This window comes from Protomyctophum parallelum (assembly GCF_964188405.1).
Source record: "Protomyctophum parallelum genome assembly, chromosome: 8".
Lineage (NCBI taxonomy): Eukaryota > Metazoa > Chordata > Actinopteri > Myctophiformes > Myctophidae > Protomyctophum > Protomyctophum parallelum.
Window position 1 is genome coordinate 24175709 of NC_139703.1, and position 67500 is coordinate 24243208.

The 67500-nt window shown below is 44.1% G+C and overlaps 2 protein-coding genes and 1 long non-coding RNA gene across 3 annotated transcripts; all 3 read right to left on the minus strand.

Annotated features, from left to right (window-relative positions):
• Positions 1-19971: 19971 nt before the first annotated feature.
• On the minus strand, positions 19972-36905 carry LOC310863316 (intermediate filament protein ON3; the record flags this gene model as incomplete). The annotated part of the gene is made up of 10 exons (XM_083771564.1): positions 19972-20095; positions 20995-21041; positions 23267-23343; positions 23478-23621; positions 26815-26940; positions 28736-28900; positions 29372-29467; positions 29732-29792; positions 29934-30142; positions 36570-36905. The coding sequence occupies 10 exons, from the start codon at positions 36903-36905 to the stop codon at positions 19992-19994; spliced, it is 1365 nt and encodes a 454-aa protein (XP_083627690.1). The 3' UTR covers positions 19972-19991.
• Positions 36906-38248: 1343 nt separating this feature from the next.
• On the minus strand, positions 38249-48782 carry LOC310862553. The gene is made up of 4 exons (XR_014569580.1): positions 48661-48782; positions 45086-45194; positions 42294-42423; positions 38249-39647 (listed from the first exon to the last, which is right to left on the minus strand). It is a non-coding gene; the product is annotated as an uncharacterized lncRNA (long non-coding RNA).
• A 4001-nt stretch (positions 48783-52783) lies between these two features.
• LOC310862962 (UV excision repair protein RAD23 homolog A-like) lies at positions 52784-53725 on the minus strand (the record flags this gene model as incomplete). Its single annotated transcript, XM_083771084.1, has 1 exon — positions 52784-53725. One exon carries the CDS (start codon positions 53723-53725, stop codon positions 52784-52786), a length of 942 nt encoding a protein of 313 aa, XP_083627210.1.
• Between the last annotated feature and the right edge of the window lie 13775 nt (positions 53726-67500).

Sequence of the window (67500 nt, forward strand, 5' to 3'; positions counted from 1 at the left end):
ATCTCATGCTAGGTCATCTCTAAGTGCATGGACTAACAATTTCTCTCTCTCTCTCTCTCTGTGTGTGTGTGTGTGTGTGTTAAGCCTATTTCATTTATGACACAGTGTCATCATGAATGAAGTCCTGACATCACTCGCTCATCCCCTGGTTTTCTGCCGGTTCACGGAAGTAATTTCTCTATGGAGAATGACATGCTGGGATGAGTGAAGCGGCCCGGGATGACGTGTTTATTTTTTTAAACACAGTACTTCTATGAATGCAAATAAAATGTACACGAACCCGTGGATTTGCGCCCTCTACCGATATTGATACTTTTTGTATTTTAGTAAAAAAAAATTGAGTACTTTTTAACACCACTGTTATCATATCTGGTTTAAGTGTTTAAACCTACTGTACAGCATGGTCTCTCTGTGAAGTAGAAACTGATGTTTTCTCGTAAAACATATGAGACTCCCTGCTCCGTCTCTCTCTCTCTCTCTCTCTCTCTCTCTCTCTCCCCCTCCCCCTCCCCCTCTGTATCCCTCTCTCTCTCGCCCTCTCTCTGGGTTGATATTGACCGAGGACCTGGCTGACCCCCGTCCCGTCCCGTCAGTGAGCTATAGCTGCCAGTCGTCTAGCTCTGTCTCTAGCACCTTTCTAATCAGCTCCACAGTTGCTCTTTGTCCACACCGCTCGCTCGGTGCCGCCCCGCTGGCCCTGTCTGCTATAGCTCCTCCAGCCGCGGCAGGCATGTGGGCCAATAATAGTTCCCGGCCAGGTAGCTCAACCATGTGGAATTTGACATAGAGTCCTCCTGGGCATGTGCTATGTGAGCCCCGCGCCCCTCTGTGGGAGAGTGTCGGCGGACAGGACTCAGTGAGTGTCAGGACCGCGGGGTGGAGGGAGGGGGTTGTTTCTGAAGCGGTCGCTGTCCTGCGGTTTATATGGATATGTATGTGTTTTTTTATTAAGGGTAATATCTCAAGGCCGTGGACAGGTCCGGCTGGCATTAAGCAGTCTATGTGGTTGCTTGTTTAGGGCCACAACTCCCCCCCCCCCCCCCCCCCCCCCCCCCCACCCCGCACACACTCCACACACACACACACGCACGCACTAAGGCTGTACCCTATAGCCCTGTTTTTAGGACTCGAACTTCGGCAAAAATGTTTGAGCGAACTTCCGAACCATTCGTTTCTAATTCATTTTAAAAATAACTGGGGGGGGGGGGGGGGGTCACTGTCTGGGGAGGCACTGGGGACACACTGGGGGGCACTGGGGGACACACTGTCTGGGGAGGCACTGGGGACGCACTGGGGGGGACACTGTCTGGGGAGGCACTGGGGGACACTGGGGGGGCACTGGGGGGACACTGGGGACACTGTCTGGGGAGGCACTGGGGACACTGGGGGGACACTGTGTCTGGGGAGGCACTGGGGGGACACTGGGGGGGCACTGGGGGGGCACTGGGGACACACTGGGGGGGATGTCTGGGGAGGCACTGGGGGGACACTGGGGGGACACTGTTTGGGGAGGCACTGGGGGGACACTGGGGGGGCACTGGGGGGACACTGTTTGGGGAGGCACTGGGGGGACACTGGGGGGGCACTGGGGGGACACTGAGGGGGCACTGCATGTCTAGGGAGGCACTGGGGGGGGCACTGTCTGGGGAGGCACTGGGGGGACACTGTCTGGGGAGGCACTGGGGGGGACACTAGGGGGGCAGTGTCCTGCTCCAAAGGTAATTAAACAATCCCATTCCCGACAGTCTCGGCATATTTTAATATAAAGCGAGGAAGGTGTTAAATAAATTAGCATAATCGTATCAACATCTTCAAGGCACTGTATATGCAAATTAAGCCCAATTTATACTCAGAAGTATACGACACTATAATAACCAATCTAGTACAAACTGGCAGGACGTCGCAGATGCGTATAGCACAGAAGTGACCACTTTCAGGAATGTCGGGCCGTGAGTTATGTTCTGTTTTCATTACCTTCTCAGACAAGCGAGGCAAAGTATATAATTCAAACATTATTTTGTTATATTTTTTTACGTCTTTACGCGTCAAACGTATATATATATATATGTACGGAATGGTGCGAGGCCCCAGCTTCTCTCGTGTTGCTGTGTGCTCGTACCCCCCCCCCCCCCCCCCCCCGCCTCCTCCACATATACGCTTCCTCTCACGAAACCTATTCTGAAGAACAGTGTACCGTCTATCGACGCATTGAACCGACGCCCAGATAAACAGATAAGTGGACGTAAAAAACATGGAAGCACGGCCGTTATTAGCTATATTCATGTTAGTAGTATGTGGAGCCAACCTCCTGAACCTCTCTCCACTATACCTCCTGCAGCCTCACCCCCACTCTCTCTCTCTCCCTCTCTCTCGGGGGGTGGAAGGCCCGCGTGCTTCATGAAAGTGGGGTGGAATGTGGGAGCACCACATGTCTTTTTGTGATTACATGCTTACACATGCATATTCATGCACGCACGCACGCACACACACACACACACACACACACACACACACACACACACACACACACACACACACACACACACACACACACACACACACACACACACAAACACACGTGTGCAGGGAGGGACAGGTGCAATGCGGGTAGGTGGCATGCGGTGAGGAGGGCCGTTGTTAACATTGGCATGCACCGAGCTCTCGGGGCTGTGCCCCGTCCGTGCTCCCGTTTCGGCACCACTGGAGGGCTGTGTGGTCACGGGCTGATATATGGCCCCGTCTATAGGAACGGACACGCCATCACATTCACTCACCGCCACCCCATACCGAAGCGCTATACGGGACGCTGAACAGAGGCCGCGCCCAGCTGTGTGCCCCATGCCGACATCCGCCCCGCTGATTTCCACCAGCGTCAGCTCGACTGTATATAGCGCCGTAAAAACGCCGATATATCGCTATTATACCGATACTAATTCTATTATAAATATTCACGCCATCCCATTAACAAAAGATATATCTTTTATTTATTTTAGATGGTTGGTGGAGCTATACAGCAGTCAGTTTTGGCTGCACATGTGATGTGACAGGTGTCTCAGATTATGATCCTTAAGGCTCCACATGTGACCCGCAAGAATAAACATGGTCTAAGATTCCCTGCTGTATACTCAATTGTACAAGAAAGAATTTCTGCTGACCCAAAATGCCATCCCATCACTTACAAACCATCTATATTGCATCGACTGGGCACTGTACTATGCGTCTGTTTAGAATTATAGGCCTTGTCACAACCGGTAAGAGGCGAGAGGTCGTGTGCACGCATCTGGCGAGGGTGACAGCAGACTGCTGGGCGAGCGCTGGCGCTTTGGCATGGGGGATATAAGATCTTAATTCTCGGGCCTGTTGAGAACTCTATAGTTTTCGCCGGCTGCCGGGCTGCCCGTCTTAGAGTTTAAATGGACAGCTATCAGTCAAATATAATATTGATGACCTATGAGATCTACAAGATTACAAGGTTTTTTAAGTATACAAATAATGAATATGTCAGAGTAATGTCCTCGTATATTTCAGTTATTTGTCATGTCTGCCCAGTGCATTTTTTGATTATACCAGGCAAATGTATTCTTTATTCACATTCCAATTTGTTCACTGCCAAAAACACAATTAAGTCATTATTTGTGTGACAATTAATTGTCAACTTAAATGTGCAATGGTGACAGCCCTATTTAGAACGTGTGTCTGCATTATTCTAGAGCAGAGAGAACAGAGAGTGATCTATCCTACTGTGCATTCCATCTGTCAGAGGCGTACAGACAGTGACACAGACAGCAACAGCGGGCACTGTACAGTTGGAATCATCTGCTTTATCACTGGGCTTGCTTCATTTCACTGTATACTCACTGTGCACATCTGCACACGTACACGCGTATGTATACAGTGTACACTGTGTGTACGGGCAACAATGTGTATGGTCTGTCTCAAATGAATCATTCTCGAAGGGTCGTGCACCTCTTTATGCCTGTGTGTGTGTGTGTGTGTGTGTGTGTGTGTGTGTGTGTGTGTGTGTGTGTGTGTGTGTGTGTGTGTGTGTGTGTGTGTGTGTGTGTGTGCGTGCGTGCGTGAGTATGCATCAATGTGTTTGTTCTCAGCATGTGCACACATTTATGTGGATCCAAGGAATGCAACTGAGTGCCTCAGTCAACTGGCTTCCGTTTCTGTGTCATTACTTTCTTACTTGTGTGTGTGCGTGCGTGCGTGCGTGCGTGCGTGCGTGCGTGCGTGCGTGCATCCATGTTGATCTGACCCCCCCCCCCCCCCCATCCCAAAGCGCCAGCGCTCGCCCAGCAGTCTGCCGTCACCGAGGTGGAGGAGTGCACACGACGACCTCACCCTTTAGGGGCGAGGTTGCTTCTCGCCTTCAGCCTCAGGGCGTCTTATACTGTATACTTTTACTTAAGTACAAAATGTGAGTATACATTTTCCACCACTGCCGGCAGGCACATGGTGTTCTACCAGTCTTCACCACAGGCTTCAGCTCAGCAGTACGTCATGCAGCCACAAACGCTGAATATCCACCTTGTCAACCATTACACCACCTGAAAAAGATCCAATTAAATTGGCCAAGTGGGGGGAATGTGTGTGTCTACAGTGCGTGCGTGCGTGCGTGCGTGCGTGTGTGTGTGCGTGTGTGTGTGTGTGTGCGTGCGTGCGTGCGATGTCTTCAGTGAGAATGGGCCTCAGTTGGAACCAGCAGCTGTCGGTGGTCGCTGAACAACATCCACAAGTGTTACATGCAGGGTTATATAAAGCATGGGTTCCCAAAGTGGGGTCCGGGGACCCCCAGGGGTCCTTGAGGGGGTTCCAGGGGGTCCCCTGCAGCTAAATTATATAGTTAGGAACCAAATTAGACCCTTATGGGTCTGTAACTCTGAGAGTGTACAAATAGAAGCATTTGGACCCGCCATTTGTTCTATTTGTACAAATTGGGGTCTCAGAAATAGAAATGCCATTAAATGGGGGTCCACCGTTACGCCGTAACCTATTGCATATCGAACTGGGGGTCCATGAAATTAATATGTTTCGGAATCAATGCTAAAGCCGTAAAATCCTCTCCTATCGGGTCAATGGCATATCTTTTCAAATGGGGGGGATTCAGGGATCCCAAAAATGCACACACACCCACGCGCACACACACACACACACACACACACACACACACACACACACACACACACACACACACACACACACACACACACACACACACACACACACACACACACACACACACACAAAACAAACAAAGTATGAGAATGCAGGTGTTTGTTGTGAAAATGAGCTCAACAAAAAGTGCGTGCATGCGTGAGTGCGTGGATCCCAGAAATTGCTATTGCTATTGCAATTGCAATTGCGTGCACACACACACACACACACACACACACAAACAAAGTGTGAGAAATGTTATGCAGGTGTTTGTTGTGAAAATGAGCTCAACAGAAAGTGTGTGCGTGTGTACGTGGGCGTGTGCGTGTTGCTGTGTGTTCTAGGCACTTGGGACCCAATGGGCCTGCAGTGTGCAGTGACCATTTTTATGGGCCCTGCTGTCTGTCAGCCACTGTTTATAACTTTAATTCCATAGTCGATTGTGCGTCCATGCATTTGTGTGCGCGCCCACATGCGCGCGTGTGTATGTTGTGGAGGGTTTCCACAGTTGGTTTCTATCTCCATGCACTCTTGGTGTAATTGCTCTCAGTGCTTTATAATGCAGTTCACCATTAACCCATTCTGACCTGAGATCAGATTCATAATGAGGTTTCCACTGGACACACACTGGTCTGATTAACCCATTCTGACCTGAGATCAGATTCTAAAAATGTCAGTCGCTCTTCGATTTTTCAAAAATAGCAGACCTACAAGCTCGTAGCGCGCCACTCGGTGGCGCGCTATGAGCTTGTAGATCTGCTATTTTTCAATAGCTAAAGCACAACATGATGCTAACACCAAAATGGGTTCCCGTTCAGAATGGGTAAGGTGTGCCTCTGGGAGCATGGCCCAACGAAGGCCTGTATTTCTACTACTGCTTAGTGTTGTTGTACAACAGGACAAAAACATAGAATGCTGCGAGTCTGCGACACAATGTTGAAGAATGCCAATTTCAGAAAGTGATAACGGAGCGTATATACAAGCCTTCGAACAAACTGTTTGGACATTGCGACTTGGCTAAAAGACTTCATGTGGACATTTATAGCCTCTGACGTCAGTCAGTCATGACAACGTTTCCCAAGCCGTGGGCTGGGGACCCATTTGTGGGTCGCGGGTCTATTTCTATAGGTTGCGAGTAAATATTTAAAAAAATAGAAGTCCCGTACACTGTAACCTTGTAAATCTCCCAGTCAAGGCTTTATTATAGATTAACGACTATGGTTCGACACAGAGTTTCCACATCAGAATCATTCACAGAGAAACGTTAATCTTTAATAAAGCCGTGGCCGGGATCTTTACAAAGTTACAGTGTTGCTGACTTCTATTTTTTATATGGCCTTATCCACTGTCGGTTGCGGTCCTACACCTGCCATCCAGTATATGTGCCAGACAGTTCCTGTCACGGTCCACTCCTCGTACTGTGGACCAAGGTTAGAATAGTTAACTAAAACTAACTAAAAAAACTAAAACTAGAATTAAAAAAACTGAATTAGAAAGAAATATGTCAAAAGTAAAACTAAACTATAATGAAAAAACCCAAACTATTATAACCTTGCTGTGGACTTTGACTGTCCTTATCTAGGTTTTGGACATAAGATACTGTATGTCATTTTAGTATGATCTGTATTGGTCATATGTATTCCTGACTGTTCTGTTTGGTTTTCTGTTAGACTGTTGTTAATTGCCTTGGTGTTGTGTATCTTATTTTGTAGTATAGTTCCTAGTGTTTCCTGTCTGCCTAGTTACTGTTGCCTACCTTGTCTAACCTATACCTTGTGATGTGTCAGTGTTTCCACCTGTGTCCTGTTAGTCTCCCAGCCTATCCTAGCGTTGATTGTATTTTGGTTTCACCTGTGCCCTGTTATCCTGTGTTCATTTAAGTCCAGTGTTTGCATTGTGTTCTTGTTGGTTCGTAGTTCCCTGTTGTGTGAGTTCCTGTATTGTTTTCTGAGATTTACCTGCCTTTTGCCTAATTATGGAAGGTCCTGAGTTCTGTTAATAAATCCTTCTAAGTTTAATTATTGTTCTGCCTGCTGTCGCCTGCATTTGGGTCCGTAACAGTTCCATTGTTTTTTTCTCAAAGATCAAAGAAAACAAATGTTTCAAATGCAGTGAAAATGCAATTTTCACTAGTTTGGATCCCGGGAAGAAATCACATAAATCTTTTGGCTAAAAGGTTTGGGATCCACTGGTCTATGATGTCAGTCATGTATCCTTGGTACTGTATGACGCATGACCAGTGGTGGATTTTTTTTTTTTACTTTAAAAGTATCAATACTGCAATTAATGTAGAACTCTCCCAGAATTCTAAATGTACAAAAGTTTTGGCATCAAAATGTAGCCAACTTGAAGTACCAAAAGGTATGAAGTACTCACTATGTAGAGTGCGGTTTCAAGTTTTCAAATGTATAAAAATATTTTGAAAAAAGATCTACAAGCTCATCACAACGCATTGTGATAATAGTTAAAGTAACAATAGTCAAAGTAACTAAAGTTTTCAAATAAATGCAGTGGAGTAAAAGTACAATATTTGCCTCTGAGATGTAGTGGAGTAGAATTAAAAGTATTGGAAATTGGACATAATTACTCAAGTCAAATACAAATACTTAACTTTTTTTTTTTTTTTATAAGATATTTTTTTGCGGCTTACGCCTTTATTGATTTTTTGGGATAGAAAGTAGGCTGACAGGAAACGGGAGAGAGATGGGGGGATGACATGCGGTAAAGGCCGTGTCGGGTCCGGGAGTCGAACCCGCGGCACACCGCGACTGGATCACCAGTCCGGTGCCCAGACCGTTACGCTACGGCCTGGGCCACAAATACTTAACTAAATGTATGGTTTATTTTCCCCACTGCATGTGACTGCACGGTTTCAGCCCTATCAGAGCTGCCCTCAGTTCCATTATTAAATTAGTCAAAGTATATTAAACTATGTTTACATCTCTAGGTACATCTCTGGCCTATTGGCATTGTGCATGAAAAATGCTGTGCTCATCGTCATCATTTACAATATTAGCTCCGGGGACAGAATCATGTGTTAGAAAGTTTCCCATTTATTTACAGTCTTTTGCTTTTCTCTTGTTTATTGAACTCTGCGAGGTCTTTTGAGCTACATTGGTTGGGTTAGAAGAGAGCAGTCACGGCACAGCTATAGCGCTGGATGGTATGGAGGTCTGCTGCACCTGTGGCCCGGCAAGTGGTCGGGCCAGTTTTATAAATATTCATCTAACCATAATGCTGTAGCCATTATGTCTTGAACATCCCATTCCTGTTCCCATGTGCGGTCGAATATCTTCCACTGGAGGACCCACAGTGTTTCTGAGCCAGGGGAGAAGAAGTCTTTAGAGGGGGGGGATGTTCTTCCAGAGCTACTTCTCCTTAGCCTGGAACTCACCATATGCTTTTTATGGCATATAGGCAGCTCCCGGCAGAATCGGGAGAAACTATGCGCAGCTGTGCGACATGAGACTAATTACTTAGAGCGACACAGAGAGAGAGAGAGGAGTGTGTGTGTGTGTGTGTGTGTGTGTGTGTGTGTGTGTGTGTGTGTGTGTGTGTGTGTGTGTGTGTGTGAATTTAACAAAGGTGCAGACGATCAGAAATCAGCAGAGAGTGAGCAATGTTTGCACTACTCTATGCCGAATTGAAGTGGACTCAGACTTAGACTTTGTTTTTCTCCCTGGAAATAAAAACGTCTGGGTTTCCGAGGCTACTTCTCCTTGACTTCAGTCTTTGGGGCCAGAGGTTGACGATCACTAAAAGTGTTTGTCATCTTTACTCGGCTGTCTGACATCAGCTCCAGTGAGGAGGTGCAGGTTGTTTATGTTGGTGGGCTTCAGGCAACCAGTGATTAGGCGGAGTGGAGCCATTCCACTGTTGTCGGAACAAGATGAGAAACAAAGACAACAACATGACCAAAATGACAATATACTGCATATAGTCTCAGAGACCAAGAGCCTGTGTACATTCTTATAGGGCCTATGTGCAGCCACAGGGCCCCATTGGCTAAAGTGATGAATGAACCAATAGTGTCCCAGCTAGGTGATGGATGGACCAATAGAGGATGATAGATAACACCGGAGGGATTGAGCCTGAATGTCTCGCTGAGGTCGAAACACGAATGTAGCACCAATTTGTGACACTCAACAGGTCGAGAGAGAGGGAGAGAGAGAGAGAGAGAGAGAGAGAGAGAGGGAGGTGGTGAGAGACAGAGAAAGTGTGCAATGTATGAGGGAGTGGACTCAGTGGAGTGAGTGGGAGAAAAGGTAGTGGGAGTGTTACTGTAGCTGCTGAAAGAAAGAAAGAAAGAAAAATAAGATTTGTTGGGAGAAACGCTTCACTCCAATGGTATGACCTCTGTGTGTGAGAGAGAGAGAGAGAGAGAGAGAGAGAGAGAGAGAGAGAGAGAGAGAGGGAGAGAATCACTCTCATTCAAAGAGTAGACCAAACAGCATGTCGTGCAAACAGGACTAACCTTACATCAAACCGTTCTCCGAAGGAACGGGGCAAGGCATTTGAAAAGAGTGCACGAGCTCATTTCACAATGCTTCTTTATAGTCTGATCTGACCTGAGATTAAATACTCTCTCTCACGTCAACATCAAAGCATTGTGGGACGGGGGAGACGGGGGGGGGAGAGACATATTTTCAGGTCTCCTGGAGATTTGTTCATAGGTTTCCATGCATATCAAAACAGTTCCCGTTTCAAATCTCGTCTGCAAGTTGGGACTCAGCCTCTGGTGTAATACTCTCTCGATGATTGTTTGATAGAAGTAATAGCCATGGGATGCAACAGTATGCCATCTGCAACCTGGGGGCAAATTGGCAGGAAACGTATGAGACATGCCGGTTGAAATCACGACGAGCTCCACACACACAACTCTATCAACATGCGCGTGTGGCTTCACAGCAAAGACGGAGTGATTAAAGCCTCCACACACCTGCTCTCGAATCAAAGAGCGCCTCGTTCCTTATTTTTCCTGAGAGCATGCAGCAGTCAAGCACGGAAACAGAATGGTGTTGGCTATACGCATTGAATTGAGCTAGAACAGTCACTCGCAGTTCAGTGGTCGTGCATGGTGTTGTTGTGTGAAATTATTTATGGTGAAAGAGAACTTCTAGGCTGACTTCCTCCACCTGGACGATAGAGCGTCGCAGTTCCGACGAGCAGCCCGGAAGAGAATTTCCCATTCATTTTTCCCCATAGACGTTTCAGAAAGTATTTATTTAAAGACCTTTATAGACTCGGACAAAGCCAACTCGGCTGCTGACAAATCATGAGAATAAACACAATATTTTGGCCCGAACAAATAATTTGAAAGATGAAAAAAAGGGCACCTTTTTTGTGGTGTTCTTTCTAATTATTTGCTCGGCCCAAAAGTGTGTGTTTATTGTCATGATTTGGCACACGGTCACTAGCTGTCCCTGTTGAGCATGACATTACACTGTAGCTGAACAATTCCAAACTAGCAGCGTGTCGAGCGTGTCGAACGCCTCGTGTCTGTGTCGCCACATCTCTGTGTCGCAGTGCGATCCGAGGGAGATAAACACAGCATTTTCTTTGCCCACTGACCGTGTTTTTTCCATGCTGGGCCGGTTGTGTGGTTGTTGTTCTGTGTTATTGTTTCTCCGTGAATGTCTATACTGAACGTGTATATTCTCGGGCCATCGCATCACGGAAAGCGTAACCACGTGGAGCTGGGTTGAAAACGCAGGGGTAGGGTCAGTGACGTATCGCGGCCGCTGAGCACGGGCGTATTAGGCGGGCGGCACTTCCGCATGATATGACCCTGCCCAACTGAACTGCGCACAAAGTGCGAGCTCACAACTTGTTACCGTCTCACACACATCTACATTACAAGATCTACAAGCTCACGTTGCGAGATTCATGACGTGTTGTTGAGCTTGTGGATCGCTTTGTTCCTCTATTCTTCGTATGATTATATATATAGTATATATATATATATATATATATATATATATTACGTGATTAAGAACAGGACACGTTGTGGGTGGAGAGGTTCTGTTGAGAGAGACGCAGGCGGGGAATAAGGAGGACAAAGAGGAAGAATGATGAGGAGGGGTTGGCAGGGTTGGAGAGCCAGATAGATAGAGAGAGAGAGAATGAGAGAGAGAGAGAGAGAGAAAAAGAGTGAGTGAGGAGGAGAACTTGGAGCGAGGACAGGGAAAAAAGGGGAGGAATGAAAATAAAGAGAGAAGGATGAGGTTTGAGTTACAAATTGATAAAATGAAAAGCGTGCTATAGTTACACTCGGTCATATCCGCTTGCCACGCAATAGTCCAGAGAGGGGGACGAGGGGGTCTGTTTTTCTGCGTTGTTTTTTCCCCCCCTCCCTCAGTCATCTTGCTCGGTGATTCTCTCTCTCTCTCTCTCTCTTTCACTGTCCCTCTCCCTCCCTCTGTACAATTTACAGTTTATAATTTAGGCATTTAGCAGACGCTCTTAATCCAGAGCGACTTACATTAAGCAAAAACAAAAGCATGGCATACATCACATATATAAAAAGTAGTTATCATGAATCATGTATAAACTGAACGTAACAGTGGAGTATCTATATGTCAACTATAGCCTACTATACTATATTATATATTATACAATATACATGTGTAGGCTACTATAAAGTGCTATGACTACATAAAATGCAATTCTAGTGCTGTCTACGTAACAAGCTATAAGTCTGTCTAAAATACTATCTTAGTCTACATAAAGTGCTATCTAAGGGGCTAGGCTATAGGGCAAGTGCTACGGGCCATGGTGGAGTCTGAAGAGGTGGGTTTTCAGACTACTACCTATACAATTCTTCTCTCTCGCCTCCCTCGGTTTCTCTCATTCATTATGCCATAGATCAGAGCGCAGACAGGGCCACGTGCGTTCACCTGGGGGATAATGTTGGTACTGTCAGCGGGGGGGGGGGGGTTAGAGACTGAGTTATGGCGGGATCTCTGCCGTATATGTCCACTACGTATATTTACTAGTATGTCCACTACTGCTCTGCTGTAAAAAGCATGCTTTATTTATAACACAGATCCTGTCCTCACACTGTGCTCCCCAGTGGTGGAAAGTAACAAAGTACATTTACTTTAATTAGGCTACTGTAGGCCTACTTAAGTACAATTTCGAGGTATAGTTCTAGGCCTCTACTTTACTTGAGTGGTTCCAATTTCCAGCACTTTCACTTCTACTCCACTACATCTCAGATCAGATCGAAATGTGCTTTTCTTTTACTCCACTGCAATCATTTTAAAGCGTTAGTTACTTTGTAGATTTTGACTCTTATTACAATACATACCTGCATTAACCACGTCAGAACTACACATCGGCCATTCGGAAGTAGCCGATCAACAAGCTCCGAGCTTGTTGAAGATTTCTGTACATTTTAGGCATTTGAAAACTTGTGAAATGGGACATTTCTGAGTACTTTCTACTTTTGGTACTTTAAGTAGCCTACATTTTGATACCAATACTTTGGTACTTTTACTTAAAAGTATTTCTACATTGCAAGTATTGATACTTTAAAAAAATGTGAAAAATGTGAGTAGCCTTGTATAAACCATGTAAAGCATGGTTTATACATAATGCTCCCCAGACAGAGTTAGGAGTTTGAATGAATGTAGAATTATGTGCAGTAATTTCCATACAGAAGGGACATAATTTGCTGGTGTGTTTATATATATTTTGGTGTTTTAAGCATCATGTTATTCTTTAGCTATACTATACTTTAGGCACCGAGTGCCGCGCTACGAGCTCGTAGGTCTGCTGTTTTAGAAAAATCTAGAAAATGTGTCGCAAATCTTTGAATATATATTCCTTCAGAGCGAACGTTTTTAACTCAAATCTTTGCTTCTGCAATAACATATCTTCATATGGGGGTCGGTGGCCAATTACATAATTATATAATAAGTCATTGACATGAAAGTTTGACCACCACTGATATAGAAACATGGGTATTTCAGAAAACTGTCTTTACGTCAGGCCTAAATGAGCTAAGGATGTTTCTAACACAGATCATGTCCTCACAGTATACTGTGCGTCCTGCAATGGCCTCTTCTTGTGTCTGTATTCACCTGTCCTTCGTAGCCACTTCAACTGGGCCCCATTTTGGGGGGGTTGCCCTTGCGAGGCATGCAAAGTCAACACTGACGCAGGGGTCAGAGTCTTTTAGGTCTTTGAAACAACAATCATCTGTGGTTGCCATGTCTCTGTCATGGTTGTGACTGGGAAACAAACTGTAACTGTAGCCGCGCGCGTGTGAGTGTGTAAGTCTGTGCGTGCGTGTGTGTGTGTGTACACTGTATCTCTGGTGTGTGTGTGTGGCTGGCTGTGGACGTATAGGGTGCGTGCACACCCGGCGAACATCCTCGTATCCCAAACAGTGGGTCGTGACCTTTGACCTAACCCATTTGTGGGTCGCAGACACATTGTTACATTTTGTTTCCTAAATTTGTTTTTTATTATTTCAAAACATTTTCAAGGATTTTTTCCCCCAGTCATGTCATGAAGAAATTAAAGAAGAATCTATAAGAAATTCCATGAATTAGAACAGATGAAAAAATAGGTGATCTACAAGCTCACAGCGCGGCGCGAAGCGACGCGCTGTGAGCTTGTAGATCGCCTATTTTCTGTAGTTTGGGTCCCGGGGCGAATATCTGATTTCTGTTTTGGGTCACGGGCTGAAAAGTTTGGAAACCACAGACGACTGCGTCTATAATGTGTGCATGTATACATTCTCCACTAGAGTGTAGGCCTGCGTGTGCATGCATGCATGGTCGGTCCCAAGCCTGGTATCGATGACAGTCACTTAGAGCAGTGTTGGAGGAATGAGTCAGAGTGTTTACTGTTTTCACAGATGGAGCACTGACACTGTCTGGATAACTGAGATAAATGGCTCGCACTCCATCCTCGCAGATGGGGAAAACAACAGACACGCGCGCACGCACAGGCACACACACACGCACGGGCACACACACGCACGCACACGCGCCCATATGCATGCATGCCGATCGACACACTTGCTGAATACACATGGATGTGATTGAATTCAGGCTCAGAGATCATATTCAGTGCTATATGCAGTGCACAGTGTGCACACACACGCACACACACACACACACACACACACACACACACACACACGCATGCACGCACGCACGCACGCATGCGAGTGTGTATTGTGTTTAGTATGCAATATGCACTTAGGGTGGATGGGGTAAAGCTGCTCCTCCTTGCCTTAAGCCTTGCTATATAGCCGGGAAAATAAATGTGTTATTTTGGGCGAGCGACACAGTAGTGACAGTGTATAACTCAGGCTTTACAGCTCATCTGTGCTCCACGCTAACACTATTCCTGCAGTGAGACCGACACTTTATCAGGGTACAGGAGCGTTGCTTATTAGAAATTATGCGGTACGTCCACTGATATATTTTTGTTCCTAATTACAGTCGTGCAGAAAGCCACAGGAAAGGGTAGCTACTCATTAGCGGTGAAACTTCAGCTTCTGATTGGCTCAATATGGCCACTGAGTCGAGCCAATAGGGAGAGCTCATCTGTTATCAATTAGCAGCTGCAGGAACACAAGTGTTGGTTACAGCCGGGGGAATGAACCATGAACTGGAGAGAGAGAGAGAGAGAGAGAGAGAGAGAGAGAGAGAGAGAGAGAGAGAGAGAGAGAGAGAGAGAGAGAGAGAGAGAGAGAGAGAGAGAGAGAGAGAGAGAGAGAGAGAGAGAACCTGAAGATAGTGCCAATAAGTCTGCAGAAGACATGGCCCGATAATAGTTTCTTCTCCACAGAATCGTTTTTATAAAAAAAAAGTCCAGTATTAACTATTTATGAGACCAAAGCAAAATATTCTTTATCAGTTTTATACAACAGGTTGTTGCAAGTGTAGTCATGCTTGCCAATATACATTTCACTGATACACCTTTCAAATACTGCCCCCATGTGGCAGAAGGATTTAACTAGTGAGGACATCTTGGCTGGTCAGAATCGTCACCAATGGGATACAAATTCAAAAAGATAATTTGAGTCTGACCCCAGTTGCAGTTGGTAAGGTACAGAGCACAGACAAACCTTGTTCTGATGGTTGTTTTCATGTTTCATCAGTTTTGATATGGTGTATTGATAGCTCTGGTCCATAGCCTTAAGGACCAGAGCTAGTGTATTGAGTGGGAAAAGTGCTTAATAAACCACCAGAAACAAGAACGAGCTTTAACATCTACTATCTACTATATATAATGCGCCACATCTCTGTGAGTGAGCGTGCGTGTGTGCATGTGTGTGTGCGTGTACGGTTGTAATACACCTAACTCGAGAACCGTTTGACCCACCAACTTCACATTCGACACACGCGTTCCACACCCCCACAGGGAGTTCAGTGCCAGGTATCGAGTCGGTCGGACCCATTGTTCTCCAGAACCACCCACAAAAGTATCTCGTCAGGCAGCTGCCAGTGGGCCTATGAGGCCAACTCCTTTCACCTGTGCAATTTCCAGCCTCTGCCTCAGCCAATTGAGGCTCAACCAATCAGGCTCTGCCAGTGGGCCCAATTGATTGCCAAGTACACTTTTCACAGTCAGTTTGAAGTCTTCACACAGGCACAGATCTCCATGTGGGACACCGGCTGACAGTAAAAACGGGTGCTATGACAACGTATATCATTAGGTTCCCATGTTGCATCTTTCCCAATGGGGTGGGCACGTACAGGTCTAGTTTATCTATAAATGCACCCACCAAGTCTCTGTCTGTGTGTGTGTAATCCATGTAACTCGAGAACCGTTTGCCCCACAAATTCAACACACGCGTTCCAGTGGTCTGGAACGACATTTGGAACCACCCCAAAATGGCTTACATCATTCTGACGTCTGCATAGACTCTATATTTGGCCATGCCTGACAAAGAACTCCATATATGGGCATAAAAATGACACAGACATAATATGGGTGGCTAGGCATGCATTTCTAACTTGCATCGTTATTAGGCCAGTGCCCAACGGGCACCACTCTAGAGGCCCCACGCCGGGCACCGCTGTAGTTTAAACAAAACACAAAAAATATCGCTTTAATAGCCTACCTCTACATTTAAAATGACAAACATGATTCAATGTGGAATCAGTGACAACACTGATCTGTCCCTGTGGCAAACCGGTGTTAGACCGCCATCTTGTGGCCATACAGAGTCTCAACACTGGTGTTGTAGAAACTTGTATTTGTAGAATGGGTACAAATACAAAAGTAGTGAAAACAGCAAATCTACATGCTCACAGTCACAACACCGCGTAATGAACCTGCAGATATGCTGTTTTGTTCTATTTTTAATACAACGCAAAACGTTTGTTTTGAGTATTCTTTTTATTTATTTATTTTTAAACGTGTGAAGTGAGGGGCGCTCTTATCATCATACATCACATTCCCTGCTCAGCCAATCACTTTTCTGCCCTCACTTTTATCTTCAATATGTACTTTGCTCAGCCAATCAAATCATCGCTATGGGGTCCAGTCCAGTCCAGCCAATCACTAGACATTGTTTGTGTTCACACAAACGTGGAAAGCTGGGCATAGGAGGGGCTAGCGCCCCTCAAAAACATAAAAACAATTGTCCATGACCTACAAATGGGCCCCGACCCAGTGTTTGATACAGTATCTATCTACAAAACGAGTAAATCACAAGTATTAACATACTCGTGGAAGAGGTAAGTTACACCTTGAAAGTGACTTTTGGGTTGGGGGTCCCTGGCTGGCACAAAACATTTCCACACGCGGGTCCTTAATTGATGTGAAGCTTTGATCTATTCTACACAACACAAAGAGTCTGAAATGAATGATGTAATGAAATACACATGCTAGGCCTACTAGGCTCATGATCAGTGGTGGATAAAGTACTTAAGTAAAAGTATCAATATAGAAATAATAATAAAAGTCCGGAATTGAAAATATACTTGAGTAGAATTACTGTGTAATTTAAGTACCAAAAGTAAAAGTACAGAATGTCCCCATTTCACAAAAATGTTTTGAAAATAGCCGATCTACAAGCTCACATTTAATTGTGAGCTTTTTTCAAATGAAAAAAGCTCAATGTAATGTAATGTATAATGTAATATAGGGCTGAAGTAGCCTGGATCCAGCCCAAAGACCCCGCCCACTCTCTTAGTGGAAAGCTACAGTCTGATAATCAGGCTAGGGCTAAGTGGTTTATGTATGTTTTGTAGGCTACAAATACATCAAATTCAAAATTGTACTTAAGTACAGTACTTAAGTAAATGTACTTTGTTACTTTCCACCACTGCTCATGATAAACAAAACTTAACTAAACAGAGTATCAACAACACAAGGTCGAGTAACAACACTGCAGCAGTTTACTTATATGATACACTTTATTAAACAAACTTTCTACATTTACCAAGATATTACACAGCGTCTAAACTACGAGATAACATGAGCTCATTAACCACCAGCTGACCATGTGTGTGTTCGCGCTGTCAGCATGGCCGTTGGACTAAAGCAATCTACAGAAAGATAACAAGGAAACATAATGTGTGCAGTAGACTAATAGCTCATATAGTTCCATAGAATCATCCCATTGTGTAGAATATGTCAGTCACATGATCATTAGAGCAGTCATTTACACATCCTACCTGGCTTGCGTGTTCCCCCCCCATTCTGAATTCCCATGGACTGTATTTATGCCGTGTCAAATTTAAAAAAATCCAGGCGGTTTGACGCATAATCTATGGATATGAAGAATTAACTGTCGGCGCCGAATTAGTTAAACTTTTGGCAGAAATGGCCCGGGCTGGCCTAGCGGTCCGGGGACCTAGGCTGGTAATCCTGGCAGAGTGTCACGGGTTCGAGTCCCGATCCCGACAACCTTTGCTGTGTGTCACCCCCCCCCCCCCCCCCATCTCTCTCCCCGTTTCCCCTGTCACAATGCTGTCTACCTAACTATCAATAAAGGCATAAAAAAGGCCACCTCCCCAACAATATCGCAGAGATGGACCACAATTCTTACATGAGACGATTTAAAGATGACCCAATGTTATTCTCCATAGAGGAAAAACTGCCGCGACCTAGGGATGAACGAGTGACGTCAGGACTTCCGTGCTCTATAATATGAAGTCTTCATAAAAACGTCTAAAAACATTTCTCAAACTATATGGTTCCAAGATGAATATCTTTACATAATTATCGTTGCTGTTGGGCAGAAACCTCAATGTGTTCATGACGGTTGCTCTTCACGATCCAAATATAAAACATAGCAAAACCTTTGGAGCGACAGACAGCGTAGTATGACAGCGTAGGGCATTCAATTACGAGGAACAAAACAACAACTACTGAAAGGTTAAAATATGGCGATACAGCGTTTCTGCCCGACAGAAATCAGTCTATAAGAACAAACAATCCCCACACTGCCTCAAAGAGTATGAATCTCAAACATAAATGTACATAAAAACTATGCACTATGCACGTATACAGGTTTTGGAGTATAAACGTTATAAAAGTACAAAAACGAGAGTTTATCTATGAATGGGCAGGTCAGCTTGATCAAAGAATGGACGTACTGTAACTGAGATTTACATGCAGAACTCTTTCCACTTCTATACATGTGGACAGCATCTACCCCCATTGCTCCAGCACTCTGTCTCTCTAGCTGAGTTCCAATACCCCAAATATCGACCACTCGCTCACTCACGCTCCAGCATGGCGGTGTTACGGTGATATATGTGACCTACGTGACAATCGTGTGTAGTGTAGACATCACATAACGTCAGTCAGTGTCCGAACGTAAATCATTGTGGCCACGCATTAAAAGGAGCTACGTTATGTGAAGTCCACATGGATGGTCACATATTTTGGCAGCTAGGTCACCAATTTCACCGTAACACCGCCATGGTGGAGTGACTGAGATTTTGGGCATTTAAATTTGGCCTCTCTCTCTGTCTCTCTCTCTATCACTCTGTCTGTCTGTCTGTCTGTCTGTCTGTCTGTCTGTCTGTCTGTCTGTCTGTCTGTCTGTCTGTCTGTCTGTCTGTCTGTCTGTCTGTCTGTCTGTCTCTGTCTCTGTCTCTGTCTCTGTCTCTGTCTCTGTCTCTCTCTCTCTCTCTCTCTCTCTCTCTCTCTCTCTCTCTCTCTCTCTCTCTCTCCCCCCTCTCCAACATAACCTACCAGCCAATTAACCTCAAATCCATTTTTTTCTTTTCTGCAGCCTGTATTCTGCACCACTGATCGCCCTGATTGTGATCAGTTTGATCAGTTCTATACAGCCTATTCTGTACTACCTCAGTAATTCATTAACATGTCTGAAGAAGGGAGCGTCCGGGTGGCACAGGAGTCCAGGAAACTGGGGTTTGAGTCCCGGTCCACGGTGCCTCTGGCTTGGCCTGTTCAGCCCCTCTAAGACCAAGATGAAGTAGGCTGACATGGAAGGGTACGTACTGCGTAGCGACATTACTAGCCCTACCCCTAAACATATAACCGCACGCGGAATCCACCGGTGAGTCTTATAAACAGCAACGTATGTCGGACTGTTGGTACGTCGTCGGACGTTGGTACGTTGGTACGTCGTATGGCCCCCGACAAGGATGGAGGAAATTAGGAATTTGTATAATGATTAAAACAAAGGGGGACTATTATGTGAAGTCGTGGTCCTGTCCTTATGAGAGAAAAAAAGTATACTATTCCATTGACTAAATGAAATGGGAGAACATTTGCATCTAGATCTATGTCTAATATCTCTGTTTAATTCTACTTAAACCTGCACCATGATACCTTCTGAAACTGTGTGTGTGTGTGTGTGTGTGTGTGTGTGTGTGTGTGTGCTCTCAGTGGAAGCTGAATCTAGAGTGGTCTCGGGTCTCTGTCGTCTTGATCAGCAGCTTAGGAGCCGGAGAGCTGCTGTTACCATGGTAACCATTAGTCTTAGTACCTGGGAGAGAGAGAGAGAGAGAGAGAGAGATCGTAAGTTTTATATTTTAGTCCAATTTTGATGCCACAATTTTTGTAATCCATGTTATCACCCAATGCCGTAGCCAAAGGCTGTAATCCTGGGCGCTACTCTCCTTCTGCCAACCTGGGGAGAGCCCCGAACTGAGCTCATGCATGGGAGTTTCCCCCAGTTGGACGTAGCGCGTGGAAGGGACACGTTTTTCCAACCATAGACATAAAAATGTAGATGGCTCTGGGGTGTGTGCCTCTCCAGAGGAGGCGAGCTTTCCCGAGATTCCTTGCGAAGCATAGCAAAAGCATGCGTCGCAGAAGGGGACGTTCGGTAGGCCAATCAGAGGCAATGTAAATGTTTGTTTTCTCATGCCAATAAAGCTCCTTTGAATTTAATTGATAAGTCCCCGGAAAAGACACGCTGTGATTGGCCAGTAGTCACTTGACTACTGGCAGTCAAACCCAGTAGTCAAACCCAGGACCTTCTAGCTGTGAGGCGACAGTGCTGCCGACTCTGCCAAGATCTACAAACTCACAGTGAGCTTGTAGACCCCCTAGGGGTCCCGGACCCCCTGCTGAAGAGGTATATTGCAACTGTTTATATGATATTTCTAATAGTATTGTATTGTGCGTCATGAATTGTTTCGATGAATTGAGTACTGATGTACCTCAGTGGAAACAAGCCAAAAGGGTTTCTTAAATCCTCTTAGCAGACCTTGTATTGAACTGTACTGTACTTACCTGTGCTTCTTTCTGCAAACTGTTAATAAAGTATTCAATCAATCAATCAATCAATCAATCAACATAGCAGACACTTGTACTACTGTATAAACATGGAAATAGAGGTACAGGAAACAAAGACATTGTACTTACAGCTGTACTACTTACTGTAGCAGTTGACTGGCTGGATGCTGAGGATGGACTGATGTCCCAGTCTAAAAGAACAAAAGAAGTGAGTGGGCGCCCCCTGTATTTATGTCAGACACATGACGTCTTAAGCCCAAACCACACCAAAGGGTCGGGTCGGGACAAAACGTTTTTCTTTTTTTTAAGGTAAACCACACCAATGCAACTCATTGAGATGCATGGCATTGCATTGGTGTGGTTTACCTTAAAAATCGCACCTGTGTGAAGTGAGGGGCGCTAATATATTAAAGTCTAACTCATGTTGATTGGGTGATGTAATGGTGATGTAAAACAAACTGTGCAAACACAAACATCAAACAATTCACAATAAAGAGACAATATGACATAAATGACACATTGTGACGTACATTTTCCCTTCATTGTCAATGCGTTTACAAAACAAACATTGAACTTTAGTTCTTTGAATGTTTAGTTCAAAGACAAACATTAAACCTGTGTATAAGAGGGGCTAGTGCCCCTCAAAAATCGTTTTGTCCCGCCCCCGACCCTTTGGTGTGGTTTGGGCTTTACATGACGTTATAGTGCCCTAAGCAAACATTAAAGTCCATAGACTTGGCTGGCAAACGATTGACGTCATGACTGCTCTAAACAAACTTGGCTTAGCCTCACGTAGCCAGATGAAGCTGCCATAGACCTTATGCAGACCATGGCCATCTTGTATTACGCCATGGGCCAGCTGGTGGCACGGTCTAAACAATAGAATAGAGTCAGTTTGAATGTTTTTGTAAAAGCCCCTTGGGAAGAATCCTAACGCTAAGAAGGACCAGATAATATCCACACAGTGATGTTGTCTGGCTACGTGAGGTGAGACTTATACGAATAAGTTGGCCTTGTGTTTGTTTATTTTTTATTATTTATTTACCCAGGGAAGTAGCTGTGATGCTGGGAAGTAGCACTGCAGTAACTGTAGCATATCACAACCATTAAGATGGTGTTGTGTGCACACACACACACACACACACACACACACACACACACACACACACACACACACACACACACACACACACACACACACACACACACACACACACACACACACACACACACACACACACACACACACACACACACACACACACACACACACACACAATTAACAAGTAATCAGTTGTGATAGATCAGCTCAATTGATGTCCAGCACACATGAAACTCTGTTACTCTCTTGCCTGTAACGGCAAAAACTTGCTCTTTTACACCTCCTACAGAGGCTTTATGTAACTACACCTGTAATTTGTGTTAAGCCCTTTTTCCTCCTCACGTGTGCATTGAAGAGCCTTTGCTTGTACGTTTTCATGCTTTAGTTCCTGCGGTCGCTTCTCGCCCTTAAGGCGTCTTACTGGTATACATAATAATCACCACTATTCTAGTGAATATATACAATATAAGCACCACTATCTATAGTCTCTATAGTCTACATATAATCACCACTCTACTATAGTCTCTATAGTCTATACCAGGGTACCCCAATAGGCGGCCCGCGGGCCATTTGCGGCCCACAGAGCGCCCCCTTGTGGCCCATGAAAGAATAAAAATAAAAAAATGGGGGTCAGTAGCCTATGAATGTCAAACTGGGCATCCTTTTCAAATGGGGTCTTGCCCTGAAAATGAATTTTCAGGGCAAGACCTCGACCTCGCGCGTGCAGACTCGGCCCCCAGCCTGGTACGCTAGTCAAAATATGGCCCTTGAGGAAACTTAATTTGGGAACCCTGGTCTATACAATATAATCACCACTCTCCTAGCCTCTCCAAGCCAGACGAGACAACTATTCACTCAGCTCTGAATTCTTACAGTCAATACTGTAGTGTAGAAGAGCATTGGTTCTCCAACATTTTTGTCTCAGGTCTCTGTAAATATATTTTTATGTCCACGGGGATGCACCGATACATCGGCCACATATTTGCCGGTCAATATCAGTATCGGCAAATAAAACTTTAACCGATGTCAGTAGCTGTATCCGTTGTTGATAAGCATACATTTAGCGTTGGCTATGTTGTTTATCTGCAGCCTAACCAAGGTGTAGACTCTGAACCGTTATTTATCCATAGGCTACTCCAGTTTTAGATGATAAGCTACTCACCATTTTGGTGACAGAGAGATGTGTTTGGGTGTACAAACACATGTGTAAATAGGTAATATACCGGGGTATTCCAAATCTGCCGAGGGCAATACTTATTTTTTGCAATGACAGATTAGTCTAGTCTAGTTAGTTCGCTCCTCCTCTCCTCTCACCTGTCCTCCTCCCCTTCCAGCAGCTTCCTGTAGGTGGCGATCTCAATGTCCAGAGCCAGCTTCACGTTCATCAGTTCCTGGAGTAGGAGGAGGGGGGGGGGGGGGGGGGGGGGGGTAGAAGAAGATTGAGAGTTCATTCATCACCATTTGATTTAATATGCCTGAACAGTCTGTCTGTCTGTCTGTCTGTCTGTCAGTCAGTCAGTCATACCTGGTACTCTCGTAGCTGTCTTGCCATGTCCTGCTTGGCTCTCTGCAGAGCATCATCCAGGTCTCTGGTCCTGGCTCTGGCCTCCTTCACCGCCAGCTCTCCTCTCTCCTCTGACTCCGCCAGCTGGTTCTCCAGGTTCCCACGCTGTGGAAGTACGTTATAGACTTCATAAAAAAGGTTCCCACGTTGTGGAGGAATGTTAGAGCAGTGGTTCCAAACTTTTTCCGTGCTACAAACGCATTCCGTGCTCATACGGACATACACACAAAGCTGTGCACAGGGGGGGCTAGCGCCACTAAAAAAATAAATAACTAGAAAAAGTGCCCTTCTGGGTACAGGTCTCCACCAGGATAGGAATGTAGGACATTGCAGCTTGCCTTCATCTGGTGGTTGGATAAAAGGGCAACAAAAGTAAATTAGAGGTAAAAACACTTTTCGGCCAGTTATAGCGCCACCTTGAGGCTGAGTTGAAATTGTTCATGTGGCATTTCTTCCTCGGCCTAGTGGGAATGTGCGTGCACAATTTCACGGAAATCACGCGATGTGTTCATGATTTGCAGCATTTTGTTTGAAACTGAGCACTCCTGTGAACTTTGGAAGCCAATCTTAACCAATCAGGATGGAGTCTGAGAAATCTGAAAGACCCGTTTCGTTGAATGGCTCTAGAGAGACTGTGTACCAATTTGCGCGATGTTTGGACAAAATCTGTAGGTGTACTGTGCAAAAACTTGTTTTGCACAAAGCGGCCTCCTGGTGGCGCTATAACAGGCCGTTCTGGAAATTTTGGGGCAGAGGTTCATCGTTGGCATCCAGGGAGTGTGTGTGCAAAATTTGGCATCGACCGGGTTGTTTTGCACAAAGCGGCCTCCTGGTGGCGCTATAACAGGTCGTTCTGGAAATTCTGGGGCAGAGGTTCATCGTTGGCATCCAGGGAGTGTGTGTGCAAAATTTGGCATCGACCGGGTTAACGGTGCCGGAGATTAGCTGCTCACGGACACACACACGGACGGACACACGGACGGACGGACGGAGTGCAAAACATACTCTCCCCCCATGTCTTCGGCCTGGTGGAGACAAAAAGAAGCTAAAAGTGCAAAGTGTCTATTATGAAAAAACACGGCGAAGAAGCTGTTGAAGAAGCTTTCTGCTTCTACGGGCCAACGGCTTGGAATAAACTCCCATTACGCCTAAGACAGGCAACCTCTGTAGGTAGCTTTATAGGACAGCTCAAGAAATACCTAAAGTATTTCTTCACTCTTGCTTTTAGTCAGACCCGTTCAAGTGAATGGCTTACACTAGAGGTCCCATCTGTACAGTCTGAACTGTCTTACACTAGAGGTCCCATCTGTACAGTCTGAACTGTCTTACACTAGAGGTCCCATCTGTACAGTATGAACTGTCTTACACTAGAGGTCCCATCTGTACAGTATGAACTGTCTTACACTAGAGGTCCCATCTGTACAGTCTGAACTGTCTTACACTAGAGGTCCCATCTGTACAGTCTGAACTGTCTTACACTAGAGGTCCCATCTGTACAGTCTGAACTGTCTTACACTAGAGGTCCCATCTGTACAGTCTGAACTGTCTTACACTAGAGGTCCCATCTGTACAGTCTGAACTGTCTTACACTAGAGGTCCCATCTGTACAGTCTGAACTGTCTTACACTAGAGGTCCCATCTGTACAGTCTGAACTGTCTTACACTAGAGGTCCCATCTGTACAGTCTGAACTGTCTTACACTAGAGGTCCCATCTGTACAGTATGAACTGTCTTACACTAGAGGTCCCATCTGTACAGTATGAACTGTCTTACACTAGAGGTCCCATCTGTACAGTCTGAACTGTCTTACACTAGAGGTCCCATCTGTACAGTCTGAACTGTCTTACACTAGAGGTCCCATCTGTACAGTATGAACTGTCTTACACTAGAGGTCCCATCTGTACAGTATGAACTGTCTTACACTAGAGGTCCCATCTGTACAGTCTGAACTGTCTTACACTAGAGGTCCCATCTGTACAGTATGAACTGTCTTACACTAGAGGTCCCATCTGTACAGTCTGAACTGTCTTACACTAGAGGTCCCATCTGTACAGTATGAACTGTCTTACACTAGAGGTCCCATCTGTACAGTATGAACTGTCTTACACTAGAGGTCCCATCTGTACAGTCTGAACTGTCTTACACTAGAGGTCCCATCTGTACAGTCTGAACTGTCTTACACTAGAGGTCCCATCTGTACAGTCTGAACTGTCTTACACTAGAGGTCCCATCTGTACAGTCTGAACTGTCTTACACTAGAGGTCCCATCTGTACAGTCTGAACTGTCTTACACTAGAGGTCCCATCTGTACAGTCTGAACTGTCTTACACTAGAGGTCCCATCTGTACAGTCTGAACTGTCTTACACTAGAGGTCCCATCTGTACAGTCTGAACTGTCTTACACTAGAGGTCCCATCTGTACAGTATGAACTGGGAAAATCTGCTTTCTGCTTCGATGCCCCTACTTCATAGAACACTCTACAACAAACACTGAAAATTGGTACCCCAATATCATATGGACAATTGAATAACCTGCTTCTGAACCTCCCTTCCTCAATATGTAACTTGTGTTTTGTTTCACTGCCTGTATATTATGTTTCTATGCCTTACGTGTAGATTTGATTTGTGTTTTATATCCGTCTTAAATTGTTTTATATATATATATGTGATCTCGTCAGCATTGCAAATGAGGGAGAACCTCAATGCTCTTTTCGAGAATAAACAAAGGTTTCAATATAGTCCAGTGTTTTTAATCTCCGTGTTATTCATGTACTCACTGTTCTGCCTGATTCGCTGACTTGTTTTGGCTGTTATTTTAAAGTTGTTCTATGTGCTTTTATATTATTTTAATGTTACTTGCTGTTTGTTTCTCGTCGCCGTCAGTTGATTCTTGATATCCATATGAGACAAACCGGTAGAATCATTTGTTCATTTTTCGATCACTTTATATTCTTATTTGAAGCGATATAAGAAATGTGGGGAATTCAGAATGGGGGGTAAACACGCGACCCAGTTAGGATGTGTACATTCAGACTTTGGTGTTTTGAATAACTTTTTGACTCACAGAACATCGGTTGAGGGTCATACAATGCGAACTGAGCTAATTGTGTGTGTGTGTGTGTGTGTGTGTGTGTGTGTGTGTGTGTGTGTGTGTGTGTGCGTGAGACACAGAGTGAGTGAGAGAGAGAGAGGGAGACACAGAGTGAGTGAGTGTGTGTGTGTGTGTGTGTGTGTGTGTGTGTGTGTGTGTGTGTGTGTGTGTGTGTGTGTGTGTGTGTGTGTGTGTGTGTGTACGTACATGTGCTTTGACAGAATCAATCTCACTCTGAATTCTGCTGATCAGCCTGGAGACCTCAGCGATCTCTACCTTGGCCATGCGCAGCTCGTCTCCAAACTGACTGGCCTGCACCGCCATCTGGTCAAACTGCACGCACGCACGCACGCACGCACGCACGCACGCACACACACACACACACACACACACACACACACACACACACACACACACACACACACACACACACACACACACACACACACACACACACACACACACACACACACACACACACACACACACACACACACACACACACAGGAGACTGTGAATTATTACAGACACTGAACAGAATGTAGTCAATGTCTGATCAGCTCCCGGCTTGGGCATTCCTGCAATCTGCAGGCCTGCAATCACAAGTGATTTATGGACATTACTGAGGCTTCCAAATATGAACATATACATACAACAGCATACATTTGTAACCAAGCTGTAGCCTATATGAACACAAGCACTATATACATTTGTAACCAAGCTGTAGCCTATAATATATGAACACAAGCACTATATACATTTGAAACAAAGCTGTATAGCCTATAATAAATATGAACACAAGCAGTTTGCATTTGTGACCGACCAAGCTGTAGCACCCTTAATACGTTAAGCACCGTGGTAAGGAATGCCTCTTCCAGACTGTGGTCAAATGTACATTATGCCACTTCCAAAATGTTCACTTCTCTAATCTCTACTGTCCTGCATCAACAACAACATCTGGTGTATATTAGCTGTGACGTCTGAAAAGGAATCATTTTCATTATTGGGCAACACTTGAATTAGCAACTGTGAGAGAATTTATGTATACATTCAGAATATGTGACAGAGTTTCAGTAACTGGGTTGTGGTCATATAATGCAGACAATGAGGAGGAAATGTATTAGGGAAAACATTGAGTCTGGTCAACATGGAAGGACCTGTAATCTGGCTTTGACTGTAAAGCAGCAGGAAGGCAAGCTAGCTTTCCTTGTAGTTTTAAACCAGTCCATTGTTGCTGTTGTTGTTTTTGCAGTCGTAACATTACGAGGTGGCTCAGTGCATTGGTTGATAAATTATGTTCTACATTGTTAACTGAGATCATACAGTTTGGTAATAATGTCCTCAGAAACTGCGACAGTTTCAGCGTCAGGTCAAACCTATAGCTCAGGGATACCTCAGTTCTCACACAGAGGTCATTGAGGTCAGGCCAATCTGACGACAACCCAAACCCATTTAAAACACATCTCATGCCAGGTCTCAATTAATTAATTATTTCGCCCCTGCCAATGCCTGCCATTCTGAGTAGATTTGCTTGAGGCAAGAATTACCCCAGGTCTGTGAACCAAAGCGCTCCAGTTCGATCTCTATCCTTCTTTATCCCATTCTATACGGGAAACCCATTTTGGTGTTAGCATTATGATATGCTTTAGCTATTGAAAAATAGCAGATCTACAAGCTCATCACCGAGTGGCGCGCTACGAGCTTGTAGGTCTGCTATTTTTTTTTTAATCGAAGAGCGACTGACGTAGAAGACATTTTTTTTAATCTGATCTCGGGTCAGAATGAAAACTGTCAGGATGTAGAAGACATTTTTTGAATCTGATCTCGGGTCAGAATGAAAACTGTCAGGATGTAGAAGACATTTTTTAGAATCTGATCTCGGGTCAGAATGAAAACTGTCAGGATGTAGAAGACATTTTTAGAATCTGATCTCGGGTCAGAATGGGTTATACTCTATGTTCTGAACCCTCTGAAGGAAGCTTGGCCTCTCTTGCCAAGGGCACTTTACGCCGTTTCATGTCTGGAAACAGAAGCTCTAGAAGTTCCCTGACAGTCTTGTTTAAGTCATCGTTGTTTATCATGTTTATCAAGTGAGGGAAGTCAGAGTCACAGGGGTCACCCACTGTACCTTGGTCTTGTACCAGTTCTCGGCCTCGTCTCGGCTGCGAGCAGCGATGTCTTCATACTGAGCTTTGACTTCAGCAACGATCTGCTCCATGTTCAGACTCCTGCTGTTGTCCATCTGCACCACCACCGAGGTGTCCCTGATGCTCGACTGAAGCTCTCTCAGCTCCTAGAATATTAATAATAATAATAACAATAATAATAACATTAACTAGAAATGCACTCTGTCGAGATGCCAACTTGTGCCTTGCACACATGTATGTCTGCTGATTCAAGCTAAATATCAATGCATTGCTTATGTAGGCTACTGCTCAAACGCGTAACCTGAATGTTGAACTGAAATCCTCGTGCACGTGCATGGCTCTAAAGTAAACTAGAATTAAATGTTGTATAGCTCTAATCTGATTCAATGTTAAAATGCATAATATAATCTCATTAACTGTCTTGATATGTGCTTGTTCTTGTCTACCCAATTACCCATGATTACCCTCGATTTTGCTTAGCATGCTACTTCAACAAAAGCAGAGCAGAGCCTTTAACGCCAAGTTTAACTGTATTCCATTTTTTGTTGCAACTTGAGTGTCTGAATAATAATAATAATAATAATAATAATAATAATGAGGGTAATAATAATAATAACCTCTTCATAGATGTTTCGTAGGAAGTTAATCTCGTCAGTCAGAGCTCCCACTTTGTCCTCCAGATCAGCCTTCACTAGGTAAGCTGAGTCCACGTCCTGAATGCACGCACACGCACACACACGCACACACACACACACACACACACACACACACACACACACACACACACACACACACACACACACACACACACACACACACACACACACACACACACACACACACACACACACACACACACACACACACACACACGTCACACAGTGTGTTGAAGTTAGGTCAGAGATTAAACACTGTAGTGAACTCAATGAAGGGGTGGAAACAAGAGACAGAGAGTGTGCGTGCGTGCGTGACCTCACCTTCTTCAGGATAACAAAGTCATTCTCCAGGTTGTTTCTTCTGTTGATGTCATCCTCGTACCTGACAGAGGACGAGAGGTTTATATAGGGTTAATATGATGATGTCATCCTCGTAGAGAGGAGGTTACCGTTTTAATATGATGATGTCATCCTTGTATACTACTACTACTACTACTACTACTAATAATAATAATCATCGTACTTGTGTTTAAAGTCCTCCACCAGGCCCTGCATGTTTCGCAGCTCTCCGTCCAGCTTGGTCTTGTCATTGTTGACCAGGTCCATCTGTCTCCTCAGCCCTGCCAGGTAGGACTCAAACAGAGGCTCTATGTTGGAGCGACTCACCGTCTGACCCTGGAGGAGGTCCAGCTTCGTCTCCAGCATCTTGTTCTGCTGCTCCAGGAACCGAACCTGAGACACACACACACACACACACACACACACACACACACACACACACACACACACACACACACACACACACACACACACACACACACACACACACACACACACACACACACACACACACACACACACACACACACACACACACACACACACACACACACACACACACACACACACCCAGAGGAGAGGTGGGTTTAAAAGAACGGAACCCCTGTTGGTGTTTTACCCCTCAGGATTAGGCTGCAATCACGCAGCCCCGTTCGGCAAAGAACGACTTATGTTACATATTTCGTGTAATGTTACGCATGTTTTGGAAAAGGTTTTAATTAAATCAATAGCCAAAAATGATGCATATATCCACACATTTTACAGGCATGTAACGATTCACTCAACTCACGATACGATTCAAATGCGCTTTGAGGTTTTGTTTAAACAAAAAAAACATTTTCCCGGCAAGTTTTATTATTTCTTTCGTATTACTTCTCTTACAAAGATCTTGTATTTTCTTCTCTTTTTCACGACGTGCTTTTATCACAATTCAAATTAGCAATTTAATCACATTTTCCATTTTCCAATTCATGACATGCACAGTCTCTGTATCAGAATGGACCTCTCAGTCAGTCCTTGGCTCTCCTCCTCAGCCTGTACTAGGCCATCAGTACAGCTTGTATTTCCAGCCTGTAGCCAGGAGGGCTCTCTCTGTCCATGATGTGTGTTCTCACTCTGACACAAAGAGCTGTGTTCTGTTCCGTTGTGTTGTGTTCTCTCAGGCCATTAATCTCCCCCGGGGCCGGGCCGGGCCGCCCGGCTCGCCTTCAGCTTACATTACAACCCTAATCATGTCATAATGGGCTGGAAAATGGAACACATGGATTGACTGTCATCATAATGACCCATTTTAACTTTTAAAATTATCGTAACTGCCGGGTGCAAAAAAGCGCACGCTTTCGTTCATTTCCGACATTTGTTGGTTCACTCACTGTGGCTTGTTATTATGTTTGTCCTCTAACTACAGTTAGCTCATAACATTGGCTTCTGTTATGTATGGGCTGTGTTCCGAGTATGGGTTTTTATGCCGTTCAGACCATCATTGGCTTAGGAGACAGCCAATCGTGACTAGGTCGTCGCTAAAGTTGTCTTCACAGCCGTAATGTAATAAATGCAAAAAAGAAAAAAAATCCTTCTTCACACACAAAGCCACGTGGTCAGACTAAAGGGATGTCGGACGCGGAATAGAGGATATGCGTGTGACATCATCATACCCGAAAGTTATGCGGGAACACCTACTGAGTGGCAAAAAACTACTTTCTGGCCTTGACAGCCCATACCATAGATATTTGTCTCCACCAGGCCGAAGGCATGTGGGGAGAGTATGTTTTGCACTCCGTCCGTCCGCGTGTCCGTCCGTGTGTCCGTCCGTCCGTGTGTCCGTCCGTCCGTGTGTCCGTCCGTCCGTGTGTCCGTGAACAGCTAATCTCGGCCACCGTTAACCCGGTCGATGCCATATTTTGCACACACACTCCCTGGATGCCAACGATGAACCTCTGCCCCAAACTTTCCAGAACGGCCTGTTATAGCGCCACCAGGAGGCCGCTTTGTGCAAAACAAGTTTTTGCACAGTACACCTACAGATTCTGTCCAAACATCACGCAAATTGGTACACAGTCTCTCTAGAGCCATTCAACGAAACGGGTCTTTCAGATTTATCAGACTCCATCCTGATTGGTTAAGATTGGCTTCCAAAGTTCACAGGAGTGCTCAGTTTCAAACAAAATGCTGCAAATCATGAACACATCGCGTGATTTCCGTGAAATTGTGCACCCACATTCCCACTAGGCCGAGGACGAAATGCCACATGAACAATTTCAACTCAGCCTCAAGGTGGCGCTATAACTGGCCGAAAAGTGTTTTTACCTCTAACTGCACGGATCTGTGGATAACCTGGTGGAGACCTGTGCCCGGAAGGGCACTTTTTCTAGTAATATATAAATGCCTCATTTGTCGCTGCACTTTCTATGGATACACCTGTCTCCAATGGGAGGAGGAAGTGCTGCTGGGAAAGAGGGAGTCCCACCTCTGATTGGCCTACCGAACGTCCCCTTCCGTTCTTCCGCTAGGAAGAACGGAAGGAATCTGGGGAAAGGTTGCCAATACAATCAATCACGCATCGCCATCGCCTCCCGTTGCCTCCATGTCGCCTCCCGTTGAGATACAGTCTTACAGACGCCCCAGAGCCGGAAGAGGCGTCTACCTTTATACTGTATGTCTATGGCCCATACATCCAAACAGAAAGGTCCTATCTGATTGACAGCCCATACATCCAAACAGAAAGGTCCTATCTGATTGACAGCCCATACTGTACATCCAAACAGAAAGGTCCTATCTGATTGACAGCCCATACATCCAAACAGAAAGGTCCTATCTGATTGACAGCCCATACATCCAAACAGAAAGGTCCTATCTGATTGACAGCCCATACATCCAAACAAAAAAGTCCTATCTGATTGACAGCCCATACATCCAAACAGGAAAGTCCTATCTGATTGACAGCCCATACATCCAAACAGGAAAGTCCTATCTGATTGACAGCCCATACATCCAAACAGAAAGGTCCTATCTGATTGACAGCCCATACATCCAAACAGAAAAGTCCTATCTGATTGACAGCCCATACATCCAAACAGAAAAGTCCTATCTGATTGACAGCCCATACATCCAAACAGGAAGAAAAATCTAATTGCATTAAACCACGTTAAACTGGGTACAGGCTTTATTTCCGACACTATTATTGGTCCGACCGACAACGTACCTCAAACCCTAACCTAACCATAACCGCAAGCACGGGAGCAGCACATGTTCGACCGCTAGTCCGACCGTTGTTCCCGCATGTCGGACTAATTCTGTCGGAATTACCATCGGATCCCCATGCGCGTACCCTCTATAATGGGGCAGTCCCCGTCAACCTGCCAGGTGGAACTACTTGGTGGCTAACAAACAACCCAACCTGCCAGGTGGAACTACAGCAGCAATTACTGCCAGGAGGAGTGAAATACATAACCTTGTTGTCGGGCAGAAACCCCTTATCACCATATTCCAACTTCAAACTACTTTTGTTTTTTCCTAAATGAATGCCCTACTTGACCATACTACAGCGTCGTACAAAATAGCAAGTCACGCCGCGTTTCGAGCTTGTGGATCTGCAACTTTTTATGCTTTTGAATTTGAATCCTGAAAAGTTAACGGTTTTGGACATATGAGGTTTCCACCTGACAACAGACATTTAAAACCAAACCGGCCACTTCAGGTATAAGAACAGGAATAGCTCTCAGTCATATGATAATAACAGCTGAGGTAAATAAAGAGAGAATGAACAGCTGACCTAGATGGAAAATAAAATAGGTTGCCCCGCGCCTCGCAGCCAAAGACAACGCAACAATGGCTGTGTTGTTGTGTGGGTGTGGCGTTCAGGCGAGGTCGTCAGCCGTGACCTTCTCATTCACAGTCACATCTCACAGGGGTCAGCAGTAGCACTTTCAAACATAATGGTTGGGAGAAGAAAGAGGTTTTCAAGTAGGTCCAGAAAGATATACTAGTGTTGTTGTTTGTTGTTTGAAAGCTACAAAAACATGTTTCCTGTGTGAAACAGTATAGCTGACACGGAGCATGTTCTTTTGGATATGAGGTGAAAGGTTTTGTTGCAATGTTAACTTTAGTAGTGTCTTGCTTTACACTACTCAAGATGAGGGTCCCAAATTAGTATTTATTGTTATTATTATTATTAATATTAATTTTATTATTTATTTTTGGGGGGATGGGTTCCCAGATGATTCAATTAATTTATGTGAAACATTGTTTTAGCTCACTCAATAGTAAACAAACCAACATACAGTATAAGTGTGTATACAGGCCCAGGTATCTGTAACATTTCTAAAGTTACAATGTAAAGACCTTTTTAATTCCAATTTGGCCAAATATGATGAAATATTACATAAGAGAGAGGCAGTGTGAGGCGTTGTGAGCTTGTACATTGGCTATTTTCACAATATGTATCTGTGTGGAACCGAGTCAAACTATACGTATATATACTATACGATCGAGTCAAACCATCATATATCTGATCGGGATCATGCTGACAAAATAAATGCATGCTCAAATAAACAACTACCGGTACACCAAATAACCAACCCTTTAGAAACAAACTCAAATAAGCAACTACACTTTAGAAACAAGCCCAAATAAGCAACTACACTTTAGAAACAAGACCAAATAAACAACTACACTTAACCAACATTTAGAAACAAGTTAAAAAAAAACAATTAACTATACACTTTAGAAAAAAGACCAAATAAACAACTAAACTTTAGAAACAAGACCAAATAAACAACCACACTTTAGAAACAAGTCCAAATAAACAACTAAACTTTAGAAACAAGATCAAATAAACAACCACACTTTAGAAACAAGTCCAAATAAACAACTACACTGTGGCTCATGGGGAGAGATGGGAAAACGGTGAGGTTCCCAGTTCGAACCCGGGCTCCCCCAGAGTTACTGTCGAAGTGTCCTTGAGCAAGACTCTGAACCCCTAATTGCTCCTGATGTGCAGGTTGGAGTCTTGCATGGTTTCCTCCGCCATCGGTGTATGAATGTGTGAATGTAAAGCACAATATATGCAAAGTGCTTTGAATATACACTATAATTTTTTTTAACAAAATGTCACTTTCACCACCTTCAACGTTGAATCTTTTTTTTTTGGTTTTGTTTAGCAGTGATCTAGACCAGGCCTGGGCAACCTTTAGGCACGGGTTCCAACATTGGCACAGTGGAGGGCGATCACTGGCATACGTGTGAGAAAGAGGATTACAATTAACTATTCCAAAACATTTAGTCCGTTGAATGAAGACCCCTTACATCTAGTATACAAATTAGATCCTGCACATAATTATATTCATTCAAACTCCTAACTCTGACTGGGGACTGTCTGGGAGGGAGCCTTGGAGATATACTGTAGTCTGTTTAAGTCTAATGATCATTATTACACCTTAAAGACAAACATAAAGGTTGTTTTGTATATAGCTCATGGACAATCAAAATCAGTTGGAAATATTTAATTCCGATGTGGCGTTCATGTCATAAGTGTTGACATGACATCGACGCTGGGTCGGAGATGTGATGGCACACCTAAAACTTGAGAAGCTCAAATATTCTACCAGGGGCTCCGCCCAGAAATTCTATAAGGTCTGGCAGCCAACAAAAAGTCCCGGCTGAGGAATGTTCAGGTGTAGGACAGCTGTCTAATAGTTTAATTATTCTTGTATGGCAAGTGACGATCTGTTTGAGAACATTGTAATGTAATGCAATATGATATAACCTTATTACCTTTATATTTTACTTTAGTTCATTGTCTGTTTTGGTCCTGTATTTCAGTCTTTTTATTTACTTAGTTTTCTTAATGTATTGTATGCTTATGTGTAGTCTAGTGGTGTATATATGTATGTTGGTATGTTTTGTTGTGTGTAAAAAAAATTTGTTGTGTGTAAAAAAAACAATACAAACTATTTAATAATAATAATAAGTGTTGACATGGCACACTGACTATCAATTAAATTAAAACATGGCACTTCATATCAAAAAGGTATAGCAGAGGCTGTGTGACTCCGGGCCGTGCAGTGGAACCATTTATATGTAGCAGAGAGGCTGTGTGACTCCGGTCCGTGTTTTATATGTAGCAGAGAGGCTGTGTGACTCCGGTCCGTGCAGTGGATCCGTGGCGATGTGGGGAGCAGTACAAACAATAGCTCTTTTGTGAGAGTTGTCAGCGACTCCGTGAGAAAGCAGAGTCCGTCCCCGGAGCACGGAGGGTATCAGTGACCAAAATATTATCACACATAATGCCCTCTGTGTGTCTCGTTGAGCGACGTCACAAAAGATGTATTTGAAAGTCATAGTTCAACAACACACATCATCTGTACGTTAATTGCTGCCCAAACGGAAATAACATGCACCATTAAAGTATGAATTTCAGATTGTGTTGCCTGCCGTTTAAATCATTTAGAATAATGCTGTGTCAACACTTTCCCCTGTATCTATCTCTCTCTCACGCACACACACGCACAAGGGGATCCACGCTATTTTCGTGCTCGGACACAGCCAGCCAGGGAACCAGGGTCACAGCCAGAGACACACAAAGTTCCCTATGAGTGGTTGCACCACTCAAAAAACAATAAAAAAAACAAAGAAAATGTTTAAATCTGTCACCATAGGATTATCTGTTGTTGATAATACTAAAAACAATAATAGTATTAATAATCAATAATATTCTAATAACAAATATAATAATAATAATAATAATAAAAAGAAAAAAAAATATTGTCGATGAAAGTAGCGAAGGGTTTTTGATAATAATAATAATAGTAATAACAAGAACCTTGTCGATGAAGGTAGCAAAGCGGTTGTTGAGGCTCTTCATCTGCTCCTTCTCGTGGGTGCGCGACATCGACAAGTTGGGGTCGATCTCCAGGTTGAGCGGCGCCAGCAGGCTCTTGTTGACGGACAGCGATGCCAGCGAGGAGCCCAGGCCTCCTCCTCCCAGGCCGTGGTGCCCATTGGTGCCCGCGTACAGCGAGCTGCTGCTGAGCGACGCTCCGCTGAAGCCCCCAAAACCTCCGCTTCGGGGGCTCAGCCTGTGAGCGCCGCCCCCTCCGCCGGGGCTGCTACGCACAGAGCTGCTGGAGCTGATCCGCTTGGAGCGACTCAGACTCATGGTGGAGAGTTGTCGTGTGAGTCGAAAGAAAGTACACGACAAATGTTTTAAGACCAGAGAAGGAATGAAAGCGATGCTAAAATAGCTGTAAACGGAGAGTGAGTGAGTGAGTGGACAAAGATTAGCAGGATAGAATGAAACACAGTGCAGTGAAGAGACTAGAGACAACCACAGAAGAAAAGGCTTCAGGTGGTCTCAGGTGATACCGTAGTACGTGACTCGTTATTTAAAGCCGCTGTCTGGTGGGCGGATCCCGAGGCAGGACAGCTAGGACAGGAGTCGGATGGCAGCCCCATTGTTGTGTCGACACTGATATTGTAGGTGTTGCAGGGTGACTTTTTGTGTATATGTGTGTGAGTGAGTGAGTGAGCACGCAAGACAGTGAGATTCCTGTGTGTATTTGAGAGTCAGTAGTTCTAAAAAGAATAAAAGCTCTGAGCTGTAATAGAAACAATTACAATTTACAATTGTAGTGTTCAATCACACTTTGCAGATATGGGGGTGCCAGATATGGGGGAGACATGTGAGAATGTTGGCTGGTTGAAGACCAAGCGTGCTGCAACATCCTTACTAGGTATTGTCTTTTTTAAATTAACTGCCATCTCATTTCTGGTGATGCTCAGCTCCACCTGACGATCAGTTACTGGCCAAATTTCAATACCAAAATCTCGGCCACTCGCTCATTCACACTCGGTTGCATTCCGGCCAGGTGGGCCTTCCTCAAAGGACGTCAGAGGTAATAAAACATGTGAAAAGAAATGTGTTGTTGTGCTGGCATTTCCTTCTTTCAATTTCGTATTTTTGAGCCTTGCACCTACAAGAATATACTCTTCCCGTGTTGTGGGTTGTCTGCTTCTGCAGTCCGAGTTCCTCTCAGTACAAGAGACGCTTCTATGGATTGCTGTCTACTGGTTGCTGTGGAATACCAAAGACTGAATTCAGTCGTGGCGACTGAGAACTTCAATCCACACAGTTCACCTTAGTTCTGGAGAACAACAGTTACTGGGACTTCACCGTTGACCCATTAGGCAATTTTAATACAGGATAGTCATGAATCCTCATGTCTTTTCAGATGTCCAGAATGTCTAAAACTGCACAATCAGTGCCTACAATGTCTACAAACTGCACAAGCAAAGGGCTTCTCACTAGGGGTGGGACGATACGGGTACCTCGCGATACGATATCTGTGGTGATATTAGGTCCTCCATAATAATAATAATATCACGATATTCGATATATTGCGATATTCAACATTTTGCAAGATATTTCATCAATGCTATATCACGATATCTGTAACTGCAAATGAAAAAAATAACCATAAAAAAGGCAAAAATCTGGAATTATGTATTTATTCCAAAATCTTGTGCAAGAATTTTGCCTCCTCCAAACAGTAAAACACTGACTGCTACAACGGGTAGCCTACTACTACTAACTAATCAATATCAAGATATTGGGAGGACGATATGACACACACACGCACACGCACACGCGCACACACACACACACACACACACACACACACACACACACACACACACACACACACACAGTGTATCACAGCGATATACTGCCATATCGATATATCGTCACACCCCTACTTTTCACCTGTATGAATCAATTTGTGTGCCTTCAGATTTTCAGGACGGTTAAAGCTTTGATTACAAACTGTGCAAGCAAAGGGCTTTTCATCTGTATGAATGATCATATGGGATTTCAGATGTCCAGCACGTCTAAAGCTTTTGTAACAAACTGTGCAAACAAATGGTTTTTCACCTGTATGAATACTCATGTGTTTCGTCACATTTCCACTATCGGTAAAGCTTTTGTTACAAACTGCACAAGCAAAGGGCTTCTCACCGGTATGAATCATCATGTGTCTCTTCATGTTTCCACTAGTGGTAAAGGTTTTGTTACAAACTGCACAAGCAAAGGGATTTTCACCTGTATGAGTCCTCATGTGTGTTCTCAGAGTTCCAGCTTGTTTAAAGCTTTGACTACAAACTGTGCAAGCAAAGGGCTTTTCATCTGTATGAGTAATCATGTGTGTATTCAGATGTCCAGCATGTCTAAAGCTTTTGTTACAAACTGTACAGGTGAAGGGCTGTACCTCCGTATGAGTCGTCCTCATGTGTATTTTCAGATCACCCTTTCTACCACAGACTTTGCCACACTCTGTACAACAAAAGCTTTTCTTTCCCGTTTGACTACTGATGGATGCCGTTTGTCTTGATGATTTCGGGTCCCGGGATGGCTTGTTTGTCAACGACAATATTTGTCCTTCCACACATTGTATCTTGTGTGATTTCAGTGTATTTAAAGCGGACCGCTGTTCAATGGCCACCCGCTCTCCACTGTCTTCAGTATCGGATTCAGAACAGTGTGCAGAGAGGAGCTGGTCATCGCCAGTTGGTTGTGATCGTACCCAGTACTCTATGTAAGCTTGTGTTTTCATGTGTTCAGTTGAGGTGCTGGCTACAGGCTCCGTCTCTCTGTTTTCAGCATCATCTTCATCTTCTAATTTCAACGACGACCCTGCAGTCTTCTCTGGTCTTTGAAGTAACTCCTCGTCCTGTTGCTCTTTAATATGCGGAAGTTCTAGTTCCACCTGGACCAGAGTGGGACTCCTCTCCTGCTGTTCCTGTTTAATCTGTGGAGGTTCTAGTTTCACCTGGACCAGACTGGGACTCCTCTCCTGCTGTTCAGGGGAAACCACCTCTTTACACACCGGAAGGAGTGAGAGACCTAGAAGGAGGAGAGAGGTTATGTCAGCAGAGAACAACTCAATGTATTTTCTGATTTGATCAAATCTATTCTTCTGATTGAATATATGATCATTCTCCACTCAGCAAAACACCTCCATTCCAAATTTCCAATGTGAAGCTACTGATGTAAGCAGCCTTGGGAAACAACGATTTCCGAGAGGCCCATATATGGCAGGCATATGGCCTAGATCCTGTTTGTGTAGCATGAGGCAGCTTGATGTACAAGTACATCCCACGACCATGAGAATACAAGAATACTGCCTGAACGTTAGACTAGGATGTCATGGGGACATATAGGGACCAACCCTCGAAGCTGAGTCAGAGCCACGCAGGGAGGCATTGGGTTATACCGACCCTCAATGAGTCAGAGCCACACAGGGATGTATCGGGTCACAAAACGCTGCTGTACGCCTTCTGACAGGTGCCAGAAGAGGCGTGACCACATTTCCTCCGTTCTGGCCTCACCTCACTGGCTCCCTGTATGTTTTAGGGTTAAGCCCTATTTTTCACCCATTTTGGGCGGGAACCCCTTTTGGTGTTTTAAACATTATGTTGTAATTTAGCTATTGAAAAATAGCAGATCTACAAGCTCAAAGCGCGCCACTCGGTAGCGCGCTATGAGGTCTGCGCTTTGTAGGTCTGCTATTTTTGAGAAATCGTGAAAATATTTATTTCAGAAAACTGGAGGATTTAGAAGATTTTCTTTTAATTTCGAACTCATTGACTGCCAGATTCATGTCGTGGTGCGTTTAGCTTCCGTCAGGTCTTTTTGTTATATCCAATAGGACATGTTGATTTTAGCTTATTTTTTTGGCTTGTTTTTTTTAGCTCCCCCAGTCGATCGTCGACGGTGTGCTGTGTTCACAGGAAAAGAAAATCCATTTGGAGCTTGGGTAAGTCGTCTGACTTCTTTTTTTATTTTTTATATATCATTTTTATCCCACAATTTTGTAACCCATTTTTATCCCCAATTATCTAATGTAATCCTGGGTGCTACATTTCCTCTGCCAACCTGGGGGGGCAGCGGACTGACCTCATGCTTCCTTCTATGCATGTGTAGTCCAAGCTGCTTCTTTTCACCTGACAGTTTCACCGGCCAGACGTAGCACGCGGAAGGAACACATTATTCCGATCAGTTCCTTTCCCCTCCATCAGGCGCCCCGGCTGGCCAGGGGGAGGTAGTTTAGAGACCAGGACTACTGCATGTTTTTTGGGCGGGTACACGGGGAGAACATGCAAACTCCACACAGAAAGGCCCTTTCGCCAACCCCGCCTCGGGTATGGGCACAGATGACGCGGAGGAGAGGACACGCCCCCAGCGGGAATCGAACCCAGGACCTTGAGTCGTCTGACTTCTGATGCGTTTTGTGTACTTTTGTGTCTCTTTGACATTTTCTGTAAAGCAGTTTGGTTGACCCTGTTGTTTTTAACCCATTTAGACCTGAGGCTGATGGCAAAAATGGCATCTAAATCAGTTTTCTGTTAGTGGTGCTCAACCTTTTTCATGTCAAGGACCCCCAGAATTATGTATTTGGCTGCGGACTCCCATCTGAAAATATGTTGTTTCAGGGACCTCCCCCCCAGAAGCAAAGATTTGAGTTAAAAACGTTTGCTGTGAAAGAATATATATTCAAAGTTTTTCGCAACATTTCGTGTGGAAATATAGTGGCTCTCTGGAGTGAGTGTGGAAATATAGTGGCCCTCTGGAGCGAGTGGAAATATAGTGGCCCTCTGGAGTGAGTGTGGAAATATAGTGGCCCTCTGGAGCGAGTGTGGAAATATAGTGGTCCTCTGTAGCGAGTGTGGAAATATAGTGGCCCTCTGGAGCGAGTGTGGAAATATAGTGGCCCTCTGGAGCGAGTGTGGAAATATAGTGGCCCTCTGGAGCGAGTGTGGAAATATAGTGGCGCTGTGGAGCGAGTGTGGAAATATAGTGGCCCTCTGGAGCGAGTGTGGAAATATAGTGGCCCTCTGGAGCGAGTGTGGAAATATAGTGGCCCTCTGGAGCGAGTGTGGAAATATAGTGGCCCTCTGGAGTGAGTGTGGAAACATGTTGGACAAGACAAGACTTTTTTGGGGGCGGAAGTTGCGGAATTTTGGTGTAAGTACCGCTCAAGGAAATTACGTTGATGCTTTAGAAATAAGTTTACATTCTCCGTGATGTGTTGTGATTGGTCGGAAAAATATCGTATCCGGATGTTCCGGACAGACACATCCGCTGATAGCGTCTCTGCTTTAGGTTGTGACCAGGCTTTTCTCTTCGCAGATGAGTAAGGCTGGCACCGAGACTAGTGTGGAAATATAGTGGCCGTCTTCATCATCACAGTTACCCAGCCCTGTTCTTTGGTATGACCAGGCTGGGGGGCGTTTAAAGTTTAGCAGGATAAAAAGTTTTTACGGCATACAAATCAACTAATCAAATAATTCTCGAGCGCGGCACGGCTGCGGCTCACCGCTCCAAGAGATGGGTCAAATGCGGCGAACAAATTTCACTGCGGTAACGGTGTGTGACAAATCGTACAACTTTGATTGACTTGTGTGCAGACCTCCCTTGGATGTACTCTGCTTTTGACAGAGCCTGGAGTATTTAAATCTCATGAGGCCTGAAAAAAAGTGTGTTACTCACAGCCTGTCTGTTTCCCAGCATCAGTGCAGTAGATGGGAGTCATGCAGACAGCAGTCCTCCAGGGCGCAGCAGAGCTCTGGTCCGGACTCAGGGCTGCTGAGTCGGATAGATGGATGTCACTGGTAGACATCTGTTACACGCACGCACGCACGACACACACACACACACACACACACACACACACACACACACACACACACACACACACACACACACACACACACACACACACACACACACACACACACACACACACACACACACACACACACACACACACACACACACACACACACACACACACACACACACACACACACGATTTAGACTAGACTGAGCTATAGTATAGATTACCAAAGTCCAGTGGTGTAATGGTGTTTTTCCCCCCTGGGGGAATGGTATTTTAAATGACGTCACATGCACACGCAAGCGCGCCTACATACCTGTGTACATGCACACACACCAGAACCAGATAGTAGAGTATGAGAGTCATCAGCGTTAGAAAATGTCTTCTAATGACCTTAACGTATGCAATTAATAAGTCATGGCAGGTTTGCGGGTGTATCCCTCGATCTTAGTAGGAAACATGTTTGTATAGAGGGTATGCGTGTGACATCATCATCAAACCAGGAAGTTATGCAGGAACACCTTTTTTGTTCCAGCGACTTCCCAGAAACAAAGATACGAGTTAAAAAGTTGTTGTGCAAAGATTTGCACAAGTTTTCACGATTTCTCAAAAATAGCAGATCTACAAACTCATAGCGTGGCACTAGATCTGCTATTTTTCAATAGCTAAAGTATAAAATAATGGTTAAAAGTGGTTAAAAGCTAAGAAGACACAGATGAGATCCAGGTCTTAAAGGTGTAGGGAAATGGAAATGGTGGATATTTTATTTTGAAGTTTCAGCTTGAAACGCTGGCTCTGAAGTTTCTGAATCAATCAGAGCGTCACATGCTCCCTCCAGACTATGGGGTCTGTGACTTCCTGCACGTGATTTCGTTTGTAAACAAAGTGACAGAGAGACGTGGGGAAAAGCCAGCGGATTATTTCTAACCTATACACAACCTACCGGTATATACAATATTTTAGCGTGATGATTACATTTAAAACAAGTAATGCTGGATGTCATCTTGAATGAGATTAAAAACGGAGTAGTTCTTTAATCAAAACCAGCTGTGGAGGAGGACAACGAAGCATGGGAATCAAACTGGTGAGCTTCATATTTATTGGCTTTTATTGATGTTGATGTGTAATGTCCTAGCAATTTGTAGGTTCACACTCTATAATATACGACGAATTAGACCGTTCCTCACCCAGGAATCAGCCCAGCTCCTAATCCAGACAACAGTCTTGTCAAAACTCGACTATTGTAATCCCTCCTTACTGGCCTACCAGCATGTGCACTTAAGCCTCTCCAGCTGATCCAAAATGCTGCAGCTCGCTTGGTCTTCAACCAGCCAAAATTCTCACATGTCTCCCCCCTGCTCCGCTCCCTCCACTGGCTCCCGGTCGCTGCCCGCACAGAATACAAAACTCTGATGCTGGCATTCAAGGCAACCAAAGGTATGGCTCCCCCATATCTTGCAAGTATGATTGAACCCTACAAACCCTCCCGCCCACTCAGATCAGCCAACGCAGGGAAGCTGGAAGTACCCTCACTAAAAACGCCGGGACAACGCTCCACACGTCCCAAACTCTTCTCCCTTCTGGCTCCAAAACTGTGGAATGCACTTCCCATTGCAGTCAGAACGGCAGCATCACTCCCAATCTTCCGCCGTAGTCTGAAAACCCACCTTTTCAGACTCCATCATGGCCCATAGCACTTACCCTACCCCCTTAGATAGCATTTCTGTAGACTTAGATAGCATCTGATACAGACTTATAGCATGTTATGTAGACGGCACTATAATTGCATTGTATATAGTCATAGCACGCCATAGTACATATGTATAGCATAGTAGTATATATATATAGTTTATATGTATAGTCTCATAATATAGATATTCCACTGTTACTTTCTTAGCTTACGCATGTTTTATGATAAATGCTTTTGTGATGTATTTCCCATGCTTTTGTTCTTGATTATTGTAAATCGCTCTGGATTAAGAGCGTCTGCTAAATGCCTAAATTGTAAATTGTAATTGGATGTAAACATTGAATAACACCCGTTTATAAAGAGTATATTTGTAACTTTTCTCCAGGTTGCAAGGTTGCAGTACAGCCATTTCCTGTGAGATTATCTCATCTGTCACACCCCTGTGGTGCTGTTTGGTTTCACTCTGTTACTGTCCCATTTGTTGAACTGATCGGCTCAAGTCTTGAGGCTATGTTGGGGACTGGCTGTTGTGGGAGTAAAAGCTATAAAGGCTGTGATCCTATGTTACTCCTTACTCGAGTAAAATCCTCATACATCCAAACTCTGAATTCTTGTGTTGCCTCATTATTAATGTATTGTCCGTCTGAGCCTGTGTCCTACAGACTGCCTTAACAGTATCTCTACATGTCATCACGCAGGAAGTAATAAAAAAAAAAAGAAATTATGGTCTTCATGGACAGAAATGAGAATTTGCCCATTATTTTTGGCATTGATTGTTAGGTATGCCCATGTGATGACATGATGATGATATTTTTTATTTACGCCTTTAATGGGTTCATTGATATACATTTAGTTGCACATAAGTGGAGACGAAATAATAAAAATAGGCATCCCTAGTTGATATAAAATAGCAAGTGTGAACTCATTGTAGGTGAACCTTTCCAAGGGGAAGGAGATCACATTGAATCCACTAACCTCTGTTTCACCGGGATGTCCATCACTGCGATCCTCCAGGCCACAGGGGGCGCTAACATGTCCTCCTCCAGCTCCTTCCATCTGGTCAACCAGCTGACAATGTTACGCCCTGAAAAGAGGACACTTCAAATTATACTGCTTGCTGCCTTTCTCTCTGGCAGCTTCATAGACCAGGCGTTGACACTAAGGGTTTCCCCCCCGGCCCCTGGCACGTAAATACAACATCCGTCATCCGGGCAGGTGGAGTTTGCTTTCAGGTTGCCCAACCGGGCAAGTGCTAGTTTTAGAGGGGACGCAACCAAAACACAACACGAGGTCGAGATATCTAAACACCTGAACGTGGCCAGAGAGCTTGCCACTGGTCTGTGGAATGTAAAATAATAGCACTGTTTACCTATAATGTGCCATTTTCACTGTTGCTAAAAATATAAAATAGCAAGTGTGAACCCATAATCATATTCCTAGGTATTTGCCATACAAATTGAGATATTTTTTTTTATCACACAGTCCTAGAAAGTGAAAAGAAAAGAAGAAAAGTGTTGAAATGTAACGGTAATTTCTCTCACACTCATCATCATCATACTATAATTAACCGAATGTCTGAGTGTGTGTCTGTGTGTCAGAAACAGTGCCGTAACTCCTTACTGCCTGCACCAATCACTCCCACTTTCACACAGGCATTGACCATATGCATATGGAGGGCGTAACGAAGCCCTTTTTTCGATTTGACACATTAATGATTATTAATTAATTAATTAGTCAATTACAAACGCACCCAGGCGCAGTACCCTTCACGGCCACAAGGGGGGGCAAATATCTCACAACGGGTAAGGACTAGTTGGATAAAATTGCAAAAGATTAGATTCTCATTAAATGGTTCTTTCGATAAATTTGGGAGGATATATACTGTATATATATATTCTTTCAATTCGTTCAGAAATTGAATCCATCTCTGCTTGCGGATGTGTAACAAAGTTAAAACAAATAAATAATAATTCAAATGAATGACTTTATAATGGCCGATTTACTATTCGGGCAAGTGGGCATGACCTCAGTGTCAACCCCTGTACACGACTTAGCATTTTTGACCAGCTCAGTGACCTTGTGGTTAGAGTGTCCGCCCTGAAACTGGGAGGTCGGGGTTCGATACCCGGCCGGGTCATACCAAAGACTGTATAAATGGGAGCCAACGCTGCCCTGCTTGGCACTCAGCATCAAGGGTTGGATTGGGGAGTCAGATCAGATCAACTAAAAGGCTGTGGCTTACAGCAATGTAAGTGACAAATTACTTGTGACGTGATTTTTGCAGTTTTTCATGTGTTTATGAGGTGACAGTACTTCATTAGACCCCTTGGTGTGGTTGTTATGTGCAATGATGTTATGTGCCCTTTGTATTTAGGGTTTCTTCCTGGAGGCTGCCAATGAAAAAACAGTGATATAGTGAAACCACAATATCATCCCCTCCGCTAACCCCTCCCCCTTTAACATACAACCACAGCTGTGGTTAGGTTCAGGTGGATCACAACCCATCACCACCCACCAGGCAAACCAGACATACTTAACGAACTGGTGGGCGTGTACTCTTTTAGGGTGGGAAGAAACGCAATCGCTACGACAACAATGTCCATGTTTTCTGCTTAAACAGGTTAAACCAATCATTTAAGGAAGTATGAGTCTTAATGAATAAATACAAATATAAATAATCAAACAAAAATGCGCCGTTAATAAGCAAAGACACTGTTACTTGTAAACACATTATTAACCATTTTGCTCTTTTCAAAACTGAAGGAATTAACACAAAGTTAATCTACAATATCACATCTACATCACATCTACTACTGTACATCTCACCAAGTGTCGCCATGTGACGTGTTGTGATCTTGTAGATCTGCTCTTTTCAAAACAAATCTTTCTCTCTGGCAGCTCCATAGAGAATGCATCATTTTCAGAAACTAGAGCGGTGCCCGTGGGGCCTCTACAGCGGTGCACTGGCCTACTTGGAACGATGCAAATTGGAAATACATGCCCCACCCAGACATTATGTGTTGGAGCCTCTACAGCGGTTCTGACATGTGTTGTAAACTTGTAGATCTGCTATTTCCGCTATTTATACTTTTCTTTTTTTTAAGTATAACATTGTCAGTTATCTCTTTGTATATTTCATTTGTTATATCTGCCCTGTGCTGCTAACCACTCCTACACGCAGCAGTGTGTGTCTTTATGTATGTATGTCTGAGAACGGAAGTACTTTTTGTTAACCACCAAATGTCACTGTTGTACAAAGTACAAATATTCTCAGATCTACAAGCTCATGTGTTGCTGTGCAAGTACAGTACTACAAAGTACAGTACAGTACTACGAAGAACAGTACAGTACAACAAAGTACAGTACAGTATTGCAAAGTACAGTACAGTAACCGTAGAGTTACTGTACTGAACAACGACTACTGTCTCGGGCGCCTGGAGAAGTCATATGTAGCCTACTATTCTCTCTTTATCTTTTTAACTGCAATGATGAGCCTGCACAACCAAGAAGTTCACCCACCTTACTTGTAATATGATGCGACATTGCGACAATAAAGATTTCTGATTCTACAGCTGCGGTCTGAGCTTATCACCAGAAATATGCCCCCAATCCCCAACTGTTTACTGTAGCCTTCACACGTTTTTCTTTTTGATTAGAGCTTGTTTTTATGTGATGTCTTTGCACATGTTGTATACCCGACCCCAATGGAAACTGTTTCTCTACACATTTACAAACTGTGAATACAAAATTCAATCAATCATTTAATCTTTCTTGTATTTACCCTTTTGTATGGATCTGTGCTTTTCTTTTGCAATCAATCAATCAAGAACCACTAGGAAGCAAGCCCAAACAACAAACAAGCTAAGACTACAACGTCGTAGATCTACAATGGCTACAACGTAGTCGTAGCTTGTTTATTTGGGTCACGAGCTGTCACGAGCGTCATGGCGGAACTTCAACCTGTTTTACGCACTTGTTCCATTTACAACATTAACGTCTACATAAACGATCAGATGTCAAATATAAAGTTCTCATCCCAGAGCCACGGATGTTACATAAGTCCTCGAGTGGGTATACGTAACCGTATCTTCCTTATCGTTGAATAAAAAGCATTTTTATCCGATCGGTGGCCAATTGTCTCATAGTTATAATGTAATCAGAGTGCAATACACCTGTCAGACGATAGGGTAGCGTAGTTGAAAGCATATGGCGAGAGAACTGAGAAAATGGCCACCAATCAGATCAAAATGCGTTTTATTGAACAATAAGGAAAATTCGGGTTCTTATACCCAAGTCGAGGACTTATGTAACAGCCGTGGCTCTGCGGTGAGAACTTTGACATGTGAGCGTTTATGTATTGTAGACGTTAACGTTGTAAATGGACAAATTAAGTGCGTAAAACAGGGTGCAGTTGCGTCATGACTGTTATCAGGGCAGTTGTAACGTTAACATAGGCTACTAACGGTGGCTAACGGGGAGCAGCAATAATAAAACACACAAACAAACATTATTATCAACCAATAATAATAATAAACACAGCTTTGACTCACCGCTTAGTGCAGATAAATATAATCAGACGAGAGGGGTTGTTCCCTACTTCCTCTGCAGGGGAGACCAATCGATTATCAAAGAGGCTCAACAAGCAGATCACAGATTCTCCGATCATTTTTTCCCTAATCTTTCACAGGACTTTTGTACAGGTGATGATTAATTTATTCTCACGAAATAGTTTCTGATTTTATAGGATTTATTTTTAATTTAATTTTCTACAACTAATTTGCAAATTAAGACGTCACGTCATCAAATGATAGTCTATACTATAAAGCAAACATACATGCACCATAGGCTCAGCCTCTTACAGTCAGTTTTACGGATACAATGAAACTATGTAATAAACGTAATTGTAAAGTATATAATCAACTATTGATTATTTTTGTAGTAATTTTGGTGGTTTTCGGCAGTAAGACAACCTGTAGAAATCCTGCTTTCTATTTACTCTTTTCAGAAACATACCTGCTCTACACCTAGGCCTACTGTGTTGTTTCTCCTGTGTGACAGTACCCCCTAGTGGACTGCATTCATTCCTGCACGGATATTCATCCATGCATTGAGTGAAACTCTTCACTGCTTCTGTTCTGTCACTGTGCACTATTTATTTGTTATTAATAATTGGATGTGCCGTAGGCTACTGTAATGTACTGTAAACATAGTGATATGTATAGGCTCTCTTTCTCCTATTCTCTCTCTCTCTTCCTCTCCTCTGTGGCAGGTTAAAACTACCCCTTACTTAAATGGACCACCTTACCTTACCCTATAGTCGAGTTTTGATTTCAAAGGGCCACACAAAGGGCCACTTACAGTAGCACAACACACTGCAGTCCACAGACAGATATGCAAATGCAAGTATGCAAATATATGGTTGCCCCCTCTACTTAGTTATGCAAATGACCTCTCTACACCATTGTCTCCTCCGCCAGGCCTGATGCATCTGATGCAAAAAGGGGGAGTTTTTTGTTTCCAGTGTTGCAAAATTGCTTGCTCAGGGTGGGTTCTCTGTCAGTCCTTTGCTGAGTCTAGGGCTCTAGCCTAGAGCCCTAGACTCAGCAAAAAGCCTGTAGGCAATATGTAGCCTATAGTGTCTTGAGACAACTTGTCCATAGTATTGGCTATGTAAATTTTACACCATAGTCAAATTACGTCAAATTTTACGTCATGTAAACACAAACATTGATGACGAAGGTGAGGACGCAAATTGTGATTGGCCAGAATGAGGTGACGTACTATGATAGTGCCCCTCACTTCACACGGGTGTGATTTTTATCTTCACTTTTTAAGCCCTCAGCCAATCAAATCATCGCTATGGGGTACACACGGTCACACAAAATTGAGGGGTGCTCTTGTCATCGTACATCAATTTATGTTATAGTGGACATTGCTACATAAGGTATACATAAGGTGGTCCCCATTGACCAAGCGCTCCCACCATGTGATTGGTGATGATACATCATCATGCATCATCTCATACTGGCCAATCAGAATGCCTGTTGCCTGTGATTTGCTCGTTTTTTAATGGCAGCTTGAATGTCTTTTCCATGTCTAGGTTGGAGCTGCATTCTACCTGCGGGGAGGTGTGTCCTGGCTATTACCTGGCTGGTCCCCATCTGGCAATCACCTGGCTGGCTACTTATACCTGGCTGTGACAGCACGCAGTGCTCAGTGATAGTTCCTCTTCGGCCAAAACTGCACAAGGTGGAGCTTTCCCAAATCTTTCCGGTGATGAAATGGCCACCAACGTAATCAAAAAAGTCAACCAAAGAACAAGATTCTTCGACTATGCCTGCACCTCTTGGTACCTTGGTTTTGGGAAGTCCTGAGGTGTTGAGGTGTTGTGACAACACCTCAACACCTCAGACTTCCCAAAACAAACTGGCCAAGCTACTTGGCCTCACTCCCCGTACCCACCTCACCCCTGCCCACTTTGACAGGCTGGAATGGCTTAGGGTTGACGACAGTACAGCATATTGCAATGGGTCTGGTCCACAAGATTCGCTACACCCATGTACCTGTCTAAATACTTCCTTAATGTCAACGAAGTCCACACCCAACACCAGAGGGAGTTCAACAAACCATGTGCAACCCAGATTCGGCACTAACAAGGGAGTAAATTAATTTAGCTCCTATGCCACAAAAATGTGGAACGCCCTATCAACAGTCATTAAGACATGCAAATCCCTTGACTCCTCCAAAACTGCTCTCAGAGGGCCCCTACGGACGGCTGCAATTCAAAACTGGACCCCGTAAAATCTGAAACCCCCCTTTTTCCCTCACTGTATATGTTTTTACCTCCTTTTATGATGATCTCCTGTTTTTGAGGGGCGCTAGTCCCTCCTCTATATATATTTGACATTGACAATGAAAGGATAAATTAGGTCAAATGTCCGCCAAATATGACGTAAATTTAACCAACCAATCACATCAATTCAGTTGTTCATGAGATGATGTATGATCAGGCTATAATGATATAAGAGCGCCCCTCACTTCACACAGGTGTGATTTTTATCTATATAAGTGTATATTTGTATGTCTCTAAATGTTCTGATGAATTGAAAATGGTGGACCCTAAAGTAAACAAGTGTAATGCGTTATGGCGTCGTCCCGAGTTGTCGAGTTGTGCTTGAAATGTACTGTAATTCTACAAACTGTTAATAAATACTTCAATCAATTAATCAATCAATCCCTTAGAGTGAGTTGACTAAAACTATTATGAAAAATGTCCGTCGACTACCTTAATTTCTTCATTTACGAAAATGAAATAAAAAATCTAAGCTTAGTAAGCTATGACTAAAACTGAGACTAACTATATTGGTCAACAAATAAAAACTAAACTAAAATGTTAGGGAGGAACTAGTGGAGAACATTTCAGATGACTAAAACTAAATGAGATTTTATTCAAAAGACTATGACTAAAACTAAATACACATCTGAACCATTCTTTAGCTCCATGGTTACTGAACTAAATATTGGACCCGATCGCCACAATTAATATTCACAAGATGTTCATACTCAAACTGCTTTTTCAGGAGAAAGTCTATACTTATATTATTGACCTCTCTCTCACTGGATCTAGGACTACCATGTCGCCTCTAGTGGCTCCAACCGAGATGAACTATCTTCCTAAATGAAGAATCTTTGACTTAAAGGGACATTTCACCGCTGGAAGAAACTGCAGTCACTCAAGTCACTCAAGTTAATAGTATTTGTAGTAGATAACAGTAGCACAATTAGAAATTCGCACACTGGTTGCAAAAGGGGTGAAAGTGGCCCTTTAACTTCAGCTGGGGGCGGGGTCTCAAGTGGTCCTGCATTCTGGTTGGTCAGTCACCATAAGGAGTGTTGCTGTCCTCTGACACAGGGGTCTTTTAGGGGGGGAACACAATTATTTGTGTGATGGGGAGAACATTGGCTGAAAATTTGCCTCGCAGCACAGGGCATTGTGAACTTGTAGATCCACTTATTCCACTATTTTCTGAATGATGGTGTAGAGGGGGAAAAAGAGCCGACCAAGTACCGAGCCCATGGGTCAAGTTGACTAAATACAATAGTTATGGTTTAAAAGGTTTAACTGACTAAAAATACACATCAACATGAATCAAACATATCAATAGAACAGATAATGTATGGCAAACATTTAAGTATATGAAGCTATCTATGGAATATATGAGAAAGTTTAATCTGCAATCCCTACCTCTCTCCTGCGATATTTATTAAAACTAGAAAAGCAGTTCCTGCTGAAACTCACCCCAGTCACAATGTGTTGTCATGACAGACAGAAAGATCTGACCCTTCCTCATTCAAGAACTTTTACAAAATAAAATATATTGTAAAAAGAATAATACTATAAATAACTGCATAAAGCTTGACGTTTGAACTAGATTTCTAGCTCAAAGTATGTGGAAGTATAGTGAGATGGCAAGTAGCTGTAGAGAACTATAGTGTGTGTTCTCACTGGAGCGAGCCCACCAAGAAAACGTCCATTGGAATTCAGAATGGACGGCGACCATAGGAACGGATGTGTACATTACGTCAGATGTCTTTACGGTGCTCTGCGAGCTTATGGCTCGACGGAGCACAGAGAACCCATCAAGGGACAGGACGACAACACCAACGACGAGCTTACGGCTCGACGGAGCCGCCGCCGCCGCCGTCGTCAAAGCTCTGCTCCAGCAAGAAGTTGGCGGCCATGTTCTCGTTCTTGTCGCAGGCGTAGTAGGCCTCCACAACCATCGTCTCAGGGAAGCCCAGCGCCTTCAGCTTCTCTAGCGCCTCCGTCTCCGTGGCCGTGGGCTGCCCGGGCAGCTTGAGCGTTGGGTTGCAGCCGCCGTAGCCTCCTCGCCACTGCTGCTGCGCAGAGGAGGGGGAGGAGGAGCCAGTGATCATGGCGGAAAGACTCAGACCGCCAGCACGAGTGGGAGCGGCCGCTGTTCCTCCTCTGCCCCGGGAGTCCTCCAGGTCATCGGAGACACCTCCTCCTCCGTCCCCTCCTACGTCCGTCGCGTCTGGGATGCCCGTCAGCAGGTACTCCACGGCTCGGTCGGGGTTGTTGTAGCTCGCCCGGAGCGCCGCCACCACGCTCTCTCTCTCGTAGCCCATGGACATCAGCTCCACCACCGTGGCCTCGTGGGAGCTGCCGATCACCATGGCCGAAATGGCGTCGTCCAACAGTGTCGCGCCGGACGACATGGCTCCGTTTTCGGAGGTGCTCGGTGTCGTCGCGGCGGAGCTCCGGGTTCGCGCCGTGGACGTGAAAGGCACTCCGCCTTTCTTGTCGTCTTTGGGATGCGGACCCGCCGGCAGGCTGGCGGGGCCCGACGGCGGCGCCGAGGCCACCGTGACCGTGACCGCGTCGTTCTTCTCGTGGATCCTGTACTCCTTGAGCAGTGCCGTGTCGTCGCTTAGCACCCTGTCGGCGTACGTCAGTCGCTGCCCGTCGACCGGGAACGCGTCCTTCCCCTTGGCGCGTTCGATCTTCTCCTTCAGGGTCTTCACCGTCTCCTCCGAGTCGATGTCGATTTGAAACGTCTGCTCCTCCTGAAGCGTCTTCAAGGTGATCTGCATCTTGCCTTGTTGTTTTTTATTTTTCACCAGAGAAACACTCTGTGGTTCTATCCTGCACGTACTGCGTGCTCTTGAAATTACTGTATATGCACCGCTGAGCCGGTTCTGGACTTTATATCTGAGTCATCATGACTTGTTGGTGATGTATGATGACCGTCCATATATGGAGTGTTCAGAGTCTCAGGCCCAGAATCCACATCGGCATCTGTCAGTCTCATGGAGATTATGGAGCTGCACTCTTTTCGAACTGTAGACCCTTCGCTAAATCCCATGCACCCCAAAAGCGATTGTCCCAACGGTTGCTAAGCTAGCATGATGGTCAGACAAGCTTCCGTCTCCTGTCATAGCTGCCAATGTTATTTCCCACAGTGCCAAAACTACTAACTAGTGTACTGACCATGGTATTACTGTGCTTAACTGACCAGCCAACTGGCCTGAGCTGAACCCCACAGAGAATCTATGTTGTATTGTCAAGAGGAAGGTATGAGATACACAACGGCCTTGCCTTCAAAAGCTGGATGCTAAAAAACTTCCTCAAAGGCGTCACCTTTGATCCCGACCTCAACTTTGAACACCACATTAAGGAAGTAATTTAATCCTCATTTTATCATTTAAGAAACATCTAAACTAACTCTCTGTATACCGGCTGCCTCACAAAAAAAATCTATTCATCGCCTTCAATTAGTACAGAATGCTGCTGCTCTCTTTTCAGTCTAACACATACTTAAAGGACCACTTCACCACTTTTCAACATCTCTTCATATAATTCAGTATTTAAGTCTGACGTCATTTTGTAGTGCTACGTTACGTCCGGGTCCAAGTGGCACCAGCTCCCGTCCGCATCCCATTGTAAATAGAATATCTAAACGCGTGAATCTTTTTAAATTAACGTTATTTTTCAGAAAGGAAGCCATAGAGGGTTAAAATGGGTCTTAATGCTTCCAACTCGAGTAGAATTATTAATGTTTTGTACAAGTGTCCATGACAACAAAAATATATGATGTGGAGACAATAAAGACTATTATTATCATTATTATTGAAGGTGGCAACAGTCCATTTGCTCGGTAAAATATTTCGGGGGATATTTACAATGTGTGCAGGCTTGAGTATGTTGAATCTAGTTTGCATTAATGAGGATTTAGTTGACACAATCAAATAAAATGGCGATAGTATTCCATGTGGTGCAGACGGCCTGTCACAGCCAGATTTTGGAGAGCAGCGCAGCTTTGTTGTTGCGAGGAAAGCGGTAAAATGAGACTTTCGTGGTTGTTTTCGTCTCAGATTTAGTCCGACGGAGCGTCACAGTATAACTCCATGGGGACACAAAAGCGACACAAAAGTAGGACCCGGAAGTATCTCAGGAGGGGGCGCTCACGTCACAGCTAAAATACTGAATTGGTCCTCACTAATGTTCATGATAAAACACGACCATTTTGTTTCCCTACTCGGTCTGTGTCTCATAGGAGGGCTGTGGGCAGTTCAGACACCCGTCAACCAGTGACATCATTGTTACATCCATGTATTTTCATCCTGTATTTTCATCCTGTATTTTTCATCCTGTCTTTTCATCCTATCTTTTTCATCCTGTATTTTCATCCTGTATTTTCATCCTGTCTTTTCATCCTGTCTTTTTCATCCTGTATTTTCATCCTGTATTTTCAGCCTAGTAGGAAAGTCTGTGAAAGATTTCACGTGCATGCTGCAATCTGGAGGAGAAATATATTAAAAAAAATGTTTTATAAAAGTCGGCCTCCTGGTGGCGCTATAACAGGCCTTTCTGGAATTTTTGGGGCAGAGGTTCATCGTTTGCAACTTGGGAGTCTGTGTGCAAAATTTGGCATCGACTGGGTGACGGTGCCGGAGATTAGCTGTACACAGACGGATGGACACACACACAGACAGACTCACACACGGACGGAGTGCAAAACATACTCTCTCCCCATGCCTTTGGCCTGGTGGAGACTTCGGCCTGGTGGAGACAATGAAAATGAGCATCAGCAGCCTGAGAAAGCCTGGAAAGAATTGATTGAAAAATGATGTAAGGGGGGCGGGGCGGGGCAGTGTAGACAATGAAATGAAGTGGGGTTATTTTAAGTGAAATATTCCTTTAATGAATCAATAAATAAATACACACATGTATGTAACTGATTAGGTCGCCTTCATCAGGGATTGTTGTTTAGTCTTAGTCTAGTTTTAGGCCTCATTCAGACGTACCAAACACCAATCAAACAAATGTTTGGTCATTTTTTTAGGCCATCACAATGCTTTTCCAATTGGAGTCACATGGTTTGATCAAACATTTGTGTTTGATTGCTGATTGCTGGTGGTGTTCTGCCCCTCCCCCCTCATCAAAAAAAAAAGTTTGGTCAAACCATGTGACTCCCATTGGAAAAGCATTGTGGTGGCCCAAAAAAACAAAAGAACGACCAAACATTTGATTGACCAAAATTAACACTGATAAGTAGGCTACACCTTTTTATTTTTGTGGAAGACTATTGTAGTTCAGCAAGTTGACCGGTAGATGGCGCCAGATAACTGCGTGTTGTTTAGGACAGGCTATATTTTGTGAAGCCGCTAAGGAAATCGGGACTTCCTGAAAGTTCATATAATGTCCTGTTGTGGCGCTGTCATTGGGCCCAAATAAACCCATATCTCCATAGAGGTCCATGTATTTGGGCCCAACTTCACCTAGACTGTATTACCTTAATAAACATGGTCATGAATACTTTCTGCTTCCAGTAACTAGTTTAAAGTCTCATTTCTCATGTCATAATATTCCTTTTGGAAAATTATGGTCCCATTTATTAAAAAAATGACCATAAAGTCGTGTATGTTCTGAGGGGCGTGGCTACCGTTACAGTCTATGATCGGGAGCCGCCCCCCGTTTGAGTCAAAATAAAAACCAACGAAGAAGAAGGGGGGAAGTCCCGCCTCGTTGTCTGGGCCAGCCAATGGCCAGCTGGGCCCAAACGGATCTAGAAAGATGGCGATTTACAATTCAAGGACTGACTGGCTTCATCTTACGTCCATATCAGACCCGGAGAACGCTTTGTCCATATTTTTTCTTTTTACAGTCTATGGCCCAAATACATGGACCTCTATGGAGCTATGGGGTTTTTTGGGCCCAATGACAGCGCCACAACAGGCTATAATATGAACTTTCAGGAAGTCAGGATTTCCTACTGGCTTCAGACACTATTGGCTTCACTGCCCCCCTGCCCGTAAGGGTGACAAGGGTCCATTTGGTTCCATGTGTACACTCTCAGAGTTACATTCCTGTAAGGGTCCATTTGGTTCTATTTGTATACACTCTCAGAGTTACAGACCTAACACTCTCAGAGTTACAGACCGTCCATTTGGTTGTCTGAAGTAGATTCCTCAGATTTACTCTGGTTGCTGTTTCCTGGAGTGTCCAGCAGGTGGGGACATTTATGGGTCATAATCCAGACCCTATACTTTTCTGTCAGGTGAAACCTGACTAGTGAAAGCTCATGAAATGTATAGATGACCAGATCGCCACCTAGTCGTGATTGGCTGCTTCTAGCCAATGGGACAGCAAGCAACGGCAAAGCTACCTCTGGCCAATGGGAAGGGGAAGGAAGAGCTCACACCGACACAGCGCATACTACAGTCATTTGACAACAAACGCAGCTGAAACAGCGCAGCGCAGCCAATGGAAAGCCACAAAAAAACACAGTCACTGAACCACGCACAGAACGTCGGAAACGAACGCAAACAACGCCCGTGAGGCGTGAGGTTGTGACGCACAAACATAGGCCTACACGTTACTAAAATATTAATCATACTAAAAGGTACTATGTTTACCCAGGGTAACTGGACTAAGCTCAAGAACTTGTTTACAGCCAGGCCCTGCTCATATAGAACATTTCATGGTAGGAGTTCAATGCCTTGCTCAAGGGCACTTCAACGGTGGTATTTTTAACGTGCCCGTCCGGGGATACGAACTAGCGACCTTCCGATATCAAGACCGCTCCGCAAACCGTTCGGCCACCGCTGCCCCGTACTAATATGGGGGGGACAACGGAGACAGCGCTTCTTTCACCATATGTGATCATTTCTTGTTTAAGCTCCCATCACTGCTCTTTTTTTGCTTGTAACACTATATTAAATTTTCATCCATGATATTGGAAGAGATTAGATTAATACATTTAAGGTAAAAATAATCAAGATATGTGCGTCATTATAAGGAAAAAGTTAACAATAGGCTAAGCATAAGTACCTATACATGAACTCTATAGCATCCCTATTGTGAGTAGCCTATAGGTGAACATTATGCGAAAAAAAAGATTTCAATAATTAGTTTTACTTCTACTTCACTACATCTAAGAGGCTTTTTTTTTCTTTTACACATTTTCACAACATGTATGCTATCTTAGAATAGATGTAGACCTATTGATAGCGCAGAAACATAATTGCCTTCCTTGATGCAGCAATTAATTAAGCGTCAACGACCATCATTTCTATCCAAGGGCCATTGAATGATGGAATATGATTAAGGATTACTGTGATAGTGGTAACATTAAAAAGAAAAGAAAAAAAGAAAAAGAAAAAGAAAACTGAATTATTTCGTGTCCTTCTGTCTGTCTGTCTGTCTGTCTGTCTGTCTGTCTGTCTGCCTATCTATCTATCTATCTATCTATCTATCTATCTATCTATCTATCTATCTATCTATCTATCTATCTATCTATCTATCTATCTATCTATCTATCTATCTATCTATCTATCTATCTATCTATCTATCTATCTATTCGGGCGGAGGGGGGGGGGGGGGGGTGTTTCCTGTGTGGATGTGCATGTGGCTTTAGGGACCGTCATCACACATATAGCAGGGGGGTTTCCTTCAAGTAGGCTATACAGCACAAAGTTAATTTAATAATAATAATAATAATAATAATATATCAGATGTATAAGAAACAAAAACACAAAAACAAGATTATAATGAATAAAATGTATAAACACAGTTAAATGTTATAGAAGAGGTGTTTTAGGCCTAATCTAATATTTGCTTGGTAAAGATGAACATACAATGTCTGTTAATATAAATGAAAAATAAACATAAATCATTAGGCTATGTGTTTCTTTAGGCCTATATGTTGCTCAATTAACACAAATAAATAATGGCTCCCTTTGTTGTTCCTTTCTTTCTTTCTTTCTTTCTTTCTTTCTTTCTTTCTTTCTTTCTTTCTTTCTTTCTTTCTTTCTTTCTTTCTTTCTTTCTTTCTCTCTTTCTTTCTTATTCCTTTCTTTTTTTTCTGCTTACGCTGCTGCGGTCCTGTGTGTGTGTGTGTGTGTGTGTGTGTGTGTGTGTGTGTGTGTGTGTGTGTGTGTGTGTGTGTGTGTGTGTGCGTGTGTGTCAGTGTGTGTGTGTGTCTCTCTCTCCGCTATACGCTATTGGAAGCCTCGGCATTCTCCGACACTCCCTAACAATGTGCTGAGGGTCATCAATTATGCAGGCAGGCTGCGATCCGCCGCTCTGGAAGCAGCAGCTAGGGGGAGATATACTAGCATAGCAGCAGCAATATGGCGACAGCCGCACTTTCTCCTCCAGAGCTGCAGTCTTTCTCCTTCTCAGAGCATCTGCAGTCCGCCAGCGATTCCTGTTAATCGCCCAAAAAACCCACACCAAGTAAGTCATATCTGACCGTTGGTGGGATGGGGGGTGGTGGGGGAGTGTTTTTTGCGTGTGGTTTGTGGCATCGCATGCAGTCATCATCATACCTGTGTGTGTGTGTGTGTGTGTGTGTGTGTGTGTGTGTGTGTGTGTGTGTGTACTAGGCTCTGTATACCTGCATGCATCCCAACTGCCGCAGAGCCCGGTGTAGGCTAGTGCCGACAGACAGACGGACAGGCAGGCAGAGGCAGGCAGGCAGACAGACAGACAGACAGGCGGGCAGGCAGGCAGAAAGACAGACAGGCTTGCAGACAGACATACCGGTCGTATTATGCATGTTGGGGGGGGGGAAAGAAAAAAAACATATTTTAGAGAAGTGGAAACGGTGTGTTGTTTTCAGTGTTATTGGTGCATAGTGAGAGAGAGGGAGCTGAGGAGAGAGAGAGGGACGGGGGGTGGATGGATGGAGATAGAGAGAGAGAAGGGGGGAGGGAGAGAGAGAGAGAGAGAGGGGGGGGTTCATGCCAGGTAAGTGTAGGGTGTTGGCCTGCCTGCCTTCTGTCCTGTCCTGGGACGGATGGACGGACGGACGGACGGATGGATGGATGCACGGTTGGATGGAGGGATGGATGGGTGGAGTGACATTTCAGTGGAATGTGACACATACATACGCATAGGCTATGGGATGGGATGGGTGGGGTGGGGTAGAGGGGCGCGGGATGGAGGGGGGGGGGGGGATCACGTCCAAAGTTCCTGTGCGTGGCCGCTGGGATGATGAATCAACTCTAGCTATAACACTATAGTGTTGTGATGATATACGGCATGGACCGGAAACAAGAAGGCCGTAGGATTATTATTTATTTGTAATTCGTTTGGGTGGAAAATAATTTCTACGGCGCTCCCCCCCCCCCCCCCACAATCCCCCCCAACCGGCCCGCCCGCCCGCCCCCGTCATTTGGATGATCATTATTCCCCCCCTCCCCTCCTCTCCATAGAGTGGATTGCGTATAGAGAGAGAGAGAGAGAGAGAGAGAGAGAGAGAGAGAGACAGAGAGAGAGAGAGAGAGACAGAGAGAGAGGGGGGGGAGGGGTGCCTGGGGGGGGGGGGGGGGGGGGGGAGAGACAGAGAGAGAGCGGAAGCTGCGTCTAGCGTTTTGGCAGTTCAGTTCTGGAAGGAAGAGAGGAACTGCAGCACAGTCTCCTCCCTTCAACTAGACACGGAGACACCAAAACACACACACACACACACACACACACACACACACACACACACACACACACACACACACACACACATACTGTATATATTTTTATGTCAGCGGCCTGCATGCTAATTTGTTGCCTCGGGACAGCCCACCTCCCCCCTCCCCTCCCTTCCCCACGTCATGTGATACTGTCCACGGGTGTGGTGGTGGTGCTGGTGCTGGTGGTGCATGGTGGTGATATGGGGATTATTAGGCTATTAGTTCACGTCCATCAGCATGACTTAAACATGTGTGTCGATGCGTTCCGTCCGGCTGAAGCATTGTGTGTGTGTGTGTGTGTGTGTGTGTGTGTGTGTGTGTGTGTGTGTCATCTAGGATGGTTGTGTTTTCGTGATGCTCTCTGTGGCCTGCATGGGCTCAGCCCTGTATAGACCGATTCCGTACCGGTTTCATGGTCGCAGCCTACGTATTTCCTGTAGGCGGACTCGACATAGCTGCGGGAGTAAAACCCTCACCAGGCGCACCTCTTCCACTACAGTGAACGGCAGAGTGACTGATGTTAGTTTGCCTCAAACTTTACTCCTTTACCTGCTTTTTTACTAACACTAACATTACAAAGATGCCCAGAACATCGAGATGAACCTGTGTAGTTTATGGCTGCTCCAACAGTAGTGGCAACATAAAAAAAAAAAAAAAACTGAATGTCTAATATCCACCGCTGTGGCGGAGACCAGAGCCATTGAGTAATGGTTGAGACAAAGCAGTGAAAGATACATAACGCAAGTCTTACCCAATACCAAATCTTTCTGTTTATTAACACAAGGCTGCTGTACTTTATACCTCATACTTTAAATGCTTAGTATGAGGTATAAAATACAGCAGCCTTGTGTTCATAAAACAGAAAGATTGGGTATTCTGAAATTACGTATCTTTCAGGACCCTTCACTGCTTTGTCTCAACCATTACTCAATGGCTCTGGTCTCCGCCACCGAGGTGGATATTAGACATTCCGTTTTTTTTTTTTTTTTTTATGTTGCCACTACTGTTGGAGCAGCCATAAACTACACAGGTTCATCTCGATGTTCTGGGCATTTTTGTAATGTTAGTGTTAGTAAAAAAGCAGGTAAAGGAGTAAAGTTTGAGGCAAACTAACATCAGTCACTCTGCCGTTCACTGTAGTGGAAGAGGTGCGCCTGGTGAGGGTTTTACTCCCGCAGCTATGTCGAGTCCGCCTACAGGAAATACGTAGGCTGCAACCATGAAACCGGTACGGAATCGGTCTATAGCTTGAATCAGAGATATGGGGTTCCATTTCTGTCACCGCTAAACCCCTTATCCCTAAACATCTTTGCCTTTTTTTACTATTGTGAAAAACATTTTTGAATAGTTCAACTAGCCAATCTACATTGACACGTTGTGAGCTTGTAGACTGGCCATTTTAACTATTCAAAAATGTTTTGCAAAATAGTAAAAAAAAAAGAAAAGGCAAAGAAGTTTAGGGAGAAGGGGATTAGCGGTGACGAGAATGGAGCCCTCCTATAGCCTATAAGGGACAGTCCTCTTCAGATGAATTGAGTATGACTATGAAGGAACGGGTTGTAAATCCTCCTAGTAGACCTTTAAGGGTATGCACATGCATAAAGTGAGTGGCAAATCCAGTGGCAAAGTGAGTTTAATGTTTAATGCATTCAGATTATAGGACCTTTCTGTTTGGATGTATGGGCTGTCAATCAGATAGGACTTTTCTGTTTGGATGTACAGTATGGACTGTCAATCAGATAGGACTTTTCTGTTTGGATGTATGGACTATCAGAGATGCAAATTGAGAAAGGATGTAATCATGTCACCCACCGGGGGTCCTGGGATGCAATAGGCCTACTCTCAGTACTGTAGGCTACTCATAACATAATTGAAGTAAGACTAGCTCATGAAATGTCCCTGGGATCCATCTAAAATCCATGTCTCCATACTGCTCCACACTACAGTGGGGTTCATGGGGTGAAATTAACCCCACTGAAAATGAACCCCATTGAAAATGTACAATTTCAAACATCACACAGAATGGTGGCGGGTAAATTATCTGCAAAGTGGGCTTTTTATGTCATTGATTGATTGATTGATTGATTGAACGCTTTATTAACATTTCTGCAGAAAAGAAAACTGCTAAGAGGATTTAAACCCAAGACAAACTATTGGCTTGTTTCCATTGAGGGCCTTCATTCTCAATTCATCGAAACATTTAATGATTACACAAATATGCAGTAGCCTACTATGCAAAAAACATCATGCCATTTGGGGCTCTTGTTGGGTCGCAGTCTTATTATTATTAAGGGACCAAGCCCGGAGGGACTTCTTGGTCCCTTATTGTATTTGTCTGTATTTTTCTTCTCCTTCTTCGCCTTCCGCCAAAAATAGCAGTTCTGGCTTAACCGTGCAGTCTGTTTTCATGAAACTTGGCAACATGGTAGAGGGCCATGCCAAACGGTGAAGACGCGAAGCCCATAGAGGCCAAAGGGTGGAGCTATAGCATTCAATTGGAAATGCAAACTTTGAACAGGCATAGCTCATTAACCGTTTGACCGTCGTCAATAAAACTTTGATACGCACACGCGTATCCTTATGCCTCAACTTTTGACCTCTGACCTTTAGATCTAACCTGACTCTGCCAGATGGGGGCGGTATTGATTCACAAGTTCACAACACAGCTTCCATCTGGAATCGCTGACGCAGTAGAGATGAACCGAATGGCGGGATCTGACAATCACCTGCCAAGTAGCTTGAAAAAAAGGTTCCGCCTAAAGCGATTGGGTTACAGTGATCCCAGATGGAAGTAGTTTTTGAAATGAGTGTGAAGCAAGCTTCTTCAATCTGGTGGAGTCAGGTTACTTTAGATCTTCCACCATTTAGAATTTTATGAACAGTTAAAATCTATCTCTTCCCGGAATCTTTTATCAAAATGCACGGAACTTGCTACATGTGAACTTTGGACCAATATCTAACAAATTGTGTCTCGCTTTTGTTTTAATGTTTGAATATGAAGCATTTATGAGCCAATGAAAAAAGTTTTATGAAAATTATTCTTCTGCCCGTTATACATACATGCAGTCACTTGCTTATGAAAGAGGGTCATGCCAAATAGTGCTGAAACCAGTCTACAATCTCGAAACTTTTCAGATTGCATTACTATTTTCACTAGTTTTGGTTCCGAGGAGACATCTAATGTCTATTGGTAAATGTTTAATTGTGAACCACTGAACTTGGTGTTCGTGGCAAAAAGGCAAGAGTTTTACGGTCATCAGCAGATACGTGTCTGCACTCTGCAGTGTGGACAAATCTCTAGCTCATGTGTTGGCTGTGGCTCAGGAGGTAGAGCAGGTCATCCGATGATCCGTGGGTCGGCGGTTCAAATCCTGGCAACTGATCTTGCCACCATCTGAATGTGGGAAGTGAGAACTGTTCGCCGCTTCACCTCCCAATGAATAAACCATTGTAAAGCGGTTTGACCCTTTGGGAAAGCGCTACAAAAAGGCCACCCATTATGCATGTAAGGGAATCAATAGCATTGTGAGCTTGTAGATCTGCTATTTTCTAAAGATTTGTAAACGTTGGAAATTGGAATTTTGTACATTTTGATGCCAATACTTTTGTAATTTTACTCAAGTACATTTTTAATTACAGAATTTCCCTTTTCTCGAGCCAATGGGAGGCTGGCTCTGTTTCACCCTGGCTTGACCAGACAGATATAGTGTGTGGACATCCATGATTCTTACGGTTGCGGTTTTGGAAACAAAAACTAGCAATAATGTGGTTAGGAGTTAGTGTGGGAATTTAGGCCCCATTAACAACTCACATTTCAATTTCTTTTAGCTTTAAAGTATAAAACAAAAGTTTTCCCATTTTTTAGCCATATGGACACAGTTGGAATGTCAAAGGCTTTTATAGTAGGTTTTTACAGATAGTCGTTGTAGAGTCATTGGTTACAACTAGAAAGATGCAATTCTGGAATAATTGCAAAGTGTGGTTGCCTCAATCGCTAATATAGGCCCCTCCCACAACCTTTTCTAGCAATTATTGCTAGAAAAAGTTTACAATTACAATGTCACGTCACCCCTGTGATCATGTGTAATGGGATTTATCTCCCAAAAAATAATTTTCCTGCAACAAACGGTTAAATTTTTTGCATTTGCGGCGCCCCTTTGGATGAAAATGGAATTGCTTTTGCCTCTGTTGATGAAGCCACCTGCGACATGTGATTAAAATTTGGGATGGATTGGACATTCCGATTTGTGGCATCTTTTGTAAAATAGGCCCCTCCCACTAACTTTGGACGACGATTACCACCGATCGATGCATACTATCAAAATTTTGCCTGTGGTGTTTTAAACGGATGGGTCCAGGGATCATGTGTACCAATTTTGTGAGATTTGGACAAAGGAGGACCTCTCTGATTTGTAGGTGGAGGATCACAAAGTGTGTTTTGAAGAAAATTCAAAATGGCGGAAGATTTATCCTGATGCAAATGGCTGTGGCAAAAGATAAAGTGGGCTGTGCCACCATGAGGCCGACCGATGTACTTGTATTTTTTTGTAATTATTATGAACCTTCCCTCCAAGTTTTGTAACTATAGCCCTTACGGCCTCAGAGAAAAAAACAATTCAATGTGAGTTTTCGCATTTTTCGCATTTTCCCATTCATGTCAATGGAGAAATGTAATGAATTAATATCAATTAAACAAAAATGCAAGCACACCATTTCCGATGAAGCCGGCCAATTTGACATATGGTTCAAGTGCGTGCCGTCAAAACTGTGAGTCAATAGCGTGCCAAAGTTTTGGGTTACTCCTAGTGTTTTTATGAAACTATAGTGTTACAATCACTATAGTGGGGTCCTGCACTAATTACATTGCAGAGCTTGTAGAATTGCTAATTTCTAAAGATTTTTATACATTTGTAAACATGAAATTGGACATTCTGCACAATGTGTTGCAGTTTCAAACGCGGTTTCTAACCCTTCAACTCCACCTCCACTTCTGGAGTTCCTGTTCCGTCCTCACTCTTCCACCTAGACACTCAGGTTCGTTCACCTCAGTGTTTTCGTGAATGGAAATTTGAGCTTCCTTGGATTTGGGGAGGTGTGGTTCCAGACTCTACATAACATTCAGGAGGTGTAGTTCCAGACTCTACATAACATTCAGGAGGTGTAGTTCCAGACTCTACATAACATTCAGGAGGTGTAGTTCCAGACTCTACATAACATTCAGGAGGTGTAGTTCCAGACTCTACATAACATTCAGGAGGTGTAGTTCCAGACTCTATATAACATTCAAGAGGTGTAGTTCCAGACTCTATATAACATTCAAGAGGTGTAGTTCCAGACTCTACATAACATTTAGGAGGTGTAGTTCCAGACTCTACATAACATTCAGGAGGTGTAGTTCCAGACTCTATATAACATCCAGGAGGGGCAGTTCCAGACTCTACATAACTTTCAGGAGGTGTAGTTCCAGACTCTACATAACATTCAGGAGGTGTAGTTCCAGACTAAATATAACATTCAGGAGGTGTAGTTCCAGACTCTATATAACATTCAGGAGGTGTAGTTCCAGACTATATAACATTCAGGAGGTGTAGTTCCAGACTCTACATAACATTCAGGAGGTGTAGTTCCAGACTATATAACATTCAGGAGGTGTAGTTCCAGACTCTACATAACATTCAGGAGGTGTAGTTCCAGACTAAATATAACATTCAGGAGGTGTAGTTCCAGACTCTATATAACATTCAGGAGGTGTAGTTCCAGACTATATAACATTCAGGAGGTGTAGTTCCAGACTCTACATAACATTCAGGAGGTGTAGTTCCAGACTATATAACATTCAGGAGGTGTAGTTCCAGACTATATAACATTCAGTAGGTGTAGTTCCAGACTCTACATAACATTCAGGAGGTGTAGTTCCACACACTATATAGTATAACACAGTTGTTGGGTCATTTATTTCATGATTCCATGAGGCTATATATATAAACTAGAAAAAGTGCCCTTCTGGGCACAGGTCTCCACCAGGAGGATAGAAGTGTGTGTGATGTTTGGCAAAATGTTTAGATTTTTTGTTTGTTTGTTTCTTGCAACAATTGTCATTTTGTTGAGGAAATGCAGAGCCAGATCACCCATAGCATCTCTTAGGATAGAATTCTGGATGTGCATCTGTGTTGATCACATGACTATGGAGATAGTGTATACCGAATTGTGTGATGTATGGATAAAATGTGTACGAGTTATCTACAAAAATGTGTTTTGCCTAAATCGGCCTCATGGTGGCGCTATAACAGGCCATTGAGGAATATTTGGGGCAGAGGTTCGTCATTGGCATCCAGGGAGTGTGTGTGCAAAGTTTGGCATGGATCGGTCCAACGGTGCCGGAGATTAGCTGATAACGGACGGACAGACGGAAGGACACACACACACACACACGGATGGAGTGCAAAACATACTCTCTCCTCATGCCTTCGGCCTGGTGGAGACAATAACACAGTTGGGTTATTTGTAACACTATAACACAGTTGGGTTATTTGTAACAGTATATCCCGGTTGATGGGTTGTTTGTTTCATGATTCCACAAGGCTATGGTATAATATACCAGTATGGCTCAGTCAGTCAGTCAGTCAGTCAGTCTGCACCCACGCACGCACATACACATACTGTACACAAACACATACACATACACATACACATACACATACACATACACATACACATACACATACACATACACATACACATACACATACACATAGTGACATACACATACCGATCAGTAAGTTAGCTCATGCATTGCAGAGGGAAATTCCCACAGACAGACAGTCAGACAGACAGACAGACAGACAGACAGACATGTAGGTATAGCCTCAACTCCACCCCCGCCGAACCCCCCCCCCCCC